The sequence below is a fragment of the Ptychodera flava genome, chromosome 19 (assembly GCF_041260155.1).
Source record: "Ptychodera flava strain L36383 chromosome 19, AS_Pfla_20210202, whole genome shotgun sequence".
NCBI lineage: Eukaryota > Metazoa > Hemichordata > Enteropneusta > Ptychoderidae > Ptychodera > Ptychodera flava.
The window spans coordinates 26,096,971-26,159,748 of NC_091946.1; the positions used below are offsets into that span (position 1 = coordinate 26,096,971).

The 62,778-nt window shown below is 40.3% G+C and overlaps 3 protein-coding genes across 6 annotated transcripts in view; 1 reads left to right on the top strand and 2 right to left on the bottom strand.

Annotated features, from left to right (window-relative positions):
* Positions 1-5,216, top strand: part of LOC139119083 (ATP-binding cassette sub-family C member 4-like) — a 43,998-nt gene extending 38,782 nt beyond the window's left edge. For all 4 annotated transcript variants that reach the window (XM_070682710.1, XM_070682713.1, XM_070682711.1 and 1 more), the window contains exons 23-28: positions 1-168; positions 506-661; positions 1,019-1,108; positions 1,918-2,090; positions 2,928-3,033; positions 3,627-5,216. The exon at positions 1-168 is cut by the window's left edge and continues 18 nt beyond it. In XM_070682710.1, coding sequence (XP_070538811.1) covers positions 1-168; positions 506-661; positions 1,019-1,108; positions 1,918-2,090; positions 2,928-3,033; positions 3,627-3,911 — 978 coding nt within the window. In that variant the 3' untranslated portion in view covers positions 3,912-5,216. The remainder of the gene's footprint in view (positions 169-505; positions 662-1,018; positions 1,109-1,917; positions 2,091-2,927; positions 3,034-3,626) is intronic.
* Positions 5,217-25,303: 20,087 nt separating this feature from the next.
* LOC139118111 (uncharacterized) lies at positions 25,304-26,563 on the bottom strand. Its single transcript, XM_070681405.1, has one exon. It carries the CDS (start codon positions 26,561-26,563, stop codon positions 25,304-25,306), a length of 1,260 nt encoding a protein of 419 aa, XP_070537506.1.
* A 19,201-nt stretch (positions 26,564-45,764) lies between these two features.
* LOC139118112 (histamine H2 receptor-like) lies at positions 45,765-47,390 on the bottom strand. The gene has a single exon (XM_070681406.1). The coding sequence runs from the start codon at positions 47,388-47,390 to the stop codon at positions 45,765-45,767; it is 1,626 nt and encodes a 541-aa protein (XP_070537507.1).
* Positions 47,391-62,778: the final 15,388 nt, after the last annotated feature.

Genomic DNA, 62,778 nt, shown 5'->3' on the forward strand with positions numbered 1-62,778 from the left:
ATACGTCAATACAGCGAATTGGAACCGGAAACAGATGGATCCAGAACACCTAGAGAAGAATGGCCTTCAGAGGGCGCAATCTCCTTCAATGATGTCTCATATTCGTACAACCTTGACAGCCCGCCAAAACTGAAGAGAGTTAACTTCTCAATTCGACCACGAGAAAAGGTAAGCAGATTTATTTTGAAATTTTGAAATCTATTTCGATGCTACGATGTTGACGTGGCATTGAGCGTGTGTGCAAGCATTCTTTGAACTAGGCGAAACGTGTGTGTTCGGTTTCCTGATTTGCATTTTTTCTCGGTCACAGGCTACCGGGGGGGGGGGGGGGGAGCTGTCCACCAAGTACCTTATAACCACAATAGTCAGAGGACGATGCCAGAAACAAGTGAAAATTAAGCACTAATGCTTCAAGTCTCCATCGCTTCGTGACGTTGCCTTTCACGTCGATAATTTTGTTCTCCCTTATTCAAAATACATTTTTTTCGTACTATTGCTTTTGTAGATCGGCATCGTCGGAAGAAGTGGCGCCGGTAAGAGCACAATTATAGAAGCCTTACTGCGCATGTCCGAACCAGAAGGCACCATCACCATCGATGGCGAGTCCACGGACGATGTAAAGCTGTGTGTGTTACGAAACAAGATAGCCGTCATACCACAGGTGGGTAGATAACCACGTGACCTGTCGCATTCTGCTTGAATGTCAAAGCTAAGCACTCCGAAATAGAGGGAGCAAACGCAAGGCAATGTTAAAGGACAGGTTAATTACATGTACACACAAGACAAAAAACCCGAAAATTAATCAAAGTTTTTAATCTTCAACGTCTAAAAGTTGTTTCACGTAGACTTGTTTGTTGATCAGCCCATCTTGTTGTAGTATTTTGAAAAAAACTGCTACCAACGAAAAGGAACGCTAAAAAAGATTTGAAGAGATTAAAGAATCGGCCTGTTTCGGCACTCGGTGGTCAGCTATTGGCCGGACGATTTTAAATCATTTGCTTTGAATTCTTTTTTCTAGGTGCCCATGCTATTCAGTGGAACGTTACGGATGAACCTTGACCCCTTCGATGAGTTTGATGATGAGAGGCTGTGGAAGGTGATAGATCAGGTACAACAATCACCGTATTTTACAGTAGATTCTATAATATTTCCGAGAAATACTTCTGGCCGGTTTTTTTACCTGGTCATAGCGGTCACTGTGGAAAGTGCATTTGACATTCATTCATTCAAGCGCAAGCACAGTGTTGTCTTCATCAGCATCTGTGATTAAGTGTTCGCCTACATAAAGAGGACAAACGTTACAGTTTAGGGAACTGACTTTCAATCTAAGAGATACTTATATGACGGTCAAAGTGACGATCTTCAAATGTTCGAACATGCCATTTCGCCACGTGCCTACGTGCCAAATTTATTTGTATGGGCAAATAAACCGTTTGCAATAACTGGGTTTGTTTGCTAGTTTTATGTTATATAGCCAGCAAAAGTAAAAATCGTTTACATGCTATCAAACGTAAGACGTTCAGATTTTGCTCTAGTATCCGAATCAAAGTGGACATAAAGAATGAAAACCGGAGTCATATTTTATGGAACAGATCTAGACATGTTCCGTTTTTCCCGCCTGGGTTTGTGTAACAACCGGCCGAGTATTTGTTTCAGTTAGAGAATATCACTACGCTGATAGTTAGGCTTTTCGAATATTTGCTCCATGCATGCTTAGTATTGCGAGCCGACGTCATTGGCGGCGCATTTGAAGACATGAATGAGCAGTGTATGCGATAATCCGAGGGCGCATAATATAATGAATAAAATATACCCTGAATAACGTTGAATTTCGAAGTAGCATTCAGTATATCTAGTATTGTAAGACATCGCCTGCACTGCCTCGTTGATGGAATATTGCATTTTGAACTCTTCCAGGTCGACCTGCGTGAAATGGTCGAAGCAATGGAAGAACGTTTTGATGGGGAGCTGTGCGAGGGCGGTAGCAATCTAAGTGTTGGCCAGAGACAACTGGTGTGTCTGGCCCGTGCCATCCTGCAGGAGACCAAGATATTGGTCATCGACGAGGCTACAGCCAATATTGACGCGACGTAAGTATGAAAGTAGTTCTGTTGTTTTGTAACAAACAAAATCACTTCTCTGTACGTGTGACAACCCTTTCACCGCAGATATTCGGTAATGCATATCTACTTGCGGTAGAATGCGCCTCGGGGACAGATATTCAGACTCTCAAACATTTTCAATTCTTTTTCTGAGCTACCATTTTTAGGGGTTCATTTTAAAGCTCTTGGTGTAAAAAAAAACTTTTCACTGGCTTAGTTTTTTTCGAAAATCGAAAATTTTATTTCCATTTTGAATTTCAAATATCGGTAAATCTTGAGTAATTTGTTTGCCTAGTTCCAACTTGTGCACGGTGACCCCAGATTTTTATTCTTGATTTTGAAAGAGAATGATAGAAATATTCTTTGAGGAAAGTTTGAGCAAAAGTTAAAGTCTTTCACTTTCGAGGCGAGAACTACCTTAAATCTATGAAGGCAGCCGGGCCATCGGTATGAGCCGGTGAATCATGGATAATGTATTGTAATCTTATAGTGAATCTTGACACCATCGCAAAGCGTCAGTCACATTACCGTCAAGAATTATAATAAACGCGATTATTGTCGGGGTCATTCCCAAGATATACAAGAAGGGGAAGCAATCCACTGCGTCTTGGTTGAGAAGTGTGTTATTTTCTTTTACTATTCAGAAAGTAAGTTTCCGCCAAGCGTTGATCGGAAAGTTTGTGAACTGTCCCTTGAGCTAAGAATGTTTCATATGTTTGTGCAGATAAAGAGAAAATTACACACCTGCTGCAAGGGGTTCTCCTTAATCGTGATCAATGTTGTTTATTTGTCTATAATTGTTTGTTTGTTTGTTTTATTATTCAGTACTGATGAAAGGATACAGAAAACCATCAAAAAGCAATTTAAAGATTGCACAGTGTTAACGATAGCACATCGCTTGAACACCGTTATCGACTGCGACAAAATTATGGTAAGTTTTATATTCATTAGGTCTCGTAATGTTAAATTCACCGCAGATAAATGAGTGAAGAAGCATTGGTACCTATGTACATGCCAGCCGTGCTACACAAACATCACTACAATTGTTGTGGTGTTGAACATTCTCATGTGCCGTTTACAGTACCGTACCGCGGTGGCCTATTATTTTTCCACATAAACATCCACTTTGTACCCAGGCCAAAGTGAAAGTTTTACACCAGCCGTCTCTCCGGACTTTTACCACAACTACAAATACAGAAGACCGTGCGTAGTGATACAGATAAACTTAACAACATTAGCGTTTTCACTGCAAATAGAAAAGGATTTTAAATTTTGATTGATTGGTTACGCTCTCACTGATCCATAACTCTCTATTCTGGCATGTACGTCTTGTGTACCTACAGTTGTAAAACAATGAGAAGCACTTTCTGGCGTTGAGCGACTGTATTGTAATGTAACGGTTATGCTTGAAAGAACAGCACAAAGGTAAAATAACCTTCCGCGATATTTTAAATCCATGTGCCCAGTTTTTGACATTGAATCTTTCCTTACCACTTGACTTCAATTTTGTTTTACATCGCATAGGTTGTCCACGATGGCACGATCGCCGAGTTCGACGAGCCGTACAAGTTGATGCAGAAAGAGGAGGGCGCTTTCCGCAACATGGTGACGGCATCCAAGGGAATCAAAAGTAAGATCGAGATGATGGCGAAACTCAAAAAACAGGAGAATAGGAAATCAAAAGGTGTCAGATACAGGAGGATGAGCGATGCCACCTTTAACAGGGAACCCAATGGTGATTTGAATGTTCGATCCAAGTGCAGGGATGACGAGGAGAAGGCGCCCTTGGCAAGTGACACCGAGCTGTGAATCCATGACTGTCCAGTTTTCTGCAAAAATACTGACGACAGCAGTCTGTTTCAACATCTCGAAGGAAAACCGGAAACTCAAATAGGAATAAATAAAATCGCCTGCCCGTGTTTATCTCCTCTTCGAACAGGCCTTCGGCGTTGCTCTGAGTGACGAAGTTAGCGTGTGTCTGAACCCACATATATGTTCGTTGTGAACAAATACCTACCGAAGGAGTGGCGGGTCACTGTGGCTCTTTTGCGCGCGCACAGCGTGGGGATGACGTAGCAGAATTTGTGCGCGTGAATTGATGACGGACTGTCTTAAATTCTGAAAATTCTGAATCGGATATCGCCATAGTGAAGCACAATGAAGAGTTAGTTTGTCAAGCAACATTTCAAATATGCGGCAAATGTGCTGATTTTACAAGTTAAATTTTTATCACAATTGAGACTTCTGATAAAAACCTTCAAGAAGAACTGTCATAATTGTCTTTTTGGAGTTCACAAAGAAGTTAATGAACAAATGTATCATACACTAAATGCAAGGTCTTGCACGTAATTTTCCGTTCTTTTGAAGATTTATGCAAATTGATAGTGCAAAATCTTATACCAGACTGAGAGATTAGCATTATTGGCAAAAAAAAAGAAATTCTTTGCGTAAAAATGTACCAAACATTCCAACTTTCAGAATCTAGTAATTTTTATCAACACAATTACATATAAGCTCACTCATACATCCATGGACACACACGTCGTTACACACATACGTCTGTATAAGCATAGACAGACACATACACACAGTAACGTATGCACACATACATACATACATACATACATACATACATACATACATACATACATACATACATACATACATACATACATACATACATAGACGGACAGATGAACTGTACATTTCAAATTTAAGCAATTTCGTAATCTGTAAGTGTAACTGACATTCCATTTGGATAGTAGTGTTGGACAACTTCATTTCCATGATCGCTGCATCTATCGAAGGATGCGTTTTCTTGAGCTTTGATGAAACGAGCATTACTTTCTGTGATACAGATAAATCGATAGCATTTGGAGAATTATTAATGTGAATACTCGAGGTGTATATACAGTGTTTACATTTTCTCAGTTCTTTGAAGAGCGAAGACATTTCATTTATTTCCGACTTTTTTATTGCTTCTTAAGTTACTTACGTATAATGACATATTTTCTTCTGTCGAGAGTTTTAATGTGGCTTTTTACTGCCAATTTTCATGTCGAGACTACAGTAAGATAGAAAAAAGTAATAAAAGTGGTACACACTATACGGGAAGCACGTCTCATTTCCTTTGTGCAAGTTGTCCTGTATGTAAAATCCAGTGTAATCGATAAAAATGAGAAAAGATTAAAAAAAATGTTGACTGTACTATGAACTTAAGTTTCGAATTCCGATGACTGGAAATGAAAATAGTGAAAGATATTACTCGATAAGTCTATATGAATTAAAATTTAAATTATGCTCTTCCCAAACACTGGATCGTCTGGCTAACTCACATTATGTCTTTGAAGTCTCAAAAAAGTCTTCAAACAACGGAAGATATGTTGCAATTATCTTGTCCTTGGTGAAAACGGTATCCTACCTACAGCGCCAATAATGTATACCATGTTTGAAGAAGATGCGAGATCATTTCCGCTGCCGACAAGTGATATCTTGTGCCACTCACATATGCAGTCCTGGCAACCGTGGCGTCATCATTGGCTGTCCGCTCCTGTCCGGGTCGCCATACACAGACGTTGGCTGTCACGGTACACAAGATTTCGATGTGAGATCTCTGAGAGGTTAGTCGACAGCTGTCGGTTTAGGGACCGCGAGCTAGCTAACCACTGGAGATGTCCCTGGATGTATGACAGTAGTAAGGTATTATTCCTTTTTGTGACAAATAAGAATTTTTACACCATTTTGTTCATTTATCTAAAGGGAGCGCAGGAAAAATTAACCATCCATGTAACTGAAGTGTGACCCTGACCTATATACGGGTCCTGGACTTGCGCAATACAGTAGCTATGACTCACTATCAGTACATCTGTCGGATCATTTGTTAGATAGATTCCGACTGTGCTGCAGCTCTGTACACTCCTTAAGGATTCCAGTGCCCGTTCCAGTGCTGATTTTTTGTCTTCTGGATGTAAGTATATACTCGTTTTCTGGTTGTGTGAATTTGTTTTTCCTACGCCTATCGGAGCGAGATTTTCACCTATTTTATTCCCTCCCATACAGTAACCGTTCCGATCTTGAACACTGTTGCGCAATACCCCTATCGGGACGTTTCCAGCAGGGACTTTCCGGTAGGGAACTTTCGCAATACCCTTCCAGTTGCTTAGCAACTTGTCACGTGGTTTCAGAGGTCTGAAAGTCTACAGTTTTCAGAAACATTTTCTACAGAATTTTTTCTGAATCTAACTTTCATATCCATTCAATCCATAATGTCTTAGGTATCTTTCCAGAGGTGGACTAAATCCTTCTTGTTTTTGAATTTCTAGCGCCTGATGAAATATGTCCTGAATAAGTTCTGACCCGTTTTCTGTTGTTGCACCTTTTTCTTGTATTTGTGTAAGCAGCTGTTTATATTGAACGTAATAATGTTTATATTTCTCTCTTCTTTTTGATACTCCTGTTTTTCCTTGTACCACATCAATAATAACACCTGGTATAGGAGTTAGAGCTAAAAGAACTGGAACTGTCGGAATTGCCGCTATTACAGCAGAACTTACAAGAATTCCTTTAGTAATATTAAGAGCCATATCAATTCGTCCCATCAATTTATAACTTCGTCGATATGCGGCGCTAGTTCTTTCGATATAGTCGGCCAATTGTTCAACGCTTTCAACAACTGAGATGTGCATTTTTTACTGTATATGTAAGGGATGATAAAAAATAATTGTAGTAATATAGAAATACAATATGGCAGAAGGAGGAGAAGATATACCACTCCAGGATTTCGATGATGCAAATTTAAATGATGATGATGATGCTACTGAAACATTCTATATAGAAGATAATGCCCTTGCAGAAGCTGATCCTTTCCTTGCTAGCTCAAGCGCGCGGAGCCCGCAGGTAGATCCTTCGACTAGATATAGAGTAACAATTGAAATACAAATGGCTGAACAATTCTTAGATGAGAATAATATTACCGATGAAGCAGCACGAATTGAATTGATTACTAATGCAAAATTAGGGACGGAAAGCTGTATTATAAAAACCTCAGGCTATCAAAAACTACAGGACGTGGATTTAGATCACTCGAGACAGTAAAAAGAGAAGAAGGAGGATATGAATTTGTAAGTAAAGTATACAGTTTGAGGGGGAGCAGCGCAGAGCCCGAATTTGTTAGTTCAACATTGTATTCTGAAGATGTGAAAAACGATAAAATACCGGCTGAGAAGATGACGCAGAAGACATGGGTGTATACAAAGATGAACTGACATTCTTACGACAAGATGCTTCTGGTAATGCAGATAAAATACAAGCTTTTGAAATAAAATCGAACAACGGAACAATCTAAACCCAGAATATAGAGCTATTAATGATGAATTAAAGATTGCGAATATGCGTATTAGCGACCTTAACAATGAAAAAGTTAAAATAAGGCTAGAGAAAAGAGAAGTTGAAAAACAGTTAAAGGAAATTCCTAAAGATCACACCCAAGCAAAAGAAAAAGCCGAGAAACTACTAGCTGAACTCATAACAAGAGAAGCTAAAATTGACAATCGAATTGAATACGAAAATGGTAAGATTAGCGGGGCACGTGAAAGTCTGGCTACGACTAGGTCTCTTCGTGATGTAATTTCCGATCCAGAATTGTCACTCAGGCTGAAGCTGACAGAGTTATTTAAACGAAATGGTATAACAATCGCTGCAATACTGACTGCCCTTGGAATGGCAATATCAACAATTGCCCTGGCTGTGACTAGAGGAGGAGGAGGAGCGGGAGCAGGAACTGGAGCAAACGCAGGAGGTTCAGGTCCGCCCAAAGTATATACAAAAGCGAAAGAAATTGTAAAGCAATTTGGCGAATGGTTAAAAACATTGGCCGCAAAAAGTGCTGCTGCAATACCAGGTTTAATCGGCTCCCTTGTCAGTTTTCTATTAAAAACAGCAGGATCGGTGGTCGGATTTGTTGGAGAACAGCTATGGATATTTTTGACTGGATTAACATTAGTCATTATAAATAAAATTATGTACTAATATATGGCCCCGCATGTTTGGTGAAAAGAATATTGCAAAGTTTCTTTCTAAAAATAAAGACCTGTTTGGTTTCTCTGTCGAATTGGAATGGTGCAAACTTCGGCGGGTAAATCGCCATATCCTTCGAGCAAATCCAGGTGTCCGACTCAAAGATGATAATCTGTATCATAACATTTTAGCTTTCATTAAAGAATGTCAAAAGACTAACTTCTTTAAGCGACTAGAATTCATAAACGTCTTTCAGGAGATTGACAATGATGAAATGGAAGTCCAACATCTCCAAGAATATTGGGTTCTTCGATTGATTCGCGACACAGGCAATCGATTTATCTTTCAGGCAGACGGAAATATTTATGTAAAGATGTGATTTTTTCTTCTAAGTCATTATATACACGAAGTGAAACTTAATTTTCTTTTCAACTGTAATTTCTTTTTTCTTCTACTATATACATTACACAAAAATGGGGTACGATAGATCATTATTACCGACTTTCAGCAACCGAATACCGAGGGAACGAAGTCCAGAAAGAACTCATCATGTGATTGCTCATAATCCAACTGTGGCAGATCCAGGCCAGACACTTAACATACGATGTCCAAAGTTAGAAAGCGGAGTAGTACTAGTTCCAGATACTTTCGACCTGGTTTTTGATCTCGAAGTAATGGGAGATGAATATAACCGAGTAGTTCAAAATGTTGCAAAAAATTTGGTGGGAGCGTATGGTTCTCAAATTTGAGGGTCAGCCACTTTTCAATTTGAACAAATATAACCTCATTGAATGTTATCGCGATCTCTTCAAACATAAAAAGGAGAGATCGAACATGACACTGTACGGAATTCAGAACGAAAATCTAAGAAAATTAAGAAGCGGTGCGACCGATGCAGATGCCGCCGTCGTGAACGATAAGTTACTTTTCGACACATATAAAACAAAATATGCTATTCGTCTCACTCACCCCCTAATAACAGGTCATGGAGTTGCATATCCAAAAGCGTTAGGGAGTCATATTGAATGGGAAATTACGTTGGCACCCGCCTCCCAATTACTTGTTAGTAATCAGGTTGTTACAGCCAATTATAAATTAAAAAACATTCAAATGGAATACGAAACAATAACTGACCCCGAACTCGCGGGGTCAACTGCTGGTTATTACAACGGTGGAAAAAGTTACCTTTACGAGCATATACATTATTCTAGAATAATACCATTCAAAGAATCGGACACGGTTATCAATGAAAATATAAATGTGCCACGACGTAGCATTAGAGGTATCTTATTACTCTTCACTAAAAATCAGAATCAGTCAGAACTGAACAGTGAACTTTTCTTTAACCCCTCCATTGAATCTGTGTCTGTATCAATCGAAGGCATTGCAAATAAAGTGTACGCTCAGAAGATGATACCAAGACAATTTTGGAAAGAAACACGACGGTATTTTGCTGAAGATAAAGATTGGTGTGAAATTGATATAGATGAGGTCGATTATTTGAAGAATAAATTCTGTCTGTTTATCGATCTGCGTAGTTTTAAAGATATTGAATTTCATGGAAATGGTCTTAGAGTAATGAACACAAAGGACGGAATACAGCTTGAGATCCTGAAGAAAGATGCCTCGTGGGGTGGCGATGACGCTCACAATGATAATATATTTGCCCACGTTTATGTTATCAGTGATGCCCAGGTATCTGTTGAAAATAGTAGATTAAAGTCTTTACAATATTAAACCGTAACGTAGGTCATTCCTATCGGCCATGTTTCTGCCAGCCATTCGCCCGTGTCCAGATCGCATAACTGCATACGCTTGATATCATTTGGCGCCATCATGATTTTACTACGCTTTTCACTACGGATTTCTCCAGCCTTTTTCCGTACAAACTGTACAAATTGTGCCTGCTCGGGCTCCTTCCTAGTTTTAAACAGATCCTTATAGTCTTCAAAGTTCAAATGTTTTCTAACACAAACATCTTTTATCCCTTTATTTTTTTTCGTCTCGGAAGTTGGAGTTCGAAAAGCATACACTTTCGAGCGTATGCCGACAAAATCAAGAATAGGTACACCATTCAACTCATCTTTAAATTTACCTATCACTTTTTTATTAATCTTCGGAACTCCCATCTCATCTTTCATCCCACTAGTATCGTAGATCGACTCCTTACCATTCTTTTCCACATCTTCCCGAACTATATCATTGAAAGTTATGTCCGGGTCCGGGAGGGGCACACTGTAAACAAAACTGTCAGTATCCATGTAGGCTAATCGTATTCCAGGGAACCGCTTTCGAAAGTAATTGTAATGCGTCTCATACATAAGCAGCTTAGAAAGTTCCAGTACTGCGGCGCCGATGAAAACTGGTTTTACATATCTATGCTCATCCGTTTTCAGTTCCAGTAGGACACTGTCGCAGGAATCTCCATCCTTTTTGGAAGTTATGAAAGTTGTATGTTTCGTCTTTGGATTATACTTCTCAATCTTTTTACGACCACTATCCGTACCGTTCCGGTCCGAAACAAATTTAAAGTCTCTGTACTTTCGAACATCCTCTATCGTCTTACCGAACATCGCGTTATTCATCAGCTTATAGAAATTCTTTTCAAAATCTGTCGTCCCCTTTGTCCTCATTTCAGTGTTAAAGTCAATATATTGTTTGAGACACGGAGTCTCATCGAAAGCAAGCACCCGATAAATCTTTTTTAATCTCATTCCCATCCGAAGATAGAATTCCAGCAACTTGTAGTGTAAGACGTACCGCTTTCTGTCCAACACACTTGTAATCAGTCGAGTGCCCTGCCTATCAGGAAATTCATAGTGATGCGGTGCTAATGGCAAATCGCTGTGTTCTTTATGTAATTCGACCGGATATTCTAAGTCTACTTCTAGAAAACTTGGTGGAAAGGTGGCGCCAGGTCCCCACCCTCCGGAACCAGCTCCGCCGGCTCCGCCCCCTTCTTCCCATTCATCCCACTCTTCCCTCGTCATCCAATGAAGTCCGCCCGTAGGCATTGCCTGACTCATTGCCCAGCCGTAAAGATTATTAGCATCGAGATATTTTATTTCGGTCACCGGCTTCTCTGGATCCCAGTTCCCACCAGCGGCCCCATCAGGCTCATCTGTTGCATAAGCTGGATGATTTGTCTGTAAATAATGAATATTACACTGGCTGATACCGCCTCTAATTCCCCTCTGAATGAAATTCATCTGCTCAGCATCTTGAATGAGTTTAAATTTATTACCCGTGTAAAGTAACATAGCATCCCATGTCAAGCCGGGCGCTGACATGTAATGGGCCGGATCTAACTTATATGCCCTTAAACATGTGTCGCGGAAATTTTCGAATATATTTGCAAGAAGTAGAACGTCAGTCTCACAATAGAATTCCATATAATCACGAATCGTCTTACATTCAACTTCGTCCCATACTCGCAAAGCATGTTCGTAATCGGACTCTGAAATCCCCTCTTCCGTCAATTCGCTATAAAATTCCCCCCTCTCCGGGAGCTCCTCCTCTTCTAGTCTGTCAACCGAGTCTAAATATTCGTAGGGGAAGAAACCTTTCGCCCTTTGAATGTCCGGGTACGAAAGTGGTACCGTCCACCCATCCTCCGGCACAGTTTTTGCCAACTTCGCCAATGACCCCATCATCAACTGAGCACTGTCCATAAACTTTATAGAAAAGAAACGTTTCTTTATCTCCCTCTTCCCATCAACAACAATTGAGGCGTGAAAAATAAATGTTTTCGAGAGGCCCATAATTCCACCATTGCTCGTCTTAGCTATTATATTTGGCTCTTGTCCGGGACCATCATCTATTTCATGTAATTCTTTCAAAATAAAAGAACCATCGTATCCCTTGAGGTTGTGAAAGTAGATAGGAATGGTTCTCGACGGCCGGCATCCCTCGCAATAGAAGGTTGCCCCCTCCCTCGCTACTCGGTATCCTGCCGGCTCTCCACATGCAATACAGACTGGATTGTCGTAATTAGAAGGATCTTTCATCGGTATTATTTTCCAATAATACGATTTCGAATAATACTCGGCCCGTTCTTTCATATCCTTTAGAAATTCTGTAACACAGGAGAGACCTGTGAATGTTCTTTTACCATAAACTTTTGGCCGCTGTTCCGAAGGAACCCCCCACCCCCGTTCCACCATAACATACGAAAGACAAATTGGAATATGTCGACCGGTCCCCTTCTCAATAATTGCCTCAGTATCTGCATAGACGACGTAGGGGGCGGGGACCTTCTTCCGATGTCCTTCGAATTGACATACTTCCTTAGGAAAAACTGGCTGGGCGGTGTCTGTTCCACAGTATACCTGATGTTCTTCTAATTCTTCTGTTGACTTAAAACCTCTTTTACAAACCAGACAAATACACTTACTTCTGTGCTTATTCTTACGATTAGTATTAGAATTAAGAAGACGATTTAACGAAGTAATTGGCACGAAGTGACCCCGGGTTCTTCCCTCCCCACCAACTATCAGTAATATATTTGCTACCCGTCCCGCTCCCCCCTCGGCTCCGCTATATAACACAGTTATGTCTGACGGGTCGGGATCGGACTCATAGATCTGAAACACTTGAAGTTTCGTGCTCGGATTTTGCTGCTCGAAGCGCCTGAATACAGTCAGATCGGCGGGCGTAGGAAAGGGAATACCTTCCCAACAGTAGTCAGCCATAAATGGGGCGTACGTATTCCATTTTCTCCTTACCTGACCACCCCTCTTTTCACGAAACTCGGGATCGCTCAACTTTATACTTGCTACGACAGCATACTGAAAACAATTCTCGGCCCCCACCGGTAGAATAAGTTCGCTAACACAATGCTTATTTTTTAACCATCCAGGAAGTTGAATCCGTTCCGGGCCAGCCCCGAGTAAAACTTCTACTAGAATTACTTCAAAATTAAGTATCTCCTCGAGAACGAGGCCAGAACCCTCAACATTTTCAATTGTTTCAAGCATAAGGTCGTAGCGATCTATTAATTGTTGCCCCACATCCGCCCCTCTTACATCTTTTGTGTATGTATCTTTTAATTTAACATGCAATGTACGATTTGTGTATTACCAGTTTTCGGATCCGATAATTTGACTTCCATTTCAGTATAAACAGAGTACATCTTTCCCCCTTTGGCCATACCTTCAATATCCACCAGCTCCCCGATATCCTTGACTCGCTTGACTCAGGAAATTCTTTTCGTAAAAACTGCTCCCTTGAATGCTGTATGTAATCGACGGGCCATCTTTATGATATATACTATCCTAAAAATTTTTAAAATGAAAAAAATAATTATTCTATGATAGGTCATCAAAATCCACTATAATATTTTTGTCAGCATTTATTTGTTTATATATCTCACCTAATCTTTCTAAGTCGACTAGTTCTTCCGCATCTTGAATTTCTGGTTTATTAGGCGCAGCACAAAATAACCTCTCAACAGTGAAAGAAAGAGCACGCTTACTTAAGCGCGGTTTAAATGCTAAGAATTCTATCTTACTACCTTTCCTGATATTACGAGGTACAATAGCAGGATTTTCTCGGACTGGCAATGGACTCACTGTTTTAAAAGCACAGTCAATTTCTTTAACCATATCAATACATGTAGCGAAATCATGAGGCCCTCTTTTAAACTGAAATTTAAAATACGCAACTGGCTGCGCCCCGCTCCCTCGCTTCTGATACACTTTAGATGGATTGTAAAATCCAGTAGTATTCTTGGAGTGAGCGGCCAGGCTTGCAGCATAACTTTTAGCAGTGCTTGCATCGAAACTTTCACCTAGGGTACGGAATATTATTAAATCAGTAAACTTTTGAAGACTCGGTTGCCAACGGACACACACCCCATCGCATGTAGCAGGATCTTTAGAACCGTACTTAGGTCCGATGTTGAAAACTACTTCCAGCTCACTGTCTACATATATGAAAGGATCTACCAAAGATTCACCAAATATGAGTTTGCCGTCACTGATTTGAATATTCTCTCTTTGAATATTCTCTTCTCCGGTTTCAAGTATTTTTATTGCAGTTGAAATAGAAAGGATTGTCATTGTCTTATCGTATATATCTTAATAAAAAATAATTTAAAAAAAATTTTTTCTATGATATAGTATCCCAAAATGTCATACATATTCATAAATGGACCAACTGGAAGTGGTAAGAGTTACGATGCAATAAATTTGGCGGAGACTCACGTACCAGAATTTGACACTAGTTTTTCCAGCAACATTGCCGACTTTTATAATGGGCGCCACGTTTCGATTGCCGATTTTCAGAACCAGTTTATAGAACATACGCTTAGTTTACAATGTCAGGCTGGGAGGAGGAGGATCTCCCTCCCTTCGGAACGCTACATTATTTGTGACTCTTCCATAATTCAACATCTAACTTTTTCTAGAATCCGGGGCGTGGCAGCGGAAGAAAAAAAGATTGTTTCTAGAGCATTCGACCATTTACATAGTTTCATTACATATTCAATTATCATATTCAAAGATATGCCCTGGGATTATTGCAGGCGGAATGTGTTGACTCGAGCCAGGTCGTACGAAATAACCGCCTTAAAAGAACTAGAAGAGATTCACAACAAGTTCAAACAGACTTTCTTAGAAATTTGCCACGACTACAGGCTTCCATGTTTGGTAATTCGGAACGCTCTTACGCCCCTCGTTCTCAATAATATACTTAATCCAACAATTGATACCGAGACAGTCGGACCAGTAGAATATCCACGAGCTTTTGACTTTGGAATTGCATGGAGCGGCGGCAGCCAGGGATTTTTAATAGACGGTTTCAGCAAGGAGGAACTTGAAAAAGCGTACTTCCCACCTTGTGAAGAACAACTAAAACAACCTCGAGTCTCACTCAAGAACCTACACAAACTTCTTAACGCTTGTGAATCTGTGTGTGCTTATAATGCTCCGTTTGACCTACGAGCACTTGACATTATGAAAAGGGGGGACTTTGAAGTTACTTGTCTATGGCTCATGTCAGTTGTGTACATTATACTTCAACCAGAACTTATCGATAAAGCTGAAAAAGGGGGACTCGAGAGAACGGACTGTGGTAACATGAGAAGTCGTTTTGAAGATCTTGCAAACTTAATATGTTCAGGAACTGAGATACCACCTCATCCACATACTGCCGAAAAAGATGCAATAAGTGAACATTACTTACGACAGTACATGATAAATACTTGGCCAGGTGGTTGGAAGAATAATGGTAAGCTGTCACTTTCAGCTTTCAAGATACTTACTGAATAACTTTCGTAAATACTATCGTTAGTACTTGACAAGTACCAGCACAGGAACTTACGAAGTACTTCATAAGTACTTGACAAGTACCAGCACAGGAACTTACGAAGTACTCCTTCGGAACGTTACGAAGTTCTAATAACATTTTCCTCTGGCTCCCAACTATTGAAACTTTCTGGATAGCCGCGCCATTTTATCAGATAATATTTCTTTCCTCTAATTTTTTTCGTCTTCAAAATTCGTTCTACTCTGTACAGCTCGTCGGCTCCCCGTTCCGAAAGGGCGCTCTGAAGTTCATCGGAGTAGAAAGTGCCGAGTATTTCCTCTCCATTCAGATCTTTTATTTTGTAAACTGGTGGTGTTCCTAGTCCAGCTGCGTACACCACTTTTGAAACTACGAAAATCTCCTCTGTCCAATTTGGTAAATATCCTTTCTTAAAAGTGGTCTTGTATTTTGTAATTCGAACCCGTTCTCCCGGCTTGAATTCAGGGTCAACTCCCCCGGCTGCCAACTCAGGACCGAATAGTGTATAAAATGCCTGCCAATCGTTCTCCTCTGTTACGTCCCTGGTTTCATTTTGATACTTCCGTGTACGGTGTTATTGTAATTCTCAAGAAGTTCTGGTAGAATAGAAAGCCATTCTCGTGTCTGTTTATATGTAAAGTATTTCCACATCATCGTCTTAAGAGTCCGATTAAAACGTTCAACGACGCTAGCTTTTTTGTCACTGTAGGTGTGAAACCAATGAATGCCTGACTCCTGGAGCCACCCCTGCATTTTTCGATTAGTAAATTCCCGCCCCTCATCTGTCTGAAGTTTGTCGGGCCTTCTCCCGGATTTCTTAATCACGTCTTGTAGCGCCTGCAACGTATCATCCGCCGTTTTTGACTGTATCGGCCTGGCCCATGCGTATTTACTGAGCACATCGATTACTGTTAGCATGTATCGAATGTTACGGTTCTCTTTTGCGAACGGGGGAGGGAATTCCACGAGATCCGCTTGTCATTGAGAGTCTATCGATGTTACGAAAACAGGCCGGCCCCTCCGGAACGCGCCACGAGTACGAGGGACCGGTTTATGTAGATTATAGGTTAGCTGAGTTTTTAACCAGTCCTGCACCTCTTTCTTAGTAACGTGGAGTCCGCTGGCCCGTGCTGCGTCATACAATTTTTGTACACCTCCAAAACCAGTTTTCGGGTTGTAATATAATTCTCTAAGAGTTCCTTCAGCTTCCATAATTGCTATATTATACGAATAATTTTATGCCGTACGGATGCTGAAAATTAAATACTAGTTTACTGAATTGTATCCTTTTCAATTGCTTGATTAGGCCCACGGCTTCCCGTTCTGTCATCTCCATTCCATGTTCTTTTATAATAGTTTTGTTGTCTATCTTGTTCGGTGTGTAAAATAGTACTAACATCTTTATGTTTTCCCTGAATGGTTTACTAATACTAGTATATTGCTGAGTCAGAACCCAGACAGATAGTCCGTAGTGTCTTGCGCTGAAACCAAGTTGGACTAAAACATCACTGCGCTTCTTCATATCTTTGGACCAGGCGCAGTCGTCGAGTACTATTAAAGTTTTCGTACCGGCCCATTCGTTCCGTACGTAGGTTAGTGTATCATTCACAGCATCAGGTCCGACCGGAAACACGAATACGTTGTCATTGGTGAAAATGAATCTTCTATTATACGTTTTATTAATCATGAATGTCGGGCAAATGAATATCACATATTCGAATTTCCTTAAGTACAGACCAGTGAGGAGATCCAACATAAATTCTGTTTTGCCAGAATCTGTTGGTCCATTTATAATCATGTTGAATGGCGGGGTAGCGTATATTGACATTTCCTCTGGATCTATATACTGTAAATTAATGAATCTCTTCTAGTTCTTTTAAGTTACTGGTTCGAGTTAGATGAAACATAATTTCCAGTCACATCGACAGCATCTGAATGAACTATATATTTAGTGACTTTATTCCAGTACCTACAATAGTAATGAATATTGCTAAAGATAACAAACCAATTTTGCCGAATTCGTGAATAGGGTCTGCAGATGCTGCCCGTTCCGGGGGGAGGGGAGGGGAGGGGAGGGGAGGGGGATCCCCCCGACTCGTATCAGTCGCTCCCCTTCGGAACGCTTCGGGCTCGTCCTGCCACTTCACAGGATCCTCCCCTCCTTCCATCTCATGTATAGCACTTTCTCGAACTTCCGTGTTTATATCACCATTCACCCCGAAGGTCATAGATTCTGTTGCGTATTGCAATTCATTATTATAACCCGAGATTGCCGGGCCCGAAAGAATGACCATTTCAGACGGTAAGAGAAGTAAATTTGGTGAGACTGCCATATCAAGTTTGACGCCAGTATTCATTATTGTGTCTTGATATCGCCTATAACTGATTACTTTGTCTGTATTACGAATTTCATCTTCGAGGAGAACACCGAATTCTTTTCGGACTTGCTCTGCACTGCCAGTATCGCCGACTATGGTACTACAAATATTAGCTTGTGCGCCGAGTATACAATATACGTAGGCTTCAAGACTTTCGTTGAGGCGAGCGAGACCGGCCTTTGTTAGACCCGAGTCTCCCTTCAGAGGGATGAAACTATTGTATTGTCCCTCCGATCCATCATTTCGGAAGAAATAGTAGTGCGGTCGTTCTTTGTCGGGCAGTATATGTTTTTTCTTTCCAAAAATTGTATGTGTATAGAAAACGCCTCCGTCGGCGGAGAGGAAAAAGTCATGACCGTTGTATATCGCTTTTGGCTGTCGAACAGGCCCACGATTAGTGTAATATTCATATCCATAACCAAGACCCTTATTTTGACCTTTTCGATAACGAAAGTCGGACTTCGTTGGGTTTATATTTCCAAATTCTGTACATAGAAGTTCATATTGGACGAGATTGTATGGATTGTCGCCCGCTTTGAAGGTGGGGGTATCGTCTGGAAGTGCAACGCCCATTTCATGAAGAATACGACGTATTGTAAAATATACATGGAAACGGCAGAATGATCGTATTTGTGGCGGAAATTTCTTATCAAAGAGATGGGCGAATGATATACCACAACCAGTAGTGCTGCACCATACAGCGAAATTCAGTTGCTGGTCCCAGTATTTCATATGCGGGCTGCCCAGCCAGACATTACTTTCTTTCGCTGATCGATGAGTGATTACGTTATCTTTGAACACATCCTGAGGATGAAAAGTAAATTTATCTGTCGGCGTTACATATATTTCTAAGTCCATGAGAATAGGTTTTATTCCTCCATTCGGTTTGGTAGGAATATCAGCATGCTGTACTGTCGGTACGCTCGTCTTATTCAATTGAAAAGCAACTGGGAATAGGTCTGTACTCATTATTCGTGTTTCTATATACATATAGATTTAAATGGAGGAGAATTTTCCCGGAATCCCTGTCGGTACGTTAGGGGTACTAACATTCCAGACTATGTTAATACTTTATTTCGGATTCAGGTTTAAACGAATTTTTTATTTTTTACTAAGAATAGATAACATACTGCAAACAATGGAGAATTTAATAAAGTCATCGGCAGCGGCAAATATGGCAGCGCATTCCGAAGAGCCAACCGCAGCGTCGGACGCTCGATCCATAATAGAGACGAAACGGAAAAAATACTCTGTGTCATCGCAAGTGGTCAAAGCAAGTTATTTTTGGTAAGGAGATTACAGTTGTTGACGTAGAAAAATGGAAAGATGAAACGGTGGATAAAGCCTTCAAAATGTACGAAGCGAAATACAGTTCTCTTATAAGTGATACCATCACTCAAAGTTTCATAGATCTAGGAGCCCGCGCAATCAGTCAGGTAGTTCCAATCGATGATCGAGATAACTATGCCACTGATCTTAAAAAGGATTTTATTCTAAACAGTGAAATAAAACGATTATCAGGGCGGATAGCGTACACGTGGGGGCCCCTGATTGCTCTAATTTCCACCGGTTTAATTACAGGTAAACATTTAAATTTTAAAAAAATCGGGTTTAATATAGTACCTGAAATAAATGGATTCAACTTCGCAAACGATTCCGACTCAGCAAACGGAAACGGGGCCCACACCGGAAACGGAAACGACTCCGTCAGGGACGATCCTACCACCAACACCGTCACCTCCGACACAGCGCAACATAGAGAAAATGACGTTACCGCCGAAGCATCCAGGGAGAGTTGCTGCGGGCAAGCGAGTAGCGGAATGGAACAGGGAAAACAGGTGGAAGAAACGCCAAGCAATGGAGGGGAATGATGCGGTAGCGAGTCCCTTTCGAGACTGTTCCGGGGGGAGGGTACCGCCACAACAGTGTGATAGCTCACGCGATAATAAATGGTATAATAAATGTTATCTTGTTTTAGGAATTGTGGGAGTTTCATTGACTGCATTAGGGCTATATTGGGGGCGTGCTCGGCATACCCCCTGTTCCCTCCGGAAAGATGAACCGCTTCAGAAAGCGAAAAAAACAGAGCCCGTAGCGGCTCCCTCCAGAACAGTTCCGACAGGGGTTCCGAGGGGAGGGGAGGGGGGTGTTCCCAGCTCCTCTACATTGCATGAGATGGAGTAATACATAATTTTATTTATTATGACTAATGTTAAAACTGTTCTCCAACTCCCCCATATTTTTTATTTTTATTTTTCTATTTTTATATACTAGTCAGCAATCATGGATACTAAAACAGTTGTAAACACAATGTACGATGGTATTGTAATCGCAGGACTTGCGATGGGATATCTAATGATCTCCAGCAAATTTTTGAAGATGGATATGGGCGATCCAAGTCGACCAAATTTGACTCGCTTGGCAAAATTAGGCGGTGCGACTGCTGCCGCAGTTGCGACAAAAGATCTCCTTGAACAGAAAAATATTATTCCTGCAGAACCTTATACTTTGTAATAATATACAGTTAGCTATGGCTTCAGCTATAGGAATGACAGTTCTCGGTGCTGTATTAAATGCAACGGCATTCACAGGAGGAAATATTATCGGACAAAAGCTTTCTGGTAATGGTGATGCTCTTATTGAAGAAAAGGTCCGACATGATAAAGCATTAGAAAAATTTGAACATGATCGCAACGTCTGGTCAGAAAAAAGATTACTACAGGCTGACTGGGAAAGAGAAAATCAGGCAAAGGATGCACATGCTGCGGCAGAATTAAGAGATACAGATGCAGAAATCCTAGAAGAAGCAGAAGCGGTGCAAAGCCGTTCCGAAGGGGCAGTTCAATTCTCAGATTATTATCAGCCAAGTCAAGAGCAAAAAAATATGAGATGATCTATATTGCTGGAGGATTGGTCGTGGGATGGTTTATCTTCCGATAGGGTTCCTTCGGAACGCACCGGTAGGCGGAACGACTACAATAATTCAATACAAAAGCTAGTTGGCCAGTTATTGAAATCGATCATGTTTCCATCCTGATCTGTTATCCAGATACGCATTGAACTCATATGGTCTGAACCTTTTCTCAATGGCATGGAAATTGAGCCGTCTTTAAAATTATAGGTGACCTTTTCACCTATTTCTTTTGTATCCTGAATGGGAAGTGTTCGTAAAGAGTCTGATACTACTCCCTGTATGTATTCGTCAGAGCCCAAGCCAACATAACTTCCAGTAACATCAATGACATCTGAATGAACTATGTATTTAGTGACTGTTAAGAAATCTGCTCGACCTGGACTCATAGTACTTTTTGTCACGGGGTTGTTCTCAGGTTTATCTGAAAAGCCGACTACGTTGGCGAAGCTACCTGTGGCATTGAAATAGACTTTAATATCTTTAGCCAAAGTTAGAAGAACGTGGCCTGTCGGCAGATGTTTTTCAAAATTAATTTTTTGCTTCAACCCGATTGCTTTGTTTAATGTATCGATATTGTAGTTACCCGGTCGTATTGATTTAGTCTTCTTCGCTTGGTCACCTTCTTGGTATTTTAGTACATTATTCGTCGATGTTATGTTATGCCATGAATTGTACAGTCCACACTCTAGCAGTCTTATCTTCGTAAACTGTGATATGTCAATACAAGGGTTAAAATACATAGTAACCGGTTTGCCTGTTTTGCTTTCAATCTCAATGATCATCGTTGTATGTTGTATATTATTACAAGGTATTATTTATTTTTCACTGTATATAGGTTAATCATGTCTGGTCCAAGTAACTCCGGTCTAGGTGTAATTCGTGTACAAAATCTTGAGCTTGAAGATTTAAGTGATGTTAAAGTGAACAATAATACTAAGATAGCTACTAATCATAATAAGGATTATGTCCTTCATTACAAGGACCGCGAGAAATATTTCGTTTTAGCCGCGGCGCCCCACGAGCATGCTGTAGAATTTTCTGAACTTACAGACATTGATGAAACCGTAATTGACGCCACAAAGGCTTCGAATGATCCTACTCCTTTTGCACTGACATGGAATTCGACTAGTCAGAAATTCATGCCTTATAATGTACCGCGTAACATCTTAGATATATTGGATAGTGAAATTAGTGGTGGAGTTGCTGAACTGCCAGGAACTCCAAATGTTATTTATTTCGATAGCAATGTTAACAAGTACAAGTTGTTAGATTTTCGTAGTTGGCTTACTCCTACGAATCCATACATTGCACTTCTTGGTATACCGATTCACCTAAAATTAGTCCTCTTAATACAATAATGAAGGCAGATAATACACTAAGAAGGTGGAAAACGAGGGGGAGAATTATTGCTCGTATACAGCTAGCGGAGTTCCAGTAAGATTATTTTGGGACACAACTTTAAAGAAACTGGGTCTTAAAAGTGTCGGTGATGAGGCAGCTGAATTAACTTTACAGACTGTAAATCAACAGATGACTGATATATGAAAATACTTCAACATGGTACAGTTCTCATTAGATGTGTAAAGTTAGCTACGGGAGACGAGTTTGACGATTTGGTTGGATATTATGCTATGAAAACAGATAACAGAACTGTGGTATCGGATGAGTCAAGGAGACACTACAGCATGTACTAAGAGAACAGCTTTAATGCGGTGTAACGATCACCAAAGTACAGAACAACATGTGCTCAAACACAAAGCCTTCTGGGAGTTAAGGCCATGCAAAATAAACAATATGTATAACTGACAGTTCCGACACAACATATTTCCTCCTCCAGAGTAATACATATTTTTATGTGCATGCAGATAACGCGAATAAACACAATAAACATCAACAACAATTTATGAACTTATTATCAGAAGTACAGTGTCCGAGTAAGTTCAAATCAAGGTCTGTCTCAGGTAAGAACATAGTCTTTCAAATACGCTGGTAGACGAACAGTACGTTGAGGTCGTCCTGTAGATTGTTGATCATGAGTAGATGTTCCTTCCGATGGATAAACTGGTGGTACCATCAGGTGGGTGGACTTGAAGTCAAATGTCGCAGTGGATGGAGCATGTTGATAGGAACGTGATAACCGTCGAACATTCCATGTAGTTCCATCATCCAGTCTGAACGTTGACTGCCCTAGTGATTTGGTGATACGGTGAGGTTTTGAAAGTGTAGCTGATAGTTTATGACTGCGGTTAGGTCGCTTGACTCTCACAAAGTCACCAACTTAAGTGCTGATGATTTAGCATGACGTTTCATATCAGTATATGCTTTGATCTTCTGCTGACGCCGGTGGATCTCTGACTTTAGATCATCTATTTCTTGTTTCTTTATCGCTGATGGTGGCTTCAGCTGATCAAGTGGTAAGCGTAGCTGACGATTGATCATTAGCTCTGCAGGAGATTTCTGAGTGATTGCATGTGGCGTTGCTCGATAGTTCTGAAGTATGGTGCGAATACACTTTGCGAATGGCTTTCCTTCCGCGAGATTTGCCTTAAGACCATTCTTCAGAGTTTCGTTCAGGCGTTCCACTCCTCCATTGCATTGTGGATTGTAGAGTGCTGTTAGGTTGTGTTTGACCCCAAGTGATGAGAGGTAGTTTTCGAATTCATATGAGGTGAACTGAGGACCATTATCAGTAGTGATGGATTCAGGTAGGCCCCATCTGGCAAACAGCTCGTCAAGAATCTTGATAATCACAGTAGAGGTGACTGTTTCTGTAGTTGCTATCTCCGGCCATTTAGAATGGAGATCGTGGACTACTACTAAGAAACGTTGGCTGCGAGGAGCTGCAACTACTTCTCCAAGATGTCTATCTGTATAGATTGCCATGGTCTAGTTGGCCAGGGAGTAGGCTGTAGAGGTGGATGTGACGGTTTTGACGATTTGCCACTGATGGCGCATGCTTCACAGTTACGGACAAAGTCTTCGATCTGTGAATCCATACCCGGCCACCAAACATTCTGCCTACATCGTTGCTTCATTCTGACCATTCCTGGATGAGCTTCATGAGCCATGTGGAGTACACGCTCTTGGAGAGAGTTGGGAATAACTGCTCTACATCCCCTTGCTATGCAGTAGTCGTCCCATATGGTAAGTTCGTCCTGGAGTTTTGCAAACCCTTTTAAATCTGGCGAGACACTTCTAGGCCAACCGTTCACGATGTACTTCCTGACTGACTGCAGCACTGGATCCGTGTGTGAACTTGTGCGCAGTTCGTCTGTGTGACTAGGTTATCCAAATTTATTTCAAGGATGTTTTGATCCGACTCTTCTTCCCCAGAGTCATCTTTGGCTGACAGGCGACTGAGCATGTCTGCGACAAAGTTTTTGTTGCCTGGTAGGTGCTCTACCTTGAAGTTGTACTGCAGCAGACGATCTGTCCATCTGTAGATGCGTAGAGGTTTGTGACCAGATCCTTTCGTTGCTAGTAGTGTTTTCAGCGATTCGTGGTCGGTACGCAGTGTATACCTACGGCCATACAACAATATATGCCAATGTTCTGATGCATATACACAAGCTAATGCTTCTCATTCACTGGCGGAATATTTACGCTCAGCTGGAGATAGTGTTCGTGACGCGAACGCTACTGGCTTCTCTTCCCCATTAACGCATTGTGATAACACGGCACCGACTGCATAACCAGAAGAATCAGTGGTCACAAAAGTTTCGGCATCTGGATTGAAATGTGCAAGCACAGGAGGTGATGCAATCTGTCGCTTCAGGTTGTTGAATGCCTCACGCTGTGTTTCTGTCCAGACCCATGTCTCTTCCTTCCGGAGTAGCCTGCGAAGTGGTTCAGCTGTATCAGCATAGTTGGGTACGAACTTCAAGTAGAAGTTGTTGTGCCCAGGAATGACTGAAGTTCCTTGACATTTGTCGGTTCGGGTAGGTCCATGATAGCTTTTGTGTTTGACTGAAGTGGCAACACCCCAGCAGCTGATACTCTATAGCCTACGAAGTCTATTTCGCTTTTTGAGATTTCACACTTCTCCTCGTTGAGGGTGAGGTTATACCTTGCCAATTCGTTCAGTACAGCATTGAGGTTCTCGTCATGGTTGTCCTGATTAACACCATGTATTGCGACATCGTCGATGCGGTGTAGATTGCCTCCACATGTACTTAGCACTGATGCGAGTATCTTTTGGAAAGCTCCTGGTGCCGAAGACAGTCCATATGGCATCCTTTTGTACTGGAAGACGCCTTCATGTGTTATGAATGCAGTGAGGTATCTGCTTTCTTCAGCCAGCGGAACTTGTAAGTAGCTGCGACGCAAGTCAAGTTTGCTAAATACCGTAGATCCATGAAACTCTGTTGTCATTTCACCAAGGTCAGGAAATGGGTACTTGTCTGGAATAATGGCTTTGTTGACCTCACGTAAATCAATACATAGGCGAATCCCTCCTGTTTTCCGCCGAATTACCATAGGTTTGAAATCCAGGGAGATGAGTCTATTCAATGTTGTCGTGTTCTATAGCCTGTGTAGTTCTTCCAAAACTTCAGCCCGGATGCTGAATGGCAGAGGATGCAATTTCTGAGATACGGTCATGACGCTTGTATCTATACTTTGTCCAGTACAGAGCTGGAGATTTTACCTAGCCCAGTAAACAACTGAGGAAACTTGTCTTTCACTTTCGAGCCTATTGAGTTCACTGGTATACCATGTCTGCTGATCTGGAATCCAAGTGCGTTGAATAAGTTGATACCCATGAGGTTGCTGCCTTGTCTTGTTATGTAGAACGGAAAGTTGTCTACTCTCTGTTCTTCATACTGCACAGTCAGCTTTGCGATACCAATAACCGGTATAGTATCCCCTGTGTAGCTAGTCAGTACTTGGTTTGTAGCTGTGAGTGGGACGTGTCTGAAATGTTGCTGGTACAGCTTCTCGTTCATTATAGAAACTTTAGCTCCAAGATCGATCATCAAACTGAGACTGACTCCATTTATTGTAGTAGCACAGGACTTAAATTTACTGTCAGCAGGTGTACTGCCTGAAACTGTGTAAACATATGTCTCTTGAGTCGGTTCATCCAATGTATCGATTTGCCTGACTCTGCGAGTTGCAGAGCTTCTACACACTCGTCCAAAGTGACCAACCTTGTGACATTTACTGCATTTTTTCCCACGAGCGGGACAGGTAGGATGACGTGTGATATGACTATCAGCCCCACAGTTGCCGCAAACAACATTTTTACTTTGTGTGGCCCTATCACTGGAATCGCCATTTGCAGACCATTTTTCGCGGGTTTTCCGGCGGCTGTTACCCCTGTTGTATTGTCCTTTATAGACACCTTGTACTTTTGTTTCTGGCTCTTGCTTCACTTTGATTGGCTTAATACTGGGTGTAGAATCAATCCCAATGACATGTGAATCAGCGAGGGCACTTTCGATCTGCTCAGCAAGTGTTACTGCTTTTTCTAGGGTTAGGGTGTCAGGCTCCATCAGTAAACGTTCTCTGACTCGAGTTGAGTTGGTTTTTTCAATTAACTGGTCTCGGACCATTTCATCGGCGAGGCTGCCAAAATTACATTGGGCTACAAGCTCTTTCAGGGTAGCGACATAACTTGCCGTGGACTCACCTGGTCTCTGGCCTCTTTGCCTGAAGCGATGGCGCTGTACGATTATGGATTTCCGTGGACCAAAATGAGACTCAATTTTGTCCACAGCATCCTTGTACGTCGGACAGTCTCCAAGAGAGTGAAATATTCGTTGCCCTTCCACACCTAAGCAGTGGAGTAAGACCGCGCGTTTTCTACCATCTGCTACTCCTTCCTCGTCTAGTCCTGTGGCCGTCATGTAAGTTTGAAGCTTGCATACCATCTTTTCCAAGGAATTGGTGGGTCGCCAGGACTTGAAAGAAACGGAGCTGGTGGTGGGAGGTGTGCTTCAACCATCCTCGTCGCCAAAATGTGGTATCGGATGAGTCAAGGAGACACTACAGCATGTACTAAGAGAACAGCTTTAATGCGGTGTAACGATCACCAAAGTACAGAACAACATGTGCTCAAACACAAAGCCTTCTGGGAGTTAAGGCCATGCAAAATAAACAAAAAACAATATGTATAACTGACAGTTCCGACACAACAAGAACAACTTGTGATATTATTATAAGTATTGATAAAGATCGCAATGAAATGAGTATTGAATGTTTTGTTGGTGGGAATAGAGTAGAGAACGACTTAGGAACTACATTTGTACGTAGAGATAAAAGAGTGAACACTTTAGATATCAGTACCATTCATCTGAAACGTCTCATTTTGTTTGAAGTAATGGTCTTCCGACATATTTTAAGTTCAGAGGAAATTACTAAAATTTTATCTATCGGGTGAACAAGTTAACTAGAGTCGTTCAGAAAAAATTCTGTAGAAAATGTTTCTGAAAACTGTAGACTTTCAGACCTCTGAAACCACGTGACAAGTTGCTAAGCAACTGGAAGGGTATTGCGAAAGTTCCCTACCGGAAAGTCCCTGCTGGAAACGTCCCGATAGGGGTATTGCGCAACAGTGTTCAAGATCGGAACGGTTACTGTATGGGAGGGAATAAAATAGGTGAAAATCTCACTCCGATAGGCGTAGGAAAAACAAATTCACACAACCAGAAAACAAGTATATACTTACATCCAGAAGACAAAAAATCAGCACTGGAACGGGCACTGGAATCCTTAAGGAGCTGTACAGAGCTGCAGCACAGTCGGAATCTATCTAACAAATGATCCGACAGATGTACTGATAGTGAGTCATAGCTACTGTATTGCGCAAGTCCAGGACCCGTATATAGGTCAGGGTCACACTTTAGTTACATGGATGGTTAATTTTTCCTTCGCTCCCTTTAGATAAATGAATAAAATGGTGTAAAAATTCTTATTTGTCACAAAAAGGAATAATACCTTACTACTTATGACAGCAGAGGAGGGAACAGTTTCTCTTCGAACCGTGAATTCCTATCAGCTCCCTTATGTATTTAAGGGTATCCCTTGCCGGGCTGCACACCGTTTTCCTTACCGTGAGGAGAAATTAGAGTTTTGGTTTTACAATTACAATTAACGAGGCAAAAACAAGCACAAAACGACCAGTTAACCGGTTTGTCTTTTGCGTTTATTAAACTATTAGTGTCTCGGCTTGTGTGTAAGTCATCTCGTTTTCTGCAGAATATCTGATCATTCACTCGGTAACAGACTTTAATTGCATGTAGGTTCAAATCATATTGCTGTTTTTGTTCAGAATTCAAAGCTTGTCCTATGATATTAAATTCAAAGTACTTTTAGCCAGTTACTTGTTCTTGCTGGTGTATTTTTTGTACTTTCAACATGGAATCAACAATATTTTCATTGTGTTCAATGGTTTCTGAAGTGGATATCTTTGATTGCGCAAAGAGAAGATTTTGATTTCGGATTCACTCGTCGTTCACCGCCTTACTCTTACTCAACAAAGAGTCAAGAGACGCGTTCCAAGACTGGAGAGATCTTGAAACTTTGGTAACATTAGCTTTCCCGGAGTTCATTGTGCTGTGACGATCTCACAAAACCATAACGATAATACTGCGTGCTGACGTAGCAAGCGATTATTTTTTACAAGCCTATAGAGCTGTCAATATTAAGTATAGTACATGAACGTCTTTTGACGACTTTATGCCGGTGGCAATGCCTTTCCTTTCAATAACATTGTTTACAAAACCAATAAAAGTAGAAATGTTAAAGGTACAAAAAATGGCACAAGTCGAAAATATTGCATTTTTCCTTTGGGTACATTTAAGTATATCTCTTCTGAACAGTTTACATAAACAACTTTGGGGGCGCTTCGAGATGTGCAGTCCGAATAAAAGGAATTGAAACCCTTCCCTGACCGAAAATCTCCATCTTATTATTAATCATGTTTTGAAATGAATATGGTGGGACTTCATAATTTTAACGGATGGGCCAATCTCAGAGTGTTAAGGATAACGTTACTTGCCCATAACAGTAACTTAGTATCTTAGCTATTCATCTGAGACCGTTAGATTCAACTCTCTAAACCTGTATTCAGTTTGTGTAGTGGTGATAGGAGTCGACATGATGATACTCGTGTGGTTGAATTTAGCGCTAGACAGTTGGCGTACAGGATGTTGAAGAGACTGGCGTACACAGGCTGTATTTGCGATACCCGTGACATCAGGTGTAGTCTCTTCGTTTAGATGACATGCAAATACGTCTTCAGCTGTCAACTTAGGCGGTGTTCACAGCAGCGTTGAAATTGCTCGATCCGCGCGTGGAATGTTTATACCGCGTCGAGCAAGATCATTGGTCTGCCGCGATCTCAGTACCAATGCAATGTTGCTGCGTAATCAAAATGTGACTTTGTGTGGTATACTAAGCTTCTGAGCGATGTCATGAGGATGTCTAGATCTGTTTTGAATTCAAATTCTTCAGAGTTTTTACGAGGATGTCTATCTTTTCGTCCACGCATTAATGGTTTTACATTAAAAGAAATACAGATCGGGTGAAGAGATCGTAAACCGTGACGACTAAGATATCGGTGTATATACATTCTATAGATTATTTGCGCGATAAATGATCTTCCTCTTCCCTGGGGGAGGGGGTGCAAGTTAAGGATGGAAATATTTCCTATCCCTGCTAGTCTGTCTTTCATTTCATCGTGAAGACGATTCGAGTTCTTAAGTTTATATATATATATATATAGAGAGAGAGAGAGAGAGAGAGAGAGAGAGAGAGAGAGATAGAGAGATAGATAGATAGATAGATAGATAGATAGATATTATATACCGTATATATATATATATATATATATATATATATATATTATATATATATATATATATATATATATATATATATATATATATATATATATATATATATCTTATTAAATATATCAGTGTCTGTGTCTGTCTGCGGGGGCATGTATGTATGTATGTATGTATGTATGTATGTATGTATGTATGTATGTATGTATGTATGTATGTATGTATGTATGTATGTATGTATGATGATGATAATGATGATGATGATGATGATGATGATGATGATGATGGTACCTTTGATAAACAGCGCTGATATTGACATACCCACGGTATTTGTCTTTCGTCGGGTTCTAAATGAAAGTGTGAAAGTTCAAACAGCGCGAGCATTTCAAGGAAATTAACTCCCAGCTAAATTCATCTTTGTGAGGAAATTGCCAAGAGGGAGATGAAGGCGATTCTGCCAGGAAATTCATTTTTCGGTATTGTTCATCCACCTTCTACATATTCGCTTCCGAGAACGTGTCAGGTTTAACAAACAAAGCCAAGTATAAAAATAAATCAGGTCGCTTGTCGTGATGGCACTGCGTTCAAGGTGTCAACACTGCAAGGTCAAATGCAATCATCGACAGCTGAATTTTAGCTTGGATGAAAATCATTTCACGATAATAACACTACTATAAACAATACGTTGTTTTCAACCTTGCCTCAGGGACAAGATTAAAGTCAAAGTTAAGAAAGTAATCACAAAAAATTTAAAGACAGCGTAATGCAAAACATCTAGAATCAAAAACGTTACGTTAATATTACAGTAATAGTCGGTTTTAGATAATTTCTCATTTGGAATTATTCACTGCAAACCCCTTTTTTATTCACTTAAAAATGCATTCCCGATTTACAAACAAGCAATCAATAATTTTGGATTTTATTTCAAAATACAATACATTTTAATTTTGAAAATTGACCAAACATTTCCCATGTGGTCTCAAAAGGACTCTCGAGAATAACTTACAAGTAGCACACACTTTGTTTCATCTAAGGAGATAAGCATCTCTAATGAAAAAACTACACTGTGGCATCATATATATGGCAAATTCCATATGAGACTTGAATCCTCCAGGTTGTATCAGATTTTTATCTCATTCTCACTTGATGCGAGAATATCCCACAAAAGATTCTTATCATGGTGCTAGCACAAGCATCTAACTGCGGTACAGAGTTCAAGATTTGAATCCGCATTAAAACCACTATAGATCCTTATCACGGCGAATACCTCTTCAGAGCTTTCTCGCCGCCAAGGAAAATAACTACAAGGTCACGATGTCTAGTAAGACTACAAGCAGTCCTTCAAGATGACAGGAAGGATACAAGAAAACACTTTAAAGGTATACTGTCACCTGTTCCAATTTTGCCACAGTGAAAGAGAAAATCTAGCCAATCACAGATTATAAGCGGGTGGCCGCTTTTTAAAAACAGCGCCGTCATATGGGTATTTTGAATACCAAGGAACGCCCCTTTGACCATATATGGGCATATTTAGATTATAGGTGACTGTATACCTTTAAACGAGAACACTACCAACAAAAATGCACGTGGCCCTCAACTCTGGGACTGTGAGAAACCTTAACTTTAAGGTAGAACGCGCCCAGGGACATATATTCGGACTCTCAAATTTCTACAATTCTTTTCTGATCTACCACTTGTGGGGGCTCATTTTAAAGCTCTTGGAGAAAAAAAAACTTTCATTTTCTTAGTTTTTCGAAAATCTGATATTTAATTTTCGCCCATGGATTTTACACAGGGATGGCCGTCATTTTGAATTTCAAATATCGCAAAATGTTTTATAATTTGTTTCGCTCGTTCCAAACTTTGCACGGTGACCCCCGATTTTTATTGTTGATTTGGTAAGAGAATGGTTGAAAGTAGGAAAGTTTGAGCAAAAGCTTAAGTCTTTCACTTTCGAGGCGAATACTATGTTAACTACGATTCAAGTTGCTCATTCAAAAATACAATAACATTTCATATCTCAACAATACTTGGCCAAGGGGTGTAGCCGATATGCAGATCGTGCGCATATGTTGATTTTTATCTCAGACTTAGTTCGGATTTATGATTAATTTTTTGAATTACAAAACGCATAACTCATTCGATTGTGTTTTTAATATACTGATGAACTTAAATCTGATTATTACAATGACGATAATATTTTGACCAAAATTAGGTGCATTTAAATTGCATTTTCTATCGCAGAAAGCGAGTGCGTTTCAGGATGTCTTCCAACGCATTTAGTTGTATTCGATCACAACAGCATGACGCGAATGTTATCTTCCCAAAGGCGATGCGCCGTGTGGTATTTAAATAAGGAAATACGATAGTTAAGGATTTTCAGGATCAACACGTTACGAATAAATTGGTGAGGGATTGAAGTTGGATTAGATTTCATCCCACTGCTCAGTATGATTTCCAACTCTTCTTCGCACTAAAAAATCACATTTCCCTAGCTTTAAAGGCAATAAAAAGTCTGTTTTACAGATCAGAACAGTGATCAACATCCTGAGATAGTTTTGATCGTTCCGTGACTGGAAATCTCGGGCTAGCTCACACAAAGCGAAAAACTAACACGATTCGCCAAACCTGGTTAGGCTTGAAAAGGTCAGGGGTCAACCTTCAGTTTGAAGCCAACAACGTTATGAAACTCGCATCTGATATTCTAAGCATTTTCATTTCTCATCCGAATGTACTTTCCACCTACATTTAGTTTATTTTGTTGTTTGAAACCGTCTTCATGCCATTAAAACTCACTGTCATGATGTGCTCAGGTTCATCTAGTTCCGAATAAGACAACTACGACGACAGAAAATTTCAACACAAAAGTCATTTTGTAAGCTTCCGTAATGTTTCTGTGTGATTTGTCTTTCATATTATCTAAGTAAGCTTCCGTGATATCAGAGTAAGTTTCTTTTTATGGATAAAATACCAAGATGTCCGTTGAAATGATCTCATGAGAAACAACCCTTACAGATAAGCCCTCATTCAGCCAGCGCTCATAGTAAAAGAACCGTTCACCGTCGGTGTCGCCGTAGGTTTGATGTACAGTAACAGACTCATCAATTCCACGACCAGTGTTCATGAAACTAGGACACGTCACTGTCCCTCATTACACCTGGTCGTAAGAAAGAAATCTTATGTCCCTGACCTTTGAAACCGCCAACATGTGACATAAATCTTGATCAGGGAGGTTTGATTAGATTTGCCAACGTGTCGGAGACAAGTACTGGCGTTTAATGAAACGTTGGCAGACCTTACATTTCCTGATGAACGATTTTTTACGTCTTCTGTGCAAGAATGACTCCGAAAATTGTTTTCAATCACTTTATCGACCTTCGGTCATAAGCTCCGACTCTTTTCACTTCATGTACATGATAGTATGGATTTTCCCCGGTTGCTGTTGAGCAGTCCGTGGCGAGTAACGGAGAACAGAAAATGAGAAAAATCTTCCATCAACATGGCCGCAAGTCTAAATGTCCCATGGACGTTATCGCTTAGGTTTACACCAGGTTTACACTGATCTTCTAATTACTTGTCTCAATCCATATGAAGTAAAACTAAATCTTCCTCCTATATCGCTGTCACGGTTGGTTATAAATCCTGGTATTAATGAATTCTACGGCCTTACCTTTCGCATCAAGCACCTGTCAAAATTCATTAATAGACAGTCAATTATATATGTTGGGAGTTGAAGAGAATAACCAGCAGGGGCAAATTTATTTCAACTTTGCTTGATTTAACGAATTTGAAGGCATACTTTTCATCAGTCTGAAAATTCCGAACACTTTTCACTTTCAAATCGGTACCAGAGATTTTTCATCAAAAGTAAGAAAGCTGCGGCCCTTTAACGATTTTCACCGGGGTTTTACCTTGAACATACCGGCTCAAACTTTAGATGTGATGGCACACACCTAAATTGAAAATTCAACTTGCTTTGCTTCTGTGCTCACGATAAACTAAATTAGAGGGGGACATTGCCTGCCAAAGCTGAGGAACGTCATTAGGAAAATTGCTCCCTGCGTTTGTTACTTCCTCGCTTTGTCGCGGTATCTTCACTGAAGACAAGTGACGTCATGTTCAGAGAGTGCAATGATTGGAGGCCACTGTATGTCTGTCAAAGCCGAAAAAAGTGAGAATTCATGTGAGAAGAAATAATGAAGCTGCCTTTGAAAATAACTTTCTATTATCAGACTTTCTGAATGTCAAATCGTTTTCGTGGCAGGTAGCGAGAACAACACGCGAGATATGCAATTTCCCGTCAATGTCTTGCTTCATTTTTTGAACCTGATTGTCGTTTATCCCAATATGTTTGCCTCGTCTTTTCAGCCAGACTATCGAATTGTTCAAAACAGCTTTACGATTCAAAGTCAATCAAATAGGTAGAAAATCAGAGAAGGATAAGTGACAATAACACCTCCATCCATACATCCATGTTGTCTGTCTGTCTGGCTGTCTGTCTATCGGTCAGTCTCCTCTCCCTCCCTCCCTCCCTCCCTCCCTTCTTCCCCGTCCCTCCCTCCCTCCCCCCTCCCCCCCCTCTCCACTCTCTCTCTCTCTCTCCTCTCTCTCTCTCTCTCTCTCTCTCTCTCTCTCTCTCTCTCTCTCTCTCTCTCTCTCTCTCTCTCTCTCTCTCTCTCTCTCTCTCTCTCTCTCTCTCTCTCTCTCTCTCTCTCTCTCTCTGACGACTTTTTCTCATTTTAAGATGTTCAAGCTCTCAGAGAATACCTAAAATTGCAACTCTATTCATTTCCACATCGGATTAGTGTTCTTTCTCAAATAGTTTCCATGGTAACTCGCCACATCCATGATAAACAACATTAAATCACACGAGAAATGTGTCTCACCACAGGCACTTTCAATAATTCATGGTGCGACAAGGACTTCTGGATGTGTTATGCACATATCTTACAGCTCGGATTTGTATTTGAGATGCAACGGCATAGCGACAACTAAACCCAATTAGCCTTCGAGACGTTCTCGCCTATTGCCTAGTTAAACGAGAGATCGACGGGGACCGAGCGAATTTCTGACACGTTTCGCTCAGGCGAACGATCCGATGAAGAGTCCCTGTCTTGGCAAAAGGTAAACACAGATCTGAAATTACATCCACGAAACAAGGCATAAACTTGCTTTCGTGTCTAATATGAAACACAGCCACCAGGGACGTGTTTCTTCTATCAATCGATTCGCTAGAACGAATGTTGTGTGCGCGAATGAAAATACATGAGTGTTCGCTGTGAAAGTAATTTTGGGCGCACAGGGCACTGCGTGTTCCATCACTCATCCCGTCCGATCGGCTGTTGACTCTATTTGATTAATCCCCCTTAGAACTAATCAAAGCTAACGGTCCACGCACGCTAGCAGCATGTGAGTTCAATTTTGACGGAAGGAGATATTATCCTAACTCTCGGACTAACAGCAGCCTATCAAGTAATGCTCACGGCTCACCAGGACATACTATTAGAAGTGTAAGAGTCGAAAAATACGGTAATTTAGTAACAAATGTATAGGAAAGCAAATCTACACATTTCGATGGATCGATAATAACGCTCTACATGAGACACTTGTTACACGCAAGATCCACAGATACTAACGTTTTTCATATTTTTTAGAGTCCACGTATTTATATACACGGTCTGTGCCTGTACTGCATTATGTCTTTATGATGAATCGTGTACAATGCTGCGATAAAATTACAATACCAGTGCACGCGTGATCGGGAAATTTTCACGGTAAGGCCAAGAAAAATAAGAAGTTTGCTTCTCATCCTCGCGCGCTTGTTGGTTGAAGAATTAAACAAAATCATTAAAAAACCGCGTCACCGCATCATTTTTGCAATATGTCTAAGATGAGAAACAAACTTTTTATTTTTCTTGACCTAAACCAAGCTTTTAGGCAAATGCGGTTGTAAACTCTCGAAAACTTTGTCAGGCTCAGGCCCGTGTTTCTGTGACAGCTTTTATTTCTCGCCTTTCCGTTTGAAAATTGAGTTTCCTGCGGCGGACAGGTTTTTACTCCAAGTCAGCTGAACGCCCCTTGCAGCGCTTCTATCTGCGGTAAGTGCGTTTTGATTGTAATTTCCCCCTCGCAAGATAAATCGAGAACTATTTCTGTCAATTTGTCGGGGACTCCAGCAAATTGTGAAATTGTAAGATACGAGCACGGCCTTTCGAATGTGCAAATTTTGACGTGATCACAGCCAGTGGAAAGATCCGTAGACATTTCTTAAAAAAAACACATGGAAAGGCCTTGAATAGAATCGTTATGTCACTCGGCACTCTGCTCATGAAAATACTTCATCATCATAATCATGACACATTTGAAATAATGCCATTATCGTTGCATTTCATCTCTTTGAAAATAAGTTTGTGAGTCAATGCATTTGCTCATAGAGACTATTGCCATGAGATCCCATGCATTGTATAATCAATATCTACACCAAAAATGTTTGGGAGTAAAGTAAAAGGATTTTATTGAAATCTTCTGATATGATTATGTTTACCTCTTGAGGTCAAGTTGCCATAGGGTCGAAACTTCACAGGGATATGTGATATTATGCAAATGACTCAATTGTATGGTATCTGCAAAAATTCAAAGTTCAAAATTGCATTGATTTTAATTTCTAGACCAAAGGCAGCAACGACTTCTAGTGGTTGTGATGTCGAGAGAGTATTTTTGAAACATGAAAGATGTGAGGAGGACGTTGATATGGTGACGGTTCTGGTCGCAGGGGTTGTTTGTATAGTGGTCGTGATGGTGATACAGTTGTAGTTGCGATGTGACTGTGAAGATGATGATGAAGATGATGATGATGATGATGATGATGATGATGATGATGATGATGATGATGATGATGATGATGATGATGATGACGATGATGATGATGATGATGATGATGATGATGATGATGACGACGATAATGATGATGATGATGATGATGATGATGATGATGATGATGATGATGATGTCAGTGATAGCGGGAGTGATACATGTAGTTTTGGTGAAACTTTGACTAACAGTCTCTCAAGTCATTACTGGGTTTACATTATCTTGATCGTCGTTCGCATTAAAATCGTCTCAGTTTCTCCTAACGCAGAATAGTTTTGAGACTGTACAGTAGATAAGAACGAGGCATATTTATGAGGACCATTACAAATACTAGCAATTAGTGTGGAACCTGTTTCGCTGCAGAATCGGGGTATTAAAGTATTTCATGTTTTCAATTCACGCGGTGAGAATTGTCTTTGCGTTGACGTCCATACCCTTACATCAATCGATAGCCAAAGCGAACTTGAAATACACAAACTCTGTCCATGTCGTGTAAAGTGAACGTTCTTTTTCGGAATGTTTTCATTTTGACCAAAAAGAGGATTGATGACCAAGGTTATCCCTTCATAAAAACAGTATAAATCATGCATACTTTTCACTTTTTCACCAGATAATGAGTTTCCGAACGTAATAGACTTGTCACCAGTCATGCAAACGTGCAGATCTGGTTTTCACCGGTCGTTGGTTCTAATGAAAAGCACTGGATCTACCATTATAGCTAAACGATACCTGGACTCTCATATAAATCAACTTTATCTCCCGCGGATTAAAGTCTGCATGCAAACAAGATAGTGACTGACGAGAGTACGACTAGGCTGTTTCCGAGCCGTGTAAAAGCCTATGGCAATTTTTCTAATTCATCTTTGGGAGTCTACCCAAAACGTTACAAACAAATTAACCGACTTTTCCATTCGCTTTAATTCCTTCGTACCTTTCTAATGGATTTTAGCAATTATTGTCTGCCACCATACGACGTCGGGCTTTTTAAAAGACGAAGAGCCAAATTGCGGGAAGCGTAATTTTCACAGATTTCAAGAGAAGCAGGGGATCTTTATAAAATTACCAAGTGGTTAGCTGAGAAAAGGGAGCGTCCATTTTTTTCTCTATATAGGGCTAGCAGTGTAAAGATAGTTTCTCTTCCCTTTGAGAAAACAACCGGATCTCCCGTGCCAATGAACAAGAAATGGTTTACTCTCGTCGGCATATCCACAAACAGGATCACGGAAATCTTTCAGGCAAATATGGAAAATGAATGGAAATGATTTATGATATACGGCTCAACTTCATCAAACACATACACACATATCTAGGAGGATTAAATTGTTTCATCTTTGGAGAAGCAGACGGGGGGAAATTTATGCATGTTTGTATGGGCGAGTTTACATGCGAGAATATCTGACACTTTTGCGTGGGTAAGTGCAGCCGGCCTTTGCCCGTCAAGCATTTGTATTGGCTGCCAAAGTAGCGGTTGTAACTACTTTACTCTGATGCATGTACCAGCGTGTGTACCATTTGTGCCTTCTCATCGTGAAACTGACACCTCACCTTGATAAGGATCCCCAAAGAGATTTCAGGACCAAACTTAAAGGGACAAAGATGGCAATTTTTCATGAATTTTGTTTGATACAAGATACTACTTATATTGTTTGACATGTTGAAAGATACTGAATGAATGGGTGATCATGCATATATTCGACCCCAGTTTTAGACACGATACATGAAACCATCGCGAAAATAAATTAATGGTCATGACCATTAATTCATTTTTGCGAAGGTCTCATTTCATTTGTTCACCCATTCATTCAGTATCTTTAAATATGTCAAACAATATAAGTAGTATCTCGTATCAAACAAAATTCATGAAAAATGCCCGACTTTGTCCCTTTAAGTACGTGCGGGTGTTATTTCAAAGCCTAGATTTGCTCCTAGTCTGTGGGCATATAGGTATCAAAACATAATAAATTGAAAGACTAAACATCAGTTAACCGCTAAGTATTAGGCTGTTGCGTAGACCGTCGGGTGAACGCCTTGGCCAGCCAGCAACTCAGCAGCCGAAAAAGCCAAGCGATTGGGGCCAGTCTATTCAAAGCCCTGTAGTCTAGCCTTGAAGTACAAAACTACACAGTTATGCGCATGCGTAATGGCACGTTAGCGAAAATTCTGTGTCTACCCGTACAGGTATTTCATTTGCGATTAGGCAAAAAATATCTTTCCAAAATAGGAAGAAACATGTACTGGAATTGACAATTGCCGATGTATACCTTTATGGAGATTTTCAAATGATTCTGCTAACCGCGCGACCTTCGCCTTCGCCTATTGATCTGCTGAACTGATCGATGTGCAAATCAAGTTTTCACTATTCAACTTCGAAGCCGTGGAATAGTCTTCCGTGTAACATCAGGAATGTATACAATCTTAAAGGTAAAAAGGCACTTGCAAGATTCCTTTATGAATAGTTACAGAGGAATATCATTGAATTCTTGATGTTGTGGGGGTTTTTTTGTCTTTTTACAGATTGTTTCGAAGTGTTATTTTATCTTTTGGGGATATCGCGAATAGTCCTCAGTACCCCACATCACGAGAAGCCCGATTTCTTACCATGAGTTTGTTAAAAAACGTATAAAAAGCAATGAATAATTTGTTTCCATAACGACTGCCACGATGACAAAGGTTTGAATTTCATGATGTCGTTCAGAATCGAGCGAAAAGGAGAGTGACCGTGCTCATATACGAGATCGTTCGACAGGCCATATAATTCTATAACACCATTTCTGTATTCGCCTTGGGAAACAATTATCCTGCAAGTGTATACCTATCGCGCCCGCGGAAGCATTAATCATTAAAATCCTAACAATTTGTCTTAATTTGTTCGAATAAATACACGACACAAAGAATATCTATTATACTTTTCTTTAATAATTAATCCTAGCGAAGATACAGGCGATGAGCTAGGTTCAGAAAGCGAACAAGGTTGTCAGCTACTCTGCACAGGGTGCGTTTTTATTCCTTGTTTAGCTTACAATGTTTATTACTCAAACTTTTTGCAACATTACTGTTTGTTTGTTTCTTTATTCATTTATTTATTTATTTATTTATTTATTTATTTATTTATTTATTTATTTATCTATTCATTCATTTATTTATTGTGTGGGAGTTAGTCGGAAGGCATTATAATTCAGACTGTTACACCTACAGGAAACATCTAGTTGTCAAATAGTTGGCGATGGAACATGCGGGAAACACGTGCTTGCAGGCGATTTACATACGAATTGTGTATTTGAATATGCAAATGTTCACTAAAATGTAAACTTGTCACGGCATAGCACAAGAAGGATGGTTGCACTTCCCGTCACGGTGTTCCTGCTGATGACATGGCGACAGCGTTCAGTGACGCGGAAATATTTGAATAACTGTTACCGAAATGGGGAAAAAGAGAGAAAAGTGCACCGATCATTCTCACTAAAAGTAAAATTCCCCTTTTTTGTTTTTGAAGTAATCAAGCGTTAAAGAAAGTGACGTTAATTTTGTGGAGTAATGAAACCATTTGGTAAACCTTGAGCAAGCCATGAGTCATTCTGCATTTTCCCAATGACACTATCAAAACACCTTTTTCGTGATTGCGGTCTTTTCTATTTTTTTATTTGACGTAATCCTCCTCTTCCTCTGAGAAGAGGGAAGGACGACCCTCTTCCAGTGTAAATTTGAGACATACCACCAAAATCAATCTTCCCTCAAAAGGTACATTTAAAAGCTAAAACACCCTAAAACATTAGTCACTCACAATTGAAGTTTCAGCCACAAGTACAGTCAAACCTGTGTACAGTGGTCACACAGGGGACCATGAAAGCGCGACCATCATGTGCAGATTGTCTTTCTATGGAAGGTGGGTACTGCATTACTTCGAGTACTACGAGCTGTGCTTAATTTCAAATGATAACTTTAGGGAGGAAAATACACTGATAACAAAATGCAAAATAATAAATCCCTTGTCAGGCTACATGCATATAATTTTTTGAACTAATGTCCTGCAGAAAAAAATATATTTCAATAGACTCATTTCTTGCTTTCAGTCTGGGCATTATTTTGATAAAGGTCAGTTAGCATTAGATATGTTGACCATTGCACACAGGTTTTGTACTAAACTGAAGCAATTACATGTGGTCACTGACCGCAAGAGAGAAGTAGCTGTTCTCTAGAGGGCCCGTAAAGGTATACAGTCACCTGTAATCTAAATATTCCCATGTATGGTCAAAGGGGCGTTCCTTGATATTCAAAATGCCCATGTGAGGGCGCTGTTTTTAAAAAGCGGCCACCCGCTTAAAATCTGTGATCGGATAGATTTTCTTTTTCCATGGTTACTGTGGCAAAATTGGAACAGGTGACAGTATACCTTTAAGGCAGTATGCACCTCGAAAGTAAAAGGCTCAAAGTTTTTCTTAATGAAACTTTCGACCATTCTCTTACCAAAGCAAGAATAAAAATCAGGGGTCACCGTGCAAACTTTGGTACTAGAGAGACAAATTACCTAAGATTTCCTGATATTTGAAATTCAAAATGGCCGGCACCCCTGTATTACCTCAATGAGGAAAAATACAATTTTCGATTTTCGAAAATTTAAGACGCTTAAAATTTTTCTTTCATCAAGAGCTTTAAAATGAGCCCCCGCAAATGGTAGATCAGAAGAGAATTGATAAAATTTGAAAATCCTACAGAGATGACCCTCGATATGGATGACTCTGAGACAAGTTGGACTCATATTCATCAATCTGCATACTTAAACGTCTTCCAATTTTGTAATTTGTGAATTACAGTACCCAGGCACAAAAACTTCTAACAGTGCACAAACGATGCCAACGTAAAATCGCTCATCTCACTTACAGCCGGCCACGTACAGAAAACATACAAGCATATTGCATGTTACATGTGCAAATGACTCCAGTTCCAAACGATCGCAGTTTTGGAGTCGGAGTAGATATATTGGAATAAATATTTACAAAAAACAGAGAGAGACAGACAAAGAGAGACAGAGAGATAGAGACCGTCCAGACAGAGACAGTTCTGAGACAGACAGATAGACAGACGGAGAAACAAACAGACAGCAAAGAAAAACAGACAAAGAGAGACAGCGAAAGATACGAAGACAGAGACAAATACCATCGCAAATTGCCTCAGATCGAGGGACACAAATGTAGAGAGAATCAAGAACAGAGATAATAGATAAACAGACACACACTGAAACTGCCAGATGGAAGAGACTGAGAAAGAAATGATTGATGTGTTTTTTATCGTCAAAGAAGGACTCCCTAGCAAATAAAACGCTGCACGGTCAGTGAAACCTAGCCTGTACATGCAATCACACTGTTTGAAGATCCATCAAAATGAACTCATGAACACATCTCATCAACACGGCTGTTTTCGCCGACTGAATACTAAAGACGTCGACATGCTTACATGTGAACGCGTAAGGGACGTATTTTGTAGCCTTGAGTGAACAATTTCTCACCCGCTCGGAGCACTCGGAATCAGATGTCAGGAGCGTTTACAGCATTTCGTGACAATTTTATCAAGCTTAGCTGTTATTGATAGATTAGGGTGTTGTTCACAGGAAGGTGCTGCCGGAGTGTATTTTGATTGGAGCACGTTTCCATGTCCACCACTCTCGTTCTTAATTGTTGTTGACAGGTACCCATGGATACCAGGTATACACTGTGTGAAAACAGTTTGAAAGTCAGAGAGAGAGAGAGAGAGAGAGAGAGAGAGAGAGAGAGAGAGAGAGAGAGAGAGAGAGAGAGAGGGGGGGAAAGGATGGACGTAAAGACACTGACGGGTAGACAGGTAGACAAACAGAGGCACACTGGTAGACAGGCGGATAGAAACAGACAAAGGAACAGAGACAAATACAGATAGACAGACAGACACAGACACAGAGAAAGGAGACATACGTAGGACAGAGATAAGAGTGAGAGAGCGTGAGTAGAACCAGGAGAGTCAGCATATACTCTTAGTTCTGTTTCAAATTTCGCAGACGGCTAGGACAGATTTACCTGCATGTAATTTAAATTTGGTCAGTAGGTTAGCAGGTAGGTAGGTATGAATTTAGTCAACAGAAACAAACATAACATTCAACTTGCCTATACAGCCTTTATATAATGGATTTCATGGCTGGCAAATGTAAAACACCATCGTATTCAACATTTACGCTGAATAAACATTCCTCAATCTGCAATATTTTACAGAAATAACATTTGTATGATCCCGCTTCCCTTCTTAAAATCAGTATTTGCAACACAAACCAATTGATAATTTAACGGTTCGAGGTAACGCAATTCTGTCTGTAACAGTAATTTATGATCGTAATTCAATAGAAATTACCGCTTTCGCTTTTCTTCGAAGGCTAAGTAAACATTGCTTGACACAAATTTATCTTGATGTACTTATGTTGTATACACTTAAAAAGTGTCACCCACAATAAAATCCAAGCGATTCCTATGTTATTGCAAGTCCCACAGGGGATTTCTAATCGACAATAAATCCATCGAATGTCTTATATCGTAGTTCAAGCAGTCATCAAAACATGCTTTTCTATGAAATTCATAGTGCCAGGATATAAATCACCTTTGTTGTGAAGCACCATCTTGAGCCTACCTAACACTTTAAATGTGTTTCCAAAAAGGTATAAGAGATTATCCTGCAATGATTATTACACAATTCTCTCTCTCTCTCTCTCTCTCTCTCTCTCTCTCTCTCTCTCTCTCTCTCTCTCTCTCTCTCTCTCTCTCACACACACACACACACACATAATTATTATATTATACAATTCTCTCTCTACACAATCTCTATCTCTCACACGCACACACAATATTACACAATTCTCTCTCTCTTACACAATCGCGCTCTCATCTCTGTCTGTCTGTCTGTCTGTCTGTCTGTCTGTCTCTCTCTCTCTCTCTCTCTCTCTCTCTCTCTCCTCTCTCTCTCTCACACACACACACACACACATAATTATTATATTATACAATTCTCTCTCTTACACAATCTCTATCTCTCACACGCACACACAATTATTACACAATTCTCTCTCTCTTACACAATCGCGCTCTTCATCTCTGTCTGTCTGTCTGTCTGTCTGTCTGTCTGTCTGTCTGTCTCTCTCTCTCTCTCTCTCTCTCTCTCTCTCTCCCTCTCTCTCTCTCTCTCTCTCTCTCTCTCTCTCTCTCTCTCTCTCTCTCCTCTCTCTCTCTCTCTCTCTCTCTCTCTCTCTCTCAGGAATATATTAAGTTCAACGTCAAATGGTATCTTCGCGATGTTGAGAAACAGCCACACCGTACCTCGCTTCCATGTAGACAAGGCCAAGTAACAAAGATATATGTAATACCTTGTAAACTCTTTGCTTTTAAAGTCAGCCATTAAATTGTTAATGGAACAACACGACTCCTTATACGCGCGGCGTCATCAATTGTTGGTTTTACCCGCTTAATGTGTCACTCCGAGAGGACCGAGATGTAATCATTATCACATATTATGCTCTTTGGAGCCTGTGATCGCAGAATAAACTTTTATCTTGTCAAATACACTCAATATTCCCCGTATAAAATCTACTTACGCAGTTGAAAGCGATGGAAATTGAACGCCATGGTGTTGGTGAAAGAGTTACGGGTACATAAGCTCTATTCGACTAATATCCGAGTTCGGGAGCACTGATGAATAAAATCGCCCCTGATTTAATTTTTGCGACAATCTATCCCCGGTAATAAGTTGCCAATCAAAACCACAGTAATTTTACCACGAGATAATTTGAAGGTCGCCTGGTGGTATGCCAGAGAATATCCAACACGGAACACGTCACAAGTAGGCATTAAGTCAACAGTTGATGACTGTCACGCTACGCGCGCAGATTTATAATTCGTGTTTATCTTCTAAACGCTTTCTGTTTGGAGAGGTATGAGAACGTGCATTGAAAAGACAGAAGATGTGTGAGGAAAATTTGCAATAATGGCGTTACATCACATTTAGGAGAAATGTCGTGAAAAATACTTAACAAACAATATTTGATATGCTACGCTATCTTAACATTAACATGCATTCATACATACGTATATAACATACATACATACATACATACATACATACATACATACATACATACATACATACATACATACATACATACATATAAGAGCAAGGTGCTCTTTGTATAGACATTATACGTGCAAGGTGATATATTCTGTAAATTTCTTAAGTTTCGTACAATTCTGAAATCATCAGACAGCCCAACTGTTCATTTTTCTTTCGATGAATCGTACATCCTTTTGATAAAGACAGGTTCACAAGTAATGTTAATTTTGTTGAAATACTCTGAGTTGGTCTAAAAATACCGTCATCCACACATCTTTGTAACTTCTAAACTACCTGCGGACAAAAAATGGTAGAACGTTTTGGCCGACAGACGGGCTAAACCATGTGATGTGTTACGTTGCCTGCGTCGCTCAGTTGGTCGAAATAATTCCAGTGACTACAATGAGAAGTTACAAAACCTGCATGGGCGTTGACAAATCAGCGAGAAAGCTGAAAAACTGGAAGGGTACATTCTACTCATTTGTAAACAAAGAATCAACATTTGACGGCTTTAACGTAGTCACAAGATGAATTTTTTACAAAAATTGTTTTGGACCCGGAAACTTTTATAAAAAGGACGGAAAATGTCTCGATTTTGTTTGTCTCATTTGTTGTTTGATATTAAGCTTCCAGTTTGATATTTGCTATTTTATGTAAAAAAAATTCGTGTTAAAGTAAGACAATGGTTTCCCTATCTCTGAATGAGCATAGATTTCAGGGATACATGATGGTTAAAACCTTGTCCATTTGTATAGTGTAGTATTTATTAAATCCTGTATCGGCTCAGGAATGTTATATATGCTATATGATTTATAGAGACGTCAAAATATAAATTGGATATACATTACGCTTTACGTTTCACTGAGATTGCATTTTTTCAAGGTTAAAGAGAACAACCCGTAAAAATCACGGTATTTCGTTTTGTCTCTTGGCGACAGATGGAATTCCTTCCACCTGAAAGTCTTGCAATACAAATCTTGAGGAATTTAATAACGTTTGAGCACATTCCGTTGAGCAACCGCAACGTCTATAGACTAGGTCGAAATATCTTCACTGGGCATTCATAGGGTTTTCTGTCGTGTACTGACAATGTCATCTGTGATTTACGAACCCTCTTCCTGCCCATTAAACCTCAATAAAAGCTGTTTACTCATTACGGAATTTTGCTCGTATCTTGTAAAACAAACGCAGGTACGTTTAAACTAGCAACTTCATAAGCAAGGCTTCATAAAGAAGACCATTACACAAGAATGAGATTTATGGGCGGGGCTACTCCATAAAACACTGTGGGCTTCTCTCAATCTGTTGGTTTATGATGACTGCTCGTGGCACTGCTGAATTGCGTCTCCAGCTTTCTCATTTCCCTCTCGAGCTCACGAAATCTCTTCGACTTCACTCGTGTGCCGTTATTTTTAGCCTTCCGCATGCTGTCCCTCCGCAGGTTCGATTCTGATGAAATCCAAGCGCTTCGCGAGCGCCTGCTCGGCTCACCTTCCTCCTTACTGTGGGTCGGCAACAGAATCTCCGATAGCTGCTTTTTCAGCACGCGTTCCTTTCTGTTTTCCCGCCTTCGCTTGCATAGTTCGGAGGGACCGGGGCTCGATTCACTTGCCGAGGAACGCGTGAAGGTGGCCAAGAGGCTCTCCGTCGGGGTGTGTCTACTGACTACTTGACTGAATTGGCCAAATATGTCAGAGTTCAAAGAGTTTTCCTCTGGTATGTTATTGGCAATGTTGTTCTGCTGCGGTGGTGTGCTGTTCACGGCGTTTGCGTTTTGCTTCTTGGCCAGCGTCAGTCTCTCGGTCGAGTTCTTCCCGCAGGCGATTTGTTTCAAACGTCGGCGGAAATTCGTGTTTATGTAGCTGTATATTCCGGCGTTGACGAGCGAATTGAAGTAAATCATCCACGAGAAGACACGGATTAATATCACGTCAGACGGCAGCAGGGTGTTTGGGTCAAATCCTATGATCGTAAAAGTCGTCATCAACAGGTGGTAGGGGGTGACGAGGAAAATGAGAACAGTAACGATCAGTAATATGGCTCTAGTGAGACGCTTTTCAAGTGAGATGTTCGTCGGAGGTCGACTAGAGGGAACCTGTAAGGTGGGTTCCAGGTTTTTGGCATCGTTATTTTGAGTCAGGTTGAAATTTTGGCCGGAAATGGCGAACACTTGTGGGCCAGGAGATGGCGGAGAAATATGTCGGCTCTTGGGGTCGTTCACTTGCCAGTCTGCAATGCGTCTCGAGCGTATGCGAGCTGTCCGAAAAATCTTCAAATTTGTGAATAAAATGATTGTCAGGGGTAGTGAAAAGTTGATGATGAACAATACGATAGGCATGGGCTTGCTTCGTCCGTCACCGAGATCAAGAAAACAAGCTCGCAAAGCACTGCTGTATCGATACCCTGTCCTCGACGCGAAGGGGATCGCGGCACACAGTAATCCGTAAGACCATGCGAATATAACCATGTAGACGGCGCGACGTGGTTTCACCATGGACTTGTATTTGATGGGTTGTAAAACACAGATATAGCGATCGATGCTGATGATGACTATGTTCGACAGCGTCGTTGTGAACAGAGCTACTGACAAGTATCCGTGGAAACCGCAAAATATATCTCCCGAATCTCCCATGTGCGCCAACATCATCACTAGATTGGACGGTAGCAGGAAGGCTCCTATGCACAAATCAGAAACCGCTAGACTAAGGGCGAAGTAAGGCGCGACAACGCGCTTAGCCTTCGAAATCTGGACTTTTATAAGTGCCACGACTGTCAAGATATTTGCAGCAATTATCAAGGGCATACTTATTCCTAGAGCGCAGGCAAACACTATCCCACCAGCGTCCAGCTGGCTAGGTAGACCGTCGAGTGCACTGTCGTTCCAAACGTCAGTAAGATTATTCTTCGGTCGTACAGTTTCCATGATACTTCCACACAAATACGGAACACCGGTTCCAAGCGAGCAGTCGCATCGACAACGCCGTAAACAAAACACAACCTTTTCCGAGCATGAACGCCGTCACATCTGAGGAGCTCAGGCAACGAACCAGCGTGCGAGAGTAACACTACATGGCAGCTCATTCATATTTGATGAGCTGGATGAGCAACGGCTCCGTGACGACAGCAATCCTTATCCGTGAACAGCTAATAGCCCGAGGCTCAAATCATTACAACCATTACAGTCGGCGATCCATCCTGATGAAATGAGCGCTGCTGTACGATATTTGCTTTGATTTATAGCAAAACACGCAGGGGTTGCTTTCCAGACTTCATCTGGATAGAGCTAAACGCATTCATGTCATTAATTCATAATTCGTCTATCAACGTGGTGGAAGAAGCCGGTCGATCACATGTCTTATCGTAGGAAACGGGTAATACTCTTGTGCCTTAGACGGGTCAAAAGCCTCAATTTCCTGTCTTGGGAAATTAGTATCAAAATTCACGTCTGATTTTGAATGACGGAAATAAGAAACTATGCAGTTGCTGAATGCAAGTATGTACAACCGAACTTAATTGCGTTTTTCGGTTGAGACAGGTACACGGATACAGTTCGTGTCTATTGTACTTTTAACCATGCACAAATCTGACGGTACATGTATATACTCACTTTGTGTGAACGGTTGGTTAGTGCAATTTATACTTAATGGCCACTAATGCAAACATTTTATGATATTATATTACCCTTTCTGGTTAATGGTCACAAATGTGAACATTTTATGATAATTATATAAGGTAGCTGTCTCATGCATGGGCCCAAGCATAGCCTGTGTGTCACTCAGGATCACTGTCCAAGTCTGGCAGTTTTGTTAATTTGTTTCGTGTGGTATAAGTGCTTCACTGACATACACACTGTAATATATAAGATCTTCAGTACACACTCATGCCGTACACCTACGTGCACTGTTCGTCCTCGGTAAAGTACAATGCAGGCTATCTGTTCTGCTTATCAATTATCCCGAGGCAGGATTAAACTCCACCGCTCTCTATTAGTCGATGCTCCCATCAGTATTTCATCAACCTAAGTGTCTGTAGAGTGTCATATGGGAGGAAGCATTGCCCTACGCGGCAACGTCCTTCGCCTAACTCAATGTGATATTTTACAATCATTCTGACAATATATTCCATGGACGTGGCCTTTGATCGATATTCCGTGAGTTAATAGCATGATCATTAGAAATTTTGGCGACAGGAGATAATGGTATTTAATAGGTAATAGGGAGAATATTTTGGCGATTCAAGCATAATGTAATTCAAAGAGATCACGACGGTGGGCCAGGGCCTGTGCTTCGTCGGCACGAAACATCTGGCTCTTAAGTTAGCTCTCAGCCATTTAATGTGAATTACTTGTTCTCATTATGTAATTGACGTACATTACTTGTACATTATATTACTTATCAAAAGTCAAAAGCCGTGAAGGACATTTTGTCGATTCGTTGTCGTGCTTCAAAAATTGAGGATTATATAAAACCACACTATTAAACGAAAACACGCACTGCTTGATACGTAATGCTCCGCGGTAGACTGTATTTATATCAAATCTCCGCTGATGTGCTGTGGCTCGAAAGGTTACGTCTGATTGGTAGATTGTCAATACTATGCAGCTTATAGGCTGTTCCGAAATAATTACTTGACGATGGTGAATTAAAGCTAACCAAGGCTTCTGAGGCGCTACACATTGGCCTTCAATCTGGACGTCAGTTCTCTTGTTATTTACTGACAACAGTGCAATTCGGTTTTCATTCCTAACGCGGTAACATTGCATATTCACGTCGACAAAACTTGTAATGTGGAGTAATGAGGTAAAGCACAGGCCTCTATCTATGGACTGACCCGCTTCGGCTGTTTTCAAGTAACTTGAGAGATTCACAGAACCGCCGACCAACCACGATCCTTTGCAGCGCAAAACTTCAAAAGGGCATTTCACAGAACACCGACACGGTACTCTCACTCACATTGTATGCCTCTAAGTTGATATCCCTCGTCTTCCCCTATTATATTCTCATTTCGTTTGAGCGAGCCGAAAATAATCTTAAAATTTATCAATTTTTAATATCAACGATTCATTTTGCTCAGTGGTTTTTTTTCTTCTGTAATTTAGGACAGTTTATCGATCTCTACTACCGTGTATGTCATATTTAGAGGTTATTACCCAATATCGCCAGTACCTGTGTCGTATCAGCATGAGTGTCATTTGTGCTGCGTCAGACACGACACGAAGTCGAATGTCTGACGCAGCACAAATGACACGGATGCTGATACGACACAAGGAACAGGCGATATTGGGTAAATAACCGATTTATCATATATCCATGCCCATAATTTTACTAATAGTACGAAAAAACTTAAATTTTGAGGCTTTACTTTATTACGCCTAGCGCATAGATATCTGATTATTTATGTGAACAGGCTTCATTCATAAAGTATACGACGAAGTCAACATCACGCGCGATATCGCTGCAAGTCCTTCATATCTCAATGAACCCCAAGAAGAAAGACACCGGGATTCAAAAATCGTCATACAGGAGGAACCTTTTAAGGTGCATTAGGCCTATACTATAACAATTGTAACCGATCAAAAAGTGTCCTCTGCTTTGAATCTATCCTGATTTCGATCGCGCTCGATCGTCGTACGGCACGGAGCTCGCGCGGAGAGGGGCCGCCATTTTGTTTGTTTACTCTGAGTTGCCATGTCAACAGTCGTCGCGCGCGCGACATCGCTGACATCGCTGTCACGCCACGAGCTCACTACCTGTTTGGGCGTAGACCGTGCACAGTGCCAGCGCCGTGCGAACGGCAGAATGTTTGCTAGAGCTTGACCAAAAAAATACGAGAACTTTAACAGGAAAACCATGAGAAAAAATTACAAGACTCAACATGTTATTTACGTACTTGGCAACCAGAAATACTCGTGTTCCTCGAAGCCCTTCAAATTTTTACATAGGCGACATCGCTTCGCAGGCGGTAAGCGGCAGCCATTTTGTTTGTTTACGTTGTTTACCAACAAACTGCTGATGTAGTTCGGAAATACTCCAAAAGTGATGACGTTTGTCGTGCATATTTTGACGTTTACCATGAAATATCACGGCTGATATTTTACGGTGAACGTCACTAGGATGAAGCAATAAGAGCATGGGTATATGATAAGAAGTGTTATTGTTTACGGGATAATGTCTTAGGATGTTAAGGTTCTGGAAAAACCCACTGTTAAAAATGTTGCATCATTTCAGCTTAAAGTTACATGATGCCACCGCTATGCAAACGGTCCTATCTATAACTTACAACGCCATACAAATATATAGACTTTCATGATAAGTCGAAGACCCGGCCCCCGGTGTTTTACCACTCTTTACAGAGAAAACCATGCAGAAATCAACATGTGCAAATTTGCAAAACAAAAATATTTAGAAAAAAAAATCACGAGCAGGATATGTACCTTCAAAGCCTTGCACAAATGCACCTATTTAAGATGGCCATAACAAACTTTTGTCTTTCTTTCGCATTTTTGAGTTTTACCATGTGGTGATTATCACCTCAATTTCGCGCTTCATAAAAACGCGATAGCGTCACCCTGCCTTTAAATAAGTGCCCTCAGACCCTGAACACCATACAGCATCTTGTAACAACATGCGAAAAATGTTTCTACAGTCATCGTTTGGCTTCGGCAAATGATCCCATCAAGGATGGCCATGACTTATTTGTAGGAGTAAAGGTTCGTGTATGTTTATGTAAGTTTTGCCGCCCGGTGATCATTACAGTTCTCGTCTCAAATGTATGCGTTATAAAACACAGTAAAATAACCCCATAAGGAATGAATACTTTCTGCATATTATCAAAAGCAGTGTGTCTCTTTAACAGAAGAATAGTTCTCCAGGCGTTCATTGCCTTTGAAAAATGCTCCCATCAAGGATGGCCATGACTGATTTGTGTTGGGTTTTATTTGTATATTTTGTGTGTGGGTTTTTTGCTTCGTGATTACCACAGTTCAACTTAACTAATACATGTCATTTAACTAATACATGTCATTAAACCAAGTTAAAATAACATAACAAGAATATATTTCCCCTGCACACAAATATTTTCTTCCTAAAAGTCATTTTCTCGATAGATTTTTTCTCGCACTGCAGATATTTTTTCACAGCAATCTCTTTCTCTGTACACGACTGCTTGACTCTTAATCTTGACTATTCTCAACACACGTCACAAACTGATGGTTACGTATCATAAATTTGCCCTTACACAGCCAGACTTGATTGTATTTGAACCTTCCTATGTCGGTATTATGAAGTGTAACTGATAGAGTAGAGTTAACGACTCAGATTGATATTCAAAATCGCATTTGTAATAATTTTTATTGTAACTTTTGAAAATAAGCCTTCATGAAAGCGTATAAGTAGTTTAAATTTGAATGCGGCTTTTTATTTTATTTACATAGGGTCGCAAAACGGTGCATGGGTGACTTTGTCTGCTGTCTGCACCAGTGGACGCGATCATCTGTCGGTGAAACATAAAAACGGGGAACTTACAAACATTATTCTGCAGGGCGAGTGAGTATGGTGTCCCATCCATGATAAAATTATTACTTCCTATTTTATTATTCTGAATTCAATTTTACAACTCAACGTTCTATTTCGAATTCAAATTTCCAACTCAACATCTACTTTGACTTTCTGTACTACTGTTCTATATTCAGTTTTACATCTCGATAATCTGTGTCTCTTTCATCGTCACTTCATCATTTCAGTTTCACAATGCAACATTATATTTCGCAGTTCAACGTTATTACACTCCATTTTATTCTTCTGAATTTCATTTTACAAGTTAACATGAGAAATTCCCATTTCGCTTCTCGAGATATTTATGTTCCACTTTTCATGAAGGTTGAACCCGATGACTGCATATTCGCTCAAGAAGGATCCAATCTTGGTGAATTGGGATTTTGCAGAATTAAAATTCCTCGTGTTAGTGAAATTGAATTCAGAAAAAGACTGTAAAAAGAGATATAGAAAGTCGTGTTGTGAGTATTGAATACAGAATAGTAATACAGATAGTCGAGGGAAATGTGGATTCGTAACAGAATAGCAAAATAGAAAGCGGTAATTTTTGATTGGACACCACAGAGTGAGAGCTTTAAAGTTCTTGTCTACTCCAGGGCGCCATATGAAAGACGCGTCTGTTTTGTTTCCGTACAGGTGGCACTCTCCTTACGGCGATAACGAGACACACACACACATTCAAGAAGTCACAGCGGAAGGTCTCTACTCGAAAGAAGCATCATGTACATGCGACGAATGTCTCTGCGCAGCATAAACGTCACTAGGTTTCGTTTGCAGCTTTACCGATAAATGCGGCGTACGCACAATTCATAATCCGGGGAAGTGTACATTATCTGCAGGGCGTGTATGGAGTGACATGGCATTTTATGCTGAATTGAATAAACTATCAACAATCAATGAAACAGATAAACGTTTAGATGTCAAATTCACCCCTATGTACTTAAGGTAGTATGCACCTCGAAAGTGAAAGACTTAAACTTTTGCTCAAACATTCCTCAAACATTATTGCAACCATTCTATTTCAAAATCAAGAATAAAAATCGGGGGTCACCATGCAAATTTTGGAACTAGAGAAACAAATTACGCGAGATTTACCGATATTTGAAACTCTATGGAGAAAAAATAAAATTCTCGATTTTCGAAAAACTAAGCCGGTGAAAAGTTTTCTTTTGCCAAGAGTTTTAAAATGAACCCCCATAAGTGGTAGATCAGAAAAGAATTGAAAAAGTTTGAGAGTCCGAATATCTGTCCCCGAGGTGCGTTCTACCTTAAGTTTGAAGAACATAGAACTGAAATTATACTAGATGCTTCTTAGGGCACGAATACTGAAGCCTTACATATCAATGGCCAGTACATGTATATGCTCTGTTTCCTATTCGCCGCGGGCAAGTGGAGTCGAAAAGACAGTCTCAGCGGGTCTTTTCTGTTCTCTGCAAAATATATGTATCTGCCTAATAGGTATCCCTTGTGACTGCATATTGTCGCATTAATGCAAGTACCTGGTTTAAACTCCTTGTTTGTTCTGGGATGCAAACACCGACTGTGGCGTATTGCACTGCAGTAATGCAATAATAAGGACAGCGGACGTTTCCCATTATTGTCTATGATCCATACTACCCAAGTATGGAAGTTATACTCGGGGTTTCCCAATCTTCTCTGAGGTAGCATTTTTGTTCCCGCCTCAGTTAGTATTCGCTTATTTTCCCAGTTGGGTGTCGTCCTTGCGTCGTCTGTTGCGCAGTAGGCCTGTCACATCTAGGTGATGAACTGTAAAATGATAACCAAGACTTTCTTAATGTTCGGCAGGTTTCTCAGCCAATCAGTCATCTACATCAAATTACGCGCAGACCTCGGTGCTCGAGGAAATGTGAAGTCCCCGCGGTTGCCATGGCGACGTGTACACACGCGTTCGAGTGATGGCAAGCAATTTCCTCTCGGCATTCAACCTGGGCAGGTCACAAATTCTCCTGATTTTTTTTTTTGAGTAAAAGTCACTGTTACAGAGACTTGGTTGACGAAGTGGATTAAATGTTTTCATAGCCATGCCAAGCGACAACTACTAGTTTATACATTACGTGTCGAAATCAACGATAGACGACGCAGTTTCCAGTCACGTACTAATCTCGAACCTCGTGCAAATAAGACAGGTTCATCTTATCAGCCAGCGAGTCATATTTCGAAATTGCTTTCAGACGTCGTCGAGGTGTTATTATTCAAATGTTTTGTTCAGTATAAAGCCACGCGTAGGCAGTCAGGCTCACTAGCGCCCGGCGCAGCATGTTTATTTCGTGGAGGTTTTACAAAAAGGGGAAGATCATAGGAAAGGACATTCATAATTATCAGACACTATAGTGTCTGTCAACATCTGCCCGTATTATGCCTCACAAGCCAATCAGTCTGTGTGATGTTACATATTCAGTCGGATGTAAACTTTCATTTTGTCCCTTTTTATAGGCAGAAATCCAAAATTTGTGAGTTCAGCTAAAACTCAGTGGCACACTGAAAGGTGTACATGCGGTGCGTTTGTCTTGTGGGATGTTTTCCAAGAATAGTTCGTCAAACGTTTCACGTTTTCCAAGGTCATCGTTCAGCGCGCGCGCGGTTTCCTTGGCGCTTTAATGATTCTACAACGTCTCTATGGCAACATCGCCCAAGGGTAGTCATAACAAATGAAAAAACCTCGGAGTCGATCAGAGCTCAGAAATTACCTGGTGAAATCCTTGTCCAGATTGCAATATTTTCATGACCTCTCGCGCACAAAAATGTATAATCTGTGAGGTTAGCCAACTGATTAAAAATAAATTCACGCGGAATAAAGTAATAAAATCAACGGATAAATTTCGCTTCAGTTGATCACAGCAGTGTGTAGATATTTCCGTCCATGTGTTTTTTGATGCAATTATGTCAGCTCCGACGCGTCTCACATCTTCAACTACTAGCGTGTGGTCTATTCAAAATAATTAACTCAAAATGTTAGCTACCATGGGAACCAATAACGCTAAATATAAAACCTGTTGGAATATATACATACATACATATATATATATACATATATATATATATATATATATATATATATATATATATATATATATATATATATATATATATATATATATAAATATGAGGAGAACACATCAAGTATGTTTGATACCTATTATTCGCGTTTCACGCATACACGCGATCGTCAGATAGGTAGATCATATATATATATATATATATATATATATATATATATATATATATATATATATATATATACACTTGTGTACGTGCGTGTGTGTATGTATGTAAGACTATGTGTGTGTGTATGTATGTATGTATGTAACCAGTACCTCAGAAATACCTCTTAGTTGACAGTACAGCATATAGGTGTTCAAACTTCAATATGTGCAGGCTACTTCATATTTATGTCGACATCGACAAGTAACAAGAGTCAAAGTTACTTTTTGCACAGTACCTGCATGACGGTTCATCAATGGCTGTGTTTATAAGCAGAATCTATGGTAGCAGTGAATGTGTCCCGCTCAGGCCCTTTTGTTTGGTGAATTTTAGCCCCCGTGACAATCACGATGGCATAATTTATAATGTGTGGACTCCACACACATACACATATTGCGATGCAATGTGTGCGTGAGTCTATCTGGTTGTCAGTCTGTCTGTCTGTCTGTCTGTCTGTCTGTTTGCCGGTCTTTCTTTGAATAAAATCGACAATTGCCGAATGGATAGACCCAACTATGGTACGCGGATGCACTTTTGGAATAATTAGAAGTAATCCGTTTTAGTGTGAGTATGACCTGCAAGTTAATACTTAGTTTATTGCCAATTTTTCATCAAAAGTGGGTATTGCTTGAACATGCTGCATAGCGCCACCTGTGGTGAATGTTGGTGATGTCGCCTTCTGAGAGCGATGTATCACATTTAACGATCGTAAACATGTACAACGCTATGGTTGTTTTCATTTATCATATTCAAACATCATACCAATTGAATGAAGTGAGAGCCCAGCACTATGAAATAAATTGACAGGAGGTCTAAAGAATGCAAAATCGCCTGGGGGATAGAGACTTTGTAGTCTAATTCATAGTTTTCGTCATATCAAGCCAGAATTAAACCTTGTCATCTCGTTTGTATACTTTGTACAATCTTTACAGATTAACTTTAGAAATATTGCCGCATACAATATATCAGTAGTTGATCAACAAAAGAAGCAAAGCGTTATACTTAAATTAACGAATATTACTATTGTGTAAATTAGCGTAATTTTCTAAAAATTTAAAATGTCAACGTCAAATGATTTGCATGATCAGTCAAAATTTTATTTTCTGCCACTTGTTCACCGAGCAGTTTACGAGCAGGGACATTTTGGAATACTTGATTTGTTTATTTGAATGTCGATAGAAACTATGCAGTCATCGAATAGTTCTGCTTTGGGTTCGCGAAGCTGACGATATAATTAGTTTTCGTACAAGTTCTAAATGAGTCGGACATAACATCGTTTATGATCGTATTCGAAATGGGAACGCTTCACAGCTTCACAAATCGCTTGCGCGACATCAATTCCGGAAACACGCAGTATGCTCAAACTATACCCGTATATATTGAGACATGGCGGAAGATCGTTAATACAGTAAGAAATTAAGTGAACCTTAAACAGACCCCAGGGTTTCCGCACCTAATTGTGTAGAATCTCTGAACTGCAGTCATGTAAAGTACAATTGATTTCTGCCAAGAACGAAAGCACTTAACAGACATTTCAGTAACCTGGGTAGGGAAGAGCTTTTAAAGCAAAGCGTCACAAGATGTAAAGCTTCTATTAATTTAAGAACATTACGCCATGATAGTACAAACTTTGGTTCATACTCAGTAAAAGCTGGCCAGTGAGATTGAGCAAAGCAGTGTGATAAGACTCAAGAGTGAACTTTAGACCCAAGTGAAGAATAATTTCGTCGGTGTGTAGAAAATTGTATAGCCTGATATGGCCTTGCTTTTTTAAGAATTTTTTTAAGCTAGCGGAAGGAGTTTGGAGTGAAGATAAGATTTGATATCGGTTTCAAAAAACATCATTGTAAATGGGAATTACTTTAGCGTATGTATTTGAAGCAAGGGAAATCTATTTTGTTGTGAACAAATCAAGCAAGTCGGTAACGCTTCATCTGCAATACTAGAAGTATCGATCGTCCAAGGAGTTTGAAGAAATATTCTACCTGCAAGCCGTTTTACTTTGGTCAAACAAGGAGAGTTGTTCTTCAATTTACAAAAGCCAACAGGGACACGATGACTGGTGAAACTGGCCGAGGCAGAACCAGTTTGCGAATTACCCAAATCTACGTCCAGGCAAAATCGATACTTATCAAAGATTCCAGTAAATCTAGATATTGGAATCTTTTTGCAACATCCTTATGATTATTTAGCGGCTTATCCTAGGCTCAACTGTGGGTGAAAATATTTTACTAACGCGTGTCACCTGTGGACAGAATATCTCTGATGAAACGCAAAGTGATAGAATGACTACAAAGGATGTTCACGGCGCTTTACATGGCAAGTAGCGTCTATCTGTCCTTTCAATTTACAGTACGCTGCGCAATCGCGTCACCTCGTCTTCTGTCGCCAAGGGAACGTGTGATTTTCACACCTGGCTTGTGATTTACATTTTGTCGTGAGTTTCTCTTTAGTCTTTGCTGTTTGTATCGATTTCGTACCGTTGGGTAATAATTCCACAGGCGCACGCCTTGCGCTTTGGCTCTCATTCTCTATACCACAGTCCTTCCGCTCTACGGATGTACAGAACATGGCAGTAAAAGCGCAAAACGTACGCCTGTGAATAATTCTTCTTATCGATCAACATTTCGTCCCGTCCCTTCAAATTCCCTCGTTCGCCTTTTCAATTTATTGAGCATTTCAAGCTGTATACGTGAATTCTTTTCTGCGGAAGGCGCATTTCATGCTTAACCTATCAACGCGAAGTTGTTGTTGCTGTTCCCGAGAGAAACAAGCCAGGAAGCTGCAATTGCCGTAAAAAAAGATTACATCATTTTACGATAATATGATGGCAGAGTGTATACGCGTATACCCTAAAGCCGCAGCACTGTAAAATGGTAGACTCACACCCCCTGGACTCTGCTTTCACAGAGAGCATGCAGGCGCATCTTGCTCGTTTCCTGGGAGTGGTATAACTTTAACGAGGTCGCTAGGCGTATACCGCATTGTGGCTGAAGTTGAGGAAAACCAACCGACGAGCAAATTACTGAAATTAACTTCAAAAAGTATGAGAACATTGAACCTTCATCTTTGGTTAATATATAGGCGAGCGACAAACTTAGTAATCCGGAACAAAATCGTTTCAGCCCCCTCTTCGGTTTCGAATCTGTCGGCATTGTCATCCGATTATATAATGAATGGCTCAATTATTTAATACAAGGACAGGGGCGCCTTAATACGGATCATATACACGTTACAAAAATAACAGTATAGAGGGCGAAAGTGAGCGGCTGCCGGAAGTCTACTGTGACATTTTAAGGTAGATCGCGTTTCGGCGACAGATATTCGGACTTTCAAATTTTATCAATTCTATTCTGATCTACCACTTGTCGGGGTTCATTTTAAAGCTCTTGGTGAAAGAAAACTTTCCACCGTCTTAGTTTTTTATGAAAATCGAAAATTTTATTTTTCTTTATGGAGTTAACACAGGGATGGCGGCCATTTTGAATTTCAAATATCTGTAAATCTTGGGTAATTTTTTCCCTAGTACCAAAATGCACACGGTAACACCCTGATTTTAATTCTTGATTTCGAAAGAGAATGGTTGAAAGATTCGTAGAGGAAAGTTTGAACAAAAGTTCAAGTCTTTTATTTTCCAGGGGCATAGTCCTACTAACTTAACTACCTCTTTGGAATTATGACAAATTAATAAAGCTCACGAAAGCGAAAGACAATTTTCATAATAATGAACATATCCAAGCATTTGACGAAGCTACCAGATACAACATACACTCATAGATGTTTCAAAGGTGAGAAACCAACACAATACAAATATACGCAAGTATTTCAGTTCAGTTTGCACCTTTTCGAGGTATTGATACTCTTTTTTGTAATAAGAAGGAATGAAATAATGACTAATGGTTTAGGGACTTTTAAGGAATTAACATGATTTCTCTACTCCCTAGAACTAGTTCTGCCCATACCCCCCCCCCCCCACAACACATTAAAAGTGCTGCTGTCACTGAAAGACGATAAAGATGATTTACATTCCGTCCAGGTTTTCCCGATGAGCAAATGGAGGAGATAGTTTTCAAGTCGGCAATGTCTGAGTTTCGATGGCTTTAATGGAAGTTAGCTGTCGCCGCTTTCATGCAGAAATAATAAGCGTCCTGCACACATTTCTTGATTAGCGCACAAACGTGAAAATCCAACAGCCGTCTTCTACGTTTCACGTGACTCAGAGAACGGCCCCTGAGAAGGAGATTTTTATAGCGGAGTTAAGTTTCACAGGTACGATCACCGTACATTTGCAAAAAAAAATCCGATTTCACGAAATATTCATCTAAAACTCAACTTTGTTCTTAAGAAGATATTAAGACGATAAATCTATTCCCCATAGCAAACAACACTTGTAACGTTTAAATTTTTCAGCGAAATTATAGGTTTTAGGCAGATATTTTGGTTCGAATTTCATCCAGATACTCACTGCCTTCGGTGTCACAGTCTAATAACATTATATCGGGCGATTAGGCCGACTACGTTTAATTTGCCGTCGTAAGCTCTCTTAATGCGTAGAAAATACGGAGAATAATTCATTGCTCGTATTTTTAGATCTTGTTTTTAGCTCTTTCATAACTATTCGCATGATGACATGGCCATGAAATTCGATAAATACAGAATATCATACCAAAAGGACTATTTTGAATGACCTACTAGATAAACTACCACATGCGAGTGCACCTGCCCAACGATATTTCGGAGATCACCGAAATAGACGTTGGGATCAGTTTTATTTACTAATCATTATTATCTAATTATCATTATTATTCCTAATTAAGTCAATTTAAAATGTGAATGCGTAGTTGTGTGCATAGCATCATGGGCCAAAAATTTCACGATGCACAAAATACAAGGTAATCACAAAGATTACAATAACAAACACAGTACTTGGCGATCAACAATTGTACAATTAAAAATCACCACGGTAGCTGTCTCCACGATGAGATACTCACCTGGTAGAAAATTAGTAAGAATTTTCACCGTTGAGGGCACAAAAGTATTTCTGAGCATATTTAATGCCAACTATTTGTTGGCTAAGTATTGATCGTCAAGCCAAGGATGTTTAATATTCAGGTTTTCAAGGCACCTTTTGTTAAATATTATCTGGGTAATGTGTTTTTTTATCAGTGGTAAAATGACATCTTCCTTTAGAGAAAAGTAACCTGTTCTACAGGTATCAATACACTGATACATTTCATAACACGTGCCCGGATACGCAGAGACCAACATGTTTTTTTTTTTTCAGCGGGCGACGATAACTCCCGCGAGAATTCCAACTTATGTCGTCGGGCGGACCGTTCAGTGTTGTTTTGTGTTTCCGTTTACATCACTCGTAAACAAATATTTGGTCTTTTTTACATCGGTGTAACATGATCTGAAAGATATCGAAACTGCGTACTCTGTCACACTTGCCGCTCGGCATTTGCCGCTCGCAAGTATGATGATGGCTCAAACACACTGTATTCAATGACGGCGTCATATGACAGATGAAACAAAGCTGCACAAATTCTCAATCCATGCCATCGATCTGCAGTGTGAGGGCGTAGTAACAAATTTTTCAAACAGGAGGGAGTGATCTGGATGTGGCCAGTACTCCTGTTACCGCACTTTAAAGTTAATATTTATGGAACACTTGCTAAACTGCTACAGGGACACACATCATCAGTGTGAGCAATGTGAAAAATAATCTGAGTACAATACGAGGTCCCCCCCCCCCCCCCGATCTTCAATCGGATGAAAGGACAAAGAACAAGCTGTTCGTAAGCCACTTTTCAGCGGGCTGACGGAATCTTTTTCCATGTAGAGGGTTGAAAACGGAGGAATTAGCGACATTCCTTCATGCGTGGGTCAGGAAATGTCATTCTTTTCCCAAACGGGCAACTTATAAAACAGGCCCGATTGACAGACAGGGAGAATGGTGCGGTTCAAGTTGTTTTCCGAAGTTTGCCGACGGAGGTGAAAAGAAATAGACAAAGGGATGGCAGCGGGGATGGAAGCTGGGGGGGGGGGGGGTTTCTGAGATTCCCAGGCTTGGGCGGGAAGATGAGGAAACCACTGAATGAATCGTAGGGGAACAGTTACGCACAGATAACTGTTTTCCTCTCTAAACTTTAGTTTTTGCTAAAATACCATAGAATACCACATTTATATTTTAAAACACATGTGATTATCATTTCTCATGGTTGGTTGGTCGCTGCCACTGAAATGAGCTCTCAACGTTCGACTTTCACCTAATTAAGTATTTGACTGTCACGTGATGATATCGAGATAATCACACGATGCCATCTCGAATGGTAAGAGCAAAATTAACATTCATGACAAAAAATGCACACTCAAATATTAGGACATTGCACGTTTAGCAATGGATTTATATAAAATTTTGATATTTTCGAACTTCCAATAGAAAGTAAACTTGAGACTTGGTTGTATCTGTTGATTTTTTTAAGGAAATGCACTAACGATTTGCTTGGTCATCTTACTTGAATGTTTCCCCAATTCTCCGCAAAGCCAGCTAGCAAAGCAACGCTCGTGGAACAAAAAGACGTTTCCAACCGATTTCTTGGCTGGCATTATTTCTCACGTTAGTGGGTATAGGCGGATTAGGCTCTTGTTGTCAGCGGACGAGGAAATTCCATTTATTTTCTCCCCTTACGTTTTTAACAAGATCGTTATTTTTCTATTGCTTTCGGGAATTGACGGTCTGATAGGGACGACAGGAGTGCGTGAAATTTACATTCTCTCGGTATGCTATAATTAGTTCATCTGAAAATAACGCGGCCAGAGTTTGGTCGCATTTTGTATCATCGATTTGTTGATACGCTCTACCATGTGTGAACTTTATTGCGAAAAACTAACTTTTGGATTTTCACAAAAAGAAGAAAGTGATAATTTTAATTTGCTCCACAGGCTTGAAAATGAATCCACTAGAGCAGTAGAATAGAAACGTGCACGTGTTGTGAAATGTAAATGTCTGAATATCTGCCCCTGTAAAGCAATTCCTATCTTAATCTCTTAGTGTAGACTGCTCCTCTGTGGGAACAAGTCGCTAGTTTCCTATACATAACTGAAGAAGGAATATTTCATATGCAAATGATCGCTTTCCTTCTTACTTCCTCTGTTTGAAAACGTCATTCGATCATTTAATACCCGCAGAGTGTGTGTGTCACCAATTTCCCCACTTTACATCTTTCTAGATTTCCACGTGAGGTGCTTTTACACCAAGGCCACACGCCACAACAGTTGCCTGAGATTGAAAGTATGTACAATAAAAGTAATGTGACATTTTGTTTGTTAGTATGTATCCTTAATTGTCAATTACATGTAACTTCAGAATACTGATTTGTTGCTGTTATTTCAATTGTTGTGTTGTCCTTTCAAGTACATGTAAAGAAACACCAAAATAAGGTTTCGATGTACAAGTATCGTAGACGTAAACGCGCACAGGGCCGAACTATACATTTCTCCTTACGTACACACCGCATCAATAATGAACCCACT

Coding starts and splice junctions, on each gene's coding strand:
- LOC139118111 (XM_070681405.1), bottom strand. CDS start 26,563: ATGGTATGCAAGCTTCAAACTTACATGACGGCCACAGGACTAGACGAG.
- LOC139118112 (XM_070681406.1), bottom strand. CDS start 47,390: ATGGAAACTGTACGACCGAAGAATAATCTTACTGACGTTTGGAACGAC.